At 49.0% G+C, this 72089-nt stretch overlaps 2 protein-coding genes across 2 annotated transcripts; both read left to right on the plus strand.

Annotated features, from left to right (window-relative positions):
- The first annotated feature begins 20481 nt into the window (after positions 1-20481).
- On the plus strand, positions 20482-22895 carry LOC122374924. Its single transcript, XM_043353983.1, has 2 exons — positions 20482-22557; positions 22759-22895. The coding sequence occupies exon 1, from the start codon at positions 20509-20511 to the stop codon at positions 21586-21588; it is 1080 nt and encodes a 359-aa protein (XP_043209918.1). The 5' UTR covers positions 20482-20508; the 3' UTR covers positions 21589-22557; positions 22759-22895.
- Positions 22896-25355: 2460 nt separating this feature from the next.
- Positions 25356-54069, plus strand: LOC122374922. The gene is made up of 3 exons (XM_043353981.1): positions 25356-25619; positions 37456-37493; positions 53860-54069. Exons 1-3 carry the CDS (start codon positions 25502-25504, stop codon positions 54067-54069), a joined length of 366 nt encoding a protein of 121 aa, XP_043209916.1. The 5' UTR covers positions 25356-25501.
- Positions 54070-72089: the final 18020 nt, after the last annotated feature.

Here is a 72089-nt window from a genome sequence, read left to right on the forward strand (position 1 = left end):
TCTGCATGGAACTGACGGAGGACTGTGAGCATGAACAGCCTGCGAGAGGCGTTTTTTGTGATATGATTTGTATTTGCCGTCCACTTTAAGTCAGAAGTAATATGGACTCCGAGAAGTTTCATGGTAGAGACGACAGGTACTGGTTCGTTGTTAATGATTACTGCGCCGTCCATATCCGTGTTGTGAGAGAAGTTGCAGATGAGTATATGACACTTTTTTCCGTTGATCTTCATGAGATTGTTCTCTGACCATGTTTCCAGAGTGGATGCGGCCGTCTGGGCTTTCTGAAGGACAATGTTTGCATCTCTTGCAGGAGACAGGATGCCGATACTGAGGTCGTCCACATACTTCCATCGATGATCTTCGGTAACTGCGCAGTCATTTATATGAGCCAAAAATGCAATCGGGGCGATTTTTGTCCCTTGGGGCGTTCCACACGTGGTAGTGAGCTCTGATGAGACAGGATTCGAGCCACCAAGTCGAACGACCTGTTTCCGCTCGTTGAGGAAGCTGGCTACTGTAGGCACGATGGAGGGACGAACTTGCTGGTCCAGTAGTTTCCTGAGCACGACATCATGGCTAACCAGGTCGAAGGCCTTGGAAAAATCGATCGCCAGGATGGCCGCAGCGTTTGAAGAGCTGTCTGTGTTCTTAGCCAGGAAGTCATATAGCGAGATCAGGTAATGTACCGTAGAGTAGCCTGTCCTGTTTCCGAACTGGTGTGGGTCAAGTGATGGGGTAATGTCAGCCATGATCCAGGTTGTCAAAAATCCTTCAAAGATTTTGGAGAAGAGCGGGGTGAGTGAAATGGGTCTAAGATCGTTGAAAGAGGTTGGAGGGTTGACCTTGGGAATGGGGGTGATGAAGGATAGCTTCCAAGCAGACGGAAATTTTCCGGAGGATAGCGAGGAGTTGAAGATGTGAGTGAGTGGCTGCGATAATTCGAAGGCAAACTCCTTGACCAGCCGTGCTGGTAGCTCATTCGGTGTGGTGGAGATGTTGGAGCGGATGCTGCTCAGTTCCCTCTGGACGTCAGCTCGTCGGATGACTGGTGGGGGTGCGTCCGCCGGTAGGTAGGCAGGGAATTCCTCCAGGTTGAGTGCCGGCAGCTGGGATGAGATAGATGCGAAGTGCTGGTTGACCGCTTCCGCCAGCGCCCCACCAGTCTCATACTCAGCGAAGTTTAGCTGTTCGTTCTTTACTCGGCCGGTCAGACTCTTGATTTGACGGTACCAAGTAGCCGGCTTTGCTGTCCTCATTCCTCGTATTTTCCTGTCGTAGAATTCCGCCTTGGCTTTTCGGCACAGATGAGTGGCCTTATTTCGTAGATGTCGCCACCGGTCGGACATGCCCTCGAGTCGGAAAACTCTGTGCTTCTGGGCAATGGCGTGTCGGACGGTGGCGGTGATGTGAGGCTTCCCTCGATGTCGTACTGGCAATGTCTTGGTAGGCAGAAACCGGTCTAGAGCAGTGGAGAGCGTTGACTGCAGCACCGCCACCTGTTCATCGGGGGAAGACGCCTCATATACGGGGGTCCAGTCATGTGCTGTGATCCACCTGCCGAATGCTCTAACTCCCGAGTCCGGCAGCATTCGCACGGTCGTTCGTTCCCTCGGTGTCGGCTGGATGGTGCGCGGTCGAGCGTGCACGATGACGTGCTTGGAGCGCCCGAGGGGCGACAGCATCACAGGCTCGTGATAATAGTCACCCAGATCGGTCAGGATGAGGTCCAGAACTGAGTCCCCGTGCGTGGGGGCTGTTACAATTTGATGCAAACCATTGAGCCGGCAGAGGGACTCAACTGGAAAGCTGTTGAAATCACCGCAGATGATAAATCGAGGGCAGTCATACAGGGTACGGAGCTCATCAATGGCGAACTGAAGGTGCTCCTCATATTTCACTCGCAGCTCTGCACACGAGCCTGGTGGGAAGTAGACTGTGGCGATGCAGATATTAGATGAACCTGCCGGAAGGTGTTTAGGCCGTAATTGAAGCCATATCACTTCAACGTCTTCCTCAGAGGGTTGGAGGCTATTCAGTAGCTTCACTGGAATAGACTGTCTGACGTAGCAGCCGACGCCACCTCCCCGACGATGCAGTCTGGGTCGCTGAAAGAAGCTGAAGCCGGGGAAATTTGCCTTGTCCTGATCGACCTGCCAGACTTCCGAGATGCAGACAACGTCAGGGGCATACTCCAGTATGTTCGCGTATAGCTCGTCCAATTTATTGTTGAGTGACGTGGGGTTGGTCAGGAAGATGGCAGGTGCTAGCTGTTTCCCTGATCCCAGTACCCTGCGAGTCTCCGCGATGCTGAGTCGGGCTGGGACCGTGATCGTTCGCTGTTGGTATCCTGCATCTCTAATGGCGATGGGACGGGGCCGCCGGTTAGATCCACAAATGGCACGGATTGGCTGATGTGAGCGGCGGACCAAATGTGTCAGGCGCGCTGGGAGACTGCTTCGGATGGTCTGGGCGGTTTTGCTATTCGCACCACCCCTCACCCTCTCACGCACCGCTAGAAGGTAAGCCCGGTCGTACGTGTTGTCAGCTGGCTATAAAGAACTCTGAAATTGCTCGTTAACTGTAGCTTTTGTGAACGTTTCAAGATTTCGTGATTTTAGCTCATTTTTACTCGAACATGACCTATAGTACAGGGTGTCCCATAAGTTCGTTCTAACATTATGTTTGCATGTGAAACAGAGTACATTGCGTTTTGGTATATTTATGACCCCTCAATGTGCTCCCCATTTAATAGGCAAACACATGAATACATGCTGCGGCATGCCAACCGGCATGTTTGGCTGCATAGCAGGCTTAAAGTTAACCCAGACTGACTTGACATGCGCCGTGAGCTCCTCGAGGCTGGAACAGCGCTACGCTTCAACGAGCCTCAACTTCAGCATAACCAACAAATTTTTATGAAATTTTGATCCGATGAGGTGCCTGGCATGTGATCTTGCCACAAACGCCTGTCACAGTCTCCTTGCACCTCTTTTAAGCTTTGCTTGACCTGTGCACTGATGCACTGTCTTGCCTGAAGATGGGCCTACGACCTCCCGGATGCCATTTTCTCCTCTATAAATGTGTTCATACTCGCGGTTCGAGTTCAGCTTGAGGGCTGAAATTCCTCCTAGATGTTCTTGGAAAAGCATTCTGCTTCCCAAAACTGTTTCCGGGTTGCCACTTGTAACTTGATCAACTCCAGAACGCCTATAACCCCACAACACAGTGACCCTGGCCTTTTGCATAGGAACATAACGGGACGAAATGAAGGCCTCCTCCTTCGCCCTTATGGGGTTGTTTTCGGGTTTGGACGGGTGTTTCATCTCGAAAGTGGACTAGTTAGTCCAGATGACCTGGTTGATGTCATCAGCCCTCTAGTTTTGTTTAGCCTCAGGCATAACGAAACTCATGTTTGGCCATTTTAAGACGTTTTTGACTGTTTTGAGCCCTCCGGTAAGCAAAGCTTAAGTCACCTTGAGTTATGTACCCCGAAAGAACACTCTTAGACAGCTGGTAATCCATCCTGAAAAGTCTGTTTACCAACTTTCTAACCCTTTGACCTTTTTGATGGCCACTTTGGCGCCACACAGTTTTGGCCACTTGGCTCATTCCTGAGGGCTGGCTAGAAAGAGGATAAACTTGCAGTTATTGACTCCCAACAAATCATCGGCGTCACTTGCTGACTGTGCGTCCAGTTAGCGATGGATATTGGCTACAGACTGGTAGGCCTCAATCACCCTCAATCGTCGCGAATGGTCACGTGCTGACTAAATACTGAGACGTACCCGTATCGGCGACCTCTATGTTGCGGCGTTAGCCGTCTCTGTAGGAAGCGGGCTCTCTAGCAAAAACTATTTTGTCTACCGAAATTAGCTACTGTGGAGCATATTTCTACCAGCCATGGCAACCATGTAAGCTCAGTTACGAACCAATTTCAGCGTGCCTTTAAGCAAGAAAGCCTAAAAACGTAAAATTTAGGTGAGAACGAACTTATGGGACACCCTGTAAGTTTCACCTCAATAACTCCTGACCTAAAGTTACCTTTGACTTAAAATTATGTGCGAAGGTGTCAAATTTATGTCTCGGAAGGTACTGAAAATTTGGCGGCTCTGCGCGCCGCCGTTTTTCGCTATTCAAGAAACACCACAGGGGGGGGGGGCGAAATGACCACCACCCCCATCAGGGCGCGGGCAAAGGGACCGGATCACCAATGCCCAAGTCACGCTTACCAATAAAACGCCTCACAGACTCAACCGGTGTGCTAATTTCAAACAAACCATGTAGGTATTCTGAAGTGCAGCATCCATTATGGTACGCACATTCCTCGCAGTCCAACCTGACCGCAGCACGCGGGGAGGTCCATTCGATCTCGTCTGACGTTTGACGTGGCCGAAAGTTACGTCACTTTTGGCACCGCCAGTAACCAGTGACGTCAAATTACAGTTGGCCGGCCGTCAGGGCACGGTGTGGAAAAATACAGACCCTGGCCAAGGCGACAGCCCGACCACGAGGTGGCCCAGATGGCAGACGTCCGAGCGTCCTTGGAGTTTTCCACCTGCAGGACTGGCCGTAGGACCTAATGCCCAATGGTAATTGCACTTTTCGTGGAACAAACTTATTTCATATATCTATATTGAGAAATGCAGAAAACACATGTTAGTCGGGTCAAGACCTTGAGCAGAAGTTAATTTTTAAATCTGGTCTTTTCATGTCATAATGATATTATTCGGAACTTATTCTTTGGAGCGCTCTTGCGAGGAACATTATGAATATTAAGGAGAGAATATGAAAAATTGACCTCTCCTCGACATTTAAATTATTTGAATAGCCAAATATGTGCACTGTGTAGCTCACGCCATTGACGTGAGGTCAAACATGAAAACATGTTACTGAAGTGAAAGTGCCTTTTAGAACGCTTTTGTCTCATAAGTTCACAAGTTTCTAGAAAACCCTCAAAATGGAAAGCTTTGATTTTCGATGACTTTCAATTATCTTAAGATTGAAAATGAACGTAAACATTTTTGAAAATAAGCATTTAATGAATTTGCCTATCGCTATTTGCCGTGTCTTTCTTTCTACCGTGTCTATTTACGAAGCCCCTGCCCCCTCCTCCCCACGACGAAGTTGGCTGAGAGAACCACCCGGGCGCAGATTAATTGAATGGGACAATCATCAAAACAATTAATATATATCCTTCATTTAAAACAGTTCATACAAACAATTCTTTATTTAAAAAAAACATATTAGTGTCGTCACCGAATGTCTTGTGTTAAGTTGAGTTATTTATTTTTTTGTAGTTACAGCTTTTGGACTGCATAGTGCATACCTAAGTGTGATTTGAATAATTGCATTGCATGCCATGAATTAAGGTCTGAACATTTTTTTTAGGATAAGTCGCACAACTTAAAAAGTCATATAGATACTCAGCTATGCCTCTGTGCCCTACCAGTGCAGACTACTTCGTATCTCCCATCCCACGTCCAACAGGTTGCCGAATAGTGGTGTCAATCGGTTACCGAAAATTTCGGTTACCGAAAAGATATGCTGACCGATTTGGTGATCGGTCGGTCAGGCCCCCAAAAAATCGGACACTTTCGGTCACCCTGCCAGTGAAACCATTTTCAAAAAGAGAAAGTATTCCATTTTTGCCTAGTTAAAATGAAATTTATTGGGATGTTAATGATAGTTGCAAAATTTCCCCCAAATGCCAAATGCCACATTTTGGCAACTTCATTAGCCAACCCACCCAGCAGGCAGCAGCCACCCAATGTCCAACCACAACTACAAGCAGGCTGATATTGACTCAGTTGGCCCCACAAGTACAGGGTGATTCATAGCCGTGTGACCTATTTAGTTGATCTCTCTTGAGAAGAGGATTGCATATTTTCGCGTGAAATTTCACGTGCTAGTAGCAAATTTTATGAAGTTTTGTTCGGTCTTGGTCTGGTCTCTGTATATCGCTCAAGATGTACACAGTGCAGCAAAATGTAGAAATGTGTAATTTGTATAATTTAACGTAGTCCGTTAAGCGGACACCAAGATAGTTCTGCACGTCTGAGGGCCTGCACCCCAGGGAAGCTCCAAAGAAGATAACAATTAATAGAATTGTTAAAAAATTCAAAACAGAGGACACTGTTTAATGATAAATACGGCAGAAAAAAATTGGTAAGCGAACCTCGGAAAGTTGATTTCAAAGAGCGCTGAGGTCCCGTGGGCGCCACACTCGCCGGATCTCAATGTCGCATGCAATTCTTCCTCGGGGCTATGCAAAGTCCGATATCTTTTAGGAGAGTCCCCAGGATATTATGCGACTGAAGGACGCCATTGCAAGCTTCTTTGGCTCCATTTCCTTAGACGTGTGGTGCGCCCGCGCCATCGCCAACTTTAGGTCTCTGGTGCTGGAGTCATCCGTCGCCGAGGTGGCCATTTTGAGCATCTTGTCTAAAATGAGTGTGAGCTTCAAAGGAAAAGTGTATATGACTGATACAATACATGGATCAAAACTTCAGATTTGGCTCTTTCATATGGTGCTTCGCAGTCGCATGTAACACGAAAGCATTTCCTGTAGTTTTCATTTATTTTCGGTCACACGGCTATGAATCACCCTGTACACACAATTTTGAAACTCTTCCAGTCTAACTGTTAAAATTTCACCTGTAATCAAAGAAGTATTGCCTACAAAAATCATTATACAGTTATCAAAAATGCAAGGACAAAAATAACTTGAATTACTGAAATGTGTTTCTGAAGACTGGACAGTTAGCACTTAGCACTTAGCAGTGATCACATTTACATTTCACAGTGTTCTACTATCCCACATTCTCCTTAAATATTGCAGGTACCAACCAAATGTTTGAAATCTAGATGACCACAACATAAAAACATAGGAATCTTGACAAAAACTACATCGGCCCATGTCCGATTTCTGGAATCTTCCACATTCCAAACACAAGGAAGGATTTCGAAACAGATGCGCCATAACAGAGACTTTAAACCAGCTGATAAAGTTGCTGCAAAAAAAGTTTTGGATTGTTACATGCTGCCTCGTGAATTATTTTATTGATGTAAATGATCCAACACCATATTGAATTCTAATGAAATCAACATTGTGAGTGTAATTCACTACAAGAAAATTAATTTTCCTTCAATAATTCGACCAAAAGGGCATATAAATAAATATTACGTCATCAACATACATCCTTTCGTTACGGAAGAGAGGATCAAAAGTCAATCCTTGGTTCTTCTATTACTTTTTGCGCCACTTTGGCGCCACTTTGTAGGTATTCATTTTGTCTGCATATTTTGTTTTCTTGTAAAGATAAGACAAACAAGAGATAAGACAAAGTGCCTTTGTAATGAATTTTCATTTCATTTTTGGGACAAAATTCAAGCTCAGACTTCAGAGCTACCTTATACCTGCCTTTTCAGCTGGATTTTCAGTGTCAAATTATTTGTAGAGTATCTCAGACCACATCTCAAGACTCAAGGCAAGTTTCCAAGCAGTTTTGATGTGTTTTGTGGTGTTTTGATTCCGCCTTTTCTCCTAGGGAATGTTGTCATGAACATACCTATTACCAACCATTTGACTATACTAACTGATCGTGCTTTTGCAACATGAATGAGCATTCTTCCTTACATAGACCACAGTAGATTCTTGACAATTCTAATCAACTAAATCTGTGAAATGCTGAGGTCCATGTGTTGCTACCCTCAGCAATTTAAATTCTACCACAATATGTATTTTGCAGTGGCTAAGAATTGACTGAACTTGGACTGAAATGCCTTTCCCATTATTTTCCATCAGAATTTACCAAATATTTTAATTTTGGGGTAGAGTAATAGCAAATAGAAGTTCGGTCAAATTTCGGTCAATTTTTGGCTTGGGATGTTATCGGTCGGTATTCGGTCGGAAATTTTTCCCAAATTTTGGTTTCGGTCGGTATCGGTCAGACATTTTTTGGAAAATGACATCACTATTGCCGAAACCCTATACCCTGGCGTCACTCCGAGCTAACAGGCGCTACGCAGCTCCCGTCTGCATGGCGACAACCGACTCCCTCCCCACATCAAGGGAGTGAGAAATTCCCGGCGGCACCGTCCCGCGCCGAGGTATTCCCTGCAGACAAATGCTCTGTCTGCTGAGAACTCCCCGGAGAGCCCCCACCACCCGGCCTGCCTCCACCCGGTTCATTGGTTCGCGTCCAACACATGGCACCAGGGGTGTCTGCCGTCGCAGCTCTGTGGTGTCCTTGTGGTGTCCCAGGACAGATCGGTCGGGCGCGGACCAAACTAAACATTCCGACCTGTTCGAGAACTCCCGAGACGGCCGGGCCCCCACCAGAGCAGCGCCGCACTGCCAAATTGGTCATAGGACCCGCGGGCCTGGCCCATGAGATGGACAATAAAAACAACGGTTGCATAACTATAACGGGGCGCCCTTGCCAAATAGGCTTAGGTGTCACATACCGGCAAATACACAAATCGCTGTCAAACCAAGAGACGTGCTCTAGTCTAGCCAGTCATGACGCAGGCATTACTGGCAATCGGTACCTGTTCCACTTGAGCGCACCAACAAAATTACATCGACCCCTTGACATATAAGCCTTTTTCACGACGGGCTATCCGGCGAATGCACCTGATTTGACCAAATCTGCACCTAATTTCTGTTACAGCAAATATCTTTATTTTATGAATTTATTTCAGTGTTTTAATCAATGATGCTCTCTGATGATACGACAAAGCAGGCATATAAGCAATTAATGTAGCCCTAGCTGATAGCTACTAAGAGACACACTGAACCTGATTTGACCAAATATGCACCTAATCTGTACCAGATGTGCACCAAATGTGTGCCAGATGGCCGTCGTGAAAACGGCTATTATTTCTCAAATTTAGGTATAAAGCAAGAAGAACAACAAATCAATGGTTATAAAAATCCAACAAAATAATTTTTGCGGAGCTTATCCCAAGAAAAAACAATCCCCTCTCGGATGTCGCTAGGTAGCTCGGTATAGTTCAAACAGTGTGCAGTGTGCACCTATAAGTATACAATGTGTGAAGACCATTGCCTTCCGTAAGACCACTGCTGATGGGTCATTCCTCGCTCGATGCTCAGAACAGCTCTCACCACAGTCTGTTCCCATGGGACGCCATTCAGCAGCGGGGTTGGTGACCACCCGGTGTGCGCGCCCAGCTCAGCGCAGCCTGCCCGCACCTTTGAGGCGCGTGTCCTGGCCAGGTGCGGCTGCCATAGGGACGGCTCAGCTCGTTGTCAGTGCCAGCCGACCTCTGGCAGCCGGCCAGTCTCCGAGAGGTGCGAGCCTGCCCGTGACACTGTGGTAGCCCCCCCCCCCCCCTCTCCCCGCGGCGCTGACCCTGCCCCTGGGGCGGGGGAGGGGGACACATGCCATAGATGTCACTGCGGAGAGGGTGTGCAAGCCACGATCGGAATGCAGGTCAAGGGTGGCCTTAGCACGGAGAGCGCGATTGACAAGGTCGACCACCTTGGCATAGAGGGAGGATAGCCAACAAAGGTCACTCGCCGGGTTATGTTTGGTTGGCGTGGTAGCAGATACGAAAAATAATTGCTAATCACATTATCAATCCATTTGCACGACGTGAAACAAAGACTGCAGCACGAATTGTTTGAAAATACTGCGCTTCGTTTTGTGAATTCGTGATAAGTGCCTCGGTTTACCAGCCTTGCAAAATGAGCATGTGTTCTTTTCCAATATATATATATATATATATATATATATATATATATATATATATATATATATATATATATATATATATATATATATATATATATATATATATATATATATATATATATATATATATATATGCATTGTTCATTGAATACAATCGCAGCTTCAGTGTTGGTCACTTTCCTTGAAAGGCTTTCTACGCTTCTGATGAGACGTCTATCTTCAACAGTGTGTTGAGAAAGGATGGAACCGAAAGTCATTATCAGATAAAGTAGTTTCATTAGTATAGCAGTGCACATTTCAACGTTTCGTCAAGCATCTGACATCATCAGGATCAATTCAGCAGTGGCGCTAATATTTACATAATACATAGGTAAATAACACACTAAGTGATACCTTTTATACCAGTCATGATTAACACAAATAGCGCAAAAATGTCGTATATCGGTCAGGTCGGCACATAAATATCGGTTGGCGCAATCGTCACAAAACACAATCGTTTTAATCACAAACCATGCAAAATCGCGTGATAAAACGTTCGAAGCTCTACCAAGCTTTCAGTGCACCTATGCCTCACATTGTGCACATATATACCAGTAGGTACATACCATTCACTTATCTGGGACCCAGGGGGACCCCATCAAAGAGAGACAGGGTGCCTCTTGCGTTTACTTGAGTGTTGATGATAGGGTCTTTATCCCGTATATAAACGGCTTCCAGTGCACGGAGACGTCGAGTGTCATGGCATCTGTCGATGATGGTAGTGTTTCTGACCATGAGTTGTCGTGTAAGCGTTGTGTTGTGGTAGTTCTGAGTGTGTGTCTTGGGTCCACCGCTTTGCAAGTGCAAAGTGATGCGTCTGCTGAGGGAGGTTGTCGTCAATCCTATGTAAGTACCATTATTTCGGAGCGCACAGTCTCCGAGGGTGCATCTATATTGGTAAACTACATCGGATTGTTTTAGTACTGACCTGTCTAGCGACAGGTTGTTTGTCATGACGAGTGAGCGGGTGTTTGGGCTCTGATAATAAATTATCAGTTTCAAGAGGTCACTGGAATTTACGGGCTTGCAGAATTTTCTCACGATGTTACGGAGAACCTTTTCGTCTGTCTTATAGGCCGTGGACATGCTGTTCTTGTAAAACAGTTTCAGTGTTGTCGCCTGTTCGTTTTGAGGACATGGAGGTGATACGTACTTTGAGATCGCGTCAGAGATGTGCCTGTCTACCACCTGTACTGGGTAGTTGTTGTTTGCAAGAAGCTGTTTGACCCTCCTTAGTTCACTGTCTAACCCGGTCCAAGAAGAACAGTGTTTTATAGCCCTGTGGACATAAGCCTTTATCACGCTGTCTTTGTATCTATCCGGACACTGGCTGCTACCGTTCAAACAGAATCCTAAATCTGTGGGCTTCCGATAGACTTTGGTATGGAATGGGCGGCAGTTCCCATCGATGGATACGTCCAAGAAGTTAATTTTGTTTTCAGCCCCTGTGTCGACAGTGAAACCCAGGCCAGATATACGTTCTAGCCTTGTCTTTAGTTCAATCAGGGAGGTCTCGTCCGCTATGTCAACCAGCACGTCGTCCACATATCTGCAGTAAAGCGGTGGTGCGTTGTAGTCATCTGCCTGTAGCGCCGCTTCTTCAACATGTGACATATAAGCCTGCGCAAACAGAACGCCTAGGGGGGACCCCATCGAGACGCCGTCTACTTGATAGTACAGATCACCCTTGGGGCAGCGGAATGGGGCTTTTGTGGTACATAGGCGTAACATGGCAGCCATAACGTGCTCAGGGATGGGGGGCGCAGCTAACATCGGGTTACGGTACGTATAGTCCATCATTATGGTGATAGTTCTTTCCACCGGCACATTCGTGAACAAGTTACACACATCAAGTGAAGCTAACATGCCGCGCTGCTCCTTGTCCCGGATAAGGTCAACAAACTCACCGGGCGAGCGCAGCGAGTAAGTCTGAGGAACGAAAGGACTAAGCAGCCGATTCAGATACTTGGCGAGACCATATGTCGGGAGCGGAATCTGTGACACTATTGGGCGGAGGGGATTACCTTCCTTATGAGTTTTGGGATTACCGTAGAAGTATCCTGGGGAGTATTCACCTGTGATCTTGGGTATCTTGTCGTCCTTCAGGTGTTTGTTGGCGGCGCTGATTAAATCATTCGCTTCCCTTTTCAAGGTCTCAGTGGGGTTGCGCGTGATCCTCTTGAACTTGTTCTCATCGCTGAGAATGTCGCCCACTTTCTGGTCATAGTCGGCTCTATCCAGAATAACGTAGATTGCTGACTTGTCAGCTTTCCGAATGACGATATCCTTATTTTCTTTCAGTTCTAAACCGGCTGTTCTTAGGTTGGCTGGTAGAGAATGTTTACGATACCCTCCTCTATTTTTGGTGCTTTCGGCCATGAGGACTTCCTGGAAATCTGGATGAATGTCAATCTTCCCCTTGCTTCTTAGCGTCAGAGCATCTTCATACAGGATCTCCAGTTCTGCTTTCTTACGCTGTGGTGAGAAACGGGGAGAAAACTGGAAATTGATACCGAGGTTGAGTAGTTCTCGCTGGTCACGCGTAAGTTCATGTTTTGAGAGGTTGATGTACTTGTCTTTTTGCTCCGGTAGGGGAACCCATCCACCATACAGATTACACAGTTTCTTCTGAATCCTATTGTTGGCAACATGTTTGTGCTGCGCAAGCTCACGGTGAAGGGCATCATCGGTAGTTTGTCGTAGTTGATCGGGAATGTCGAGTCGATCGTACTTACTTCTTTCGTTTTCTAAGCGTTTAGTCAGCAAATCCAACGCCTTTCTTTTTTGGGCAGCTTGGAGATGCACCAGGCTTCTTCTATAGCCCATGGTGACTTCACTTCGCCGCACTGCTTCATCGTGTGTCTTTATGTTAGTGTAATTCGGAAGCAGATTATTCAGTATGCATTGTTCATTGAATACAATCGCAGCTTCAGTGTTGGTCACTTTCCTTGAAAGGCTTTCTACGCTTCTGATGAGACGTCTATCTTCAACAGTGTGTTGAGAAAGGATGGAACCGAAAGTCATTATCAGATAAAGTAGTTTCATTAGTATAGCAGTGCACATTTCAACGTTTCGTCAAGCATCTGACATCATCAGGATCAATTCAGCAGTGGCGCTAATATTTACATAATACATAGGTAAATAACACACTAAGTGATACCTTTTATACCAGTCATGATTAACACAAATAGCGCAAAAATGTCGTATATCGGTCAGGTCGGCACATAAATATCGGTTGGCGCAATCGTCACAAAACACAATCGTTTTAATCACAAACCATGCAAAATCGCGTGATAAAACGTTCGAAGCTCTACCAAGCTTTCAGTGCACCTATGCCTCACATTGTGCACATATATACCAGTAGGTACATACCATTCACTTATCTGGGACCCAGGGGGACCCCATCAAAGAGAGACAGGGTGCCTCTTGCGTTTACTTGAGTGTTGATGATAGGGTCTTTATCCCGTATATAAACGGCTTCCAGTGCACGGAGACGTCGAGTGTCATGGCATCTGTCGATGATGGTAGTGTTTCTGACCATGAGTTGTCGTGTAAGCGTTGTGTTGTGGTAGTTCTGAGTGTGTGTCTTGGGTCCACCGCTTTGCAAGTGCAAAGTGATGCGTCTGCTGAGGGAGGTTGTCGTCAATCCTATGTAAGTACCATTATTTCGGAGCGCACAGTCTCCGAGGGTGCATCTATATTGGTAAACTACATCGGATTGTTTTAGTACTGACCTGTCTAGCGACAGGTTGTTTGTCATGACGAGTGAGCGGGTGTTTTGGGCTCTGTTTGCGCAGGCTTATATGTCACATGTTGAAGAAGCGGCGCTACAGGCAGATGACTACAACGCACCACCGCTTTACTGCAGATATGTGGACGACGTGCTGGTTGACATAGCGGACGAGACCTCCCTGATTGAACTAAAGACAAGGCTAGAACGTATATCTGGCCTGGGTTTCACTGTCGACACAGGGGCTGAAAACAAAATTAACTTCTTGGACGTATCCATCGATGGGAACTGCCGCCCATTCCATACCAAAGTCTATCGGAAGCCCACAGATTTAGGATTCTGTTTGAACGGTAGCAGCCAGTGTCCGGATAGATACAAAGACAGCGTGATAAAGGCTTATGTCCACAGGGCTATAAAACACTGTTCTTCTTGGACCGGGTTAGACAGTGAACTAAGGAGGGTCAAACAGCTTCTTGCAAACAACAACTACCCAGTACAGGTGGTAGACAGGCACATCTCTGACGCGATCTCAAAGTACGTATCACCTCCATGTCCTCAAAACGAACAGGCGACAACACTGAAACTGTTTTACAAGAACAGCATGTCCACGGCCTATAAGACAGACGAAAAGGTTCTCCGTAACATCGTGAGAAAATTCTGCAAGCCCGTAAATTCCAGTGACCTCTTGAAACTGATAATTTATTATCAGAGCCCAAACACCCGCTCACTCGTCATGACAAACAACCTGTCGCTAGACAGGTCAGTACTAAAACAATCCGATGTAGTTTACCAATATACAGGGTGTCCCATAAGTTCGTTCTCACCTAAATTTTACGTTTTTAGGCTTTCTTGCTTAAAGGCATGCTGAAATTGGTTCGTAACTGAGCTTACATGGTTGCCATGGCTGGTAGAAATATGCTCCACAGTAGCTAATTTCTGTAGACAAAATAGTTTTTGCTAGAGAGCCCGCTTCCTACAGAGACGGCTAACGCCGCAACATAGAGGTCTCCGATACGGGTACGTCTCAGTATTTAGTCAGCACGTCACCATTCGCGACGATTGAGGGTGATTGAGGCCTACCAGTCTGTAGCCAATATCCATCGCTAACTGGACGCACAGTCAGCAAGTGACGCCGATGATTTGTTGGGAGTCAATAACTGCAAGTTTATCCTCTTTCTAGCCAGCCCTCAGGAATGAGCCAAGTGGCCAAAACTGTGTGGCGCCAAAGTGGCCATCAAAAAGGTCAAAGGGCTAGAAAGTTGGTAAACAGACTTTTCAGGATGGATTACCAGCTGTCTAAGAGTGTTCTTTCGGGGTACATAACTCAAGGTGACTTAAGCTTTGCTTACCGGAGGGCTCAAAACAGTCAAAAACGTCTTAAAATGGTCAAACATGAGTTTCGTTATGCCTGAGGCTAAACAAAACTAGAGGGCTGATGACATCAACCAGGTCATCTGGACTAACTAGTCCACGTTCGAGATGAAACACCCGTCCAAACCCGAAAACAACCCCATAAGGGCGAAGGAGGAGGCCTTCATTTCGTCCCGTTATGTTCCTATGCAAAAGGCCAGGGTCACTGTGTTGTGGGGTTATAGGCGTTCTGGAGTTGATCAAGTTACAAGTGGCAACCCGGAAACAGTTTTGGGAAGCAGAATGCTTTTCCAAGAACATCTAGGAGGAATTTCAGCCCTCAAGCTGAACTCGAACCGCGAGTATGAACACATTTATAGAGGAGAAAATGGCATCCGGGAGGTCGTAGGCCCATCTTCAGGCAAGACAGTGCATCAGTGCACAGGTCAAGCAAAGCTTAAAAGCGGTGCAAGGAGACTGTGACAGGCGTTTGTGGCAAGATCACATGCCAGGCACCTCATCGGATCAAAATTTCATAAAAATTTGTTGGTTATGCTGAAGTTGAGGCTCGTTGAAGCGTAGCGCTGTTCCAGCCTCGAGGAGCTCACGGCGCATGTCAAGTCAGTCTGGGTTAACTTTAAGCCTGCTATGCAGCCAAACATGCCGGTTGGCATGCCGCAGCATGTATTCATGTGTTTGCCTATTAAATGGGGAGCACATTGAGGGGTCATAAATATACCAAAACGCAATGTACTCTGTTTCACATGCAAACATAATGTGAGAACGAACTTATGGGACACCCTGTAGATGCACCCTCGGAGACTGTGCGCTCCGAAATAATGGTACTTACATAGGATTGACGACAACCTCCCTCAGCAGACGCATCACTTTGCACTTGCAAAGCGGTGGACCCAAGACACACACTCAGAACTACCACAACACAACGCTTACACGACAACTCATGGTCAGAAACACTACCATCATCGACAGATGCCATGACACTCGACGTCTCCGTGCACTGGAAGCCGTTTATATACGGGATAAAGACCCTATCATCAACACTCAAGTAAACGCAAGAGGCACCCTGTCTCTCTTTGATGGGGTCCCCCTGGGTCCCAGATAAGTGAATGGTATGTACCTACTGGTATATATGTGCACAATGTGAGGCATAGGTGCACTGAAAGCTTGGTAGAGCTTCGAACGTTTTATCACGCGATTTTGCATGGTTTGTGATTAAAACGATTGTGTTTTGTGACGATTGCGCCAACCGATATTTATGTGCCGACCTGACCGATATACGACATTTTTGCGCTATTTGTGTTAATCATGACTGGTATAAAAGGTATCACTTAGTGTGTTATTTACCTATGTATTATGTAAATATTAGCGCCACTGCTGAATTGATCCTGATGATGTCAGATGCTTGACGAAACGTTGAAATGTGCACTGCTATACTAATGAAACTACTTTATCTGATAATGACTTTCGGTTCCATCCTTTCTCAACACACTGTTGAAGATAGACGTCTCATCAGAAGCGTAGAAAGCCTTTCAAGGAAAGTGACCAACACTGAAGCTGCGATTGTATTCAATGAACAATGCATACTGAATAATCTGCTTCCGAATTACACTAATATATATATATATATATATATATATATATATATATATATATATATATATATATATATATATATATATATATATATATATATTATGTTACAGGCAAATATATATATATGTTACAGGCATATATATATGTTATGTATATATATATGTTACAGGCAAAGTGAAAACTCGGGCATTTTGCAAAATGCCTAGGCAATCTGCAAAATGCCTGACCCGCCAGGCATTTTTCAAATTGCCTAGGCAGTTTGCAAACTGCCTGACTCACCAGGCATTTTGCAAACTGCCTAGGCATTTTACAAAATGCCTGACCCGCCAGGTATTTTGCAAAATGCCTGAGTTTCCATATATTCCACCGTTTTTGTTGACTACAGGCGTTGATCATAAACGTTCCACTGTGACTGTGCCACAACACATTTCACATGTGTTTTGGGCACATGTGACACATTCCACGGTCACGAATACAGAGTGTCACGGAATTGTTGCGGGATGTTGTACTTGTGTCCCGAAATGTATTGCACGTTAGGCGGCACGGGCGGACATCGATAGCAGCGCCTCTATCGGTCACTAGGGAAAGCTGGGCTGTAGGCGACGAAATACCGGCTGAGTTGTCACACGTTGAATAGGTTTATAGACATCAGTCTTGTGAAAAAGTTGAACTTTTGCCTTCAATATTTCTACAGGCAATTTTAGAAGTGTCTTCACATGGATTACAAAACCGTTTAGATTATTGTATTAACTTCAAGCCTTCCCTATTGTTCTTGACGATGATGCGGGAACTATTTCTAATTAGTGTTTCTAGCTTAGTAAAAGAACATATTGTGCAAACGATGAAAAAACCATAGATGGAAGATCTTAATCGCAATTTTCTCTAACAATTAATGGTAAATTATCTACACATCAAGGAAAAGGTGCATGCTAACTGATAATTTAAAGTTCTTGGGGCCAGTTGTTTTCTTCTTTTCTTACGTCGCCCCAATGGCCGCGAATACACTTGTGATAACGCCTATCGATCGTAGTTGCGTCAGTGTTCTCCAGCACCTCGCTGACAAGTTATCAGCGGCCACGTGGTCTGTCCCCGCGGCACCTGGTGAAGCTCAAATAGGCCTCTGTAGCCCATCATGCCCCAAACGAGAATCCTCAGTGCCCCGATAGGCGTTATCACAAGTGTATTCGCGGCCATTGAGGCGACGTAAGAAAAGAAGAAAACATCTGGCCTCAATAACTTCGAATTATCAGTTAGCATGCAAATTTTCCTTGATGTGTAGAGAATCTACGATTAGTTATTAGAGACAATTGCATTTAAAATTTTCCTATTATGTTTTTCCACCGTTTGAACACTATATTCTCTTACTAAGCTAGAAACACTGATTATAAATAGTTCCAGTATCATCGTCAAGAACAATAAGGAAGGCTTGAAGTGAATACAATAATCTAAACGGTTTGTACGATGTGAAGATCACTTCTAAAATTGCCTGTAGAAATATTGAAGGCAAAAGTTCACCTTTTTCACATGACAGATGTCTATAAACCTATTCAATGTGTGAAAACTCAGCCGGTATTTCGTCGCCTACAGCCCAGCTTTCCCTAGTGACCGCTAGAGGCGCTGCTATCGATGTCCACCCGTACATACCGCCTAACGCATTGGGTGCTTCACCGTCTCGACGGTGCAGCGCCTCTGAGCTGCTGTTGGCCCAGAACTGGTTGTCGGGACGATTAGTGACTAAGAAGAGTTCTAATAGCCGTTTTCACGACGGGCTATCCGGCGAGTGCACCTAATTTGACCAAATCTACACCTAATCTCTTTTACAGCAAATATCTTTATTTTATGAATTTACATCAGCCCCTAGCAAGGTCTGTTGAGGAAGATCGCGCTGAGAAGATCATGAAGGAGACTACAAAAATGGTAGAAGCAGGAAGATATGAAACAGGCCTCCTGTGGAAAAAGAGTGGTGCAAGACTTCCGGACAATCGGAGCATGGCTCTCCGCCGGTTGCAACAGCTGGAGAAAGGGCTACTTCGTCAGCCGGAGAAAGCAGACAAGTATCAGAAGATCATAGACGGATATCTGGATCAGGGGTTTGCCAGAAGAATCCCTGAAGAAGAGCTACTGAAGTATCATCCGAGGCGATGGTATCTGCCCCATCATGGAGTTACCAACCCTCATAAGCCGGGAAAGCTCAGACTGGTGTTCGATGCTGCTGCTTCCTTCCAAGGCACGTCTCTCAACAGCGAGCTCTTGGTGGGCCCCGATATGCTGCTCAGCCTACCGGGAGTACTGTTACGCTTCCGAGAGGAGGCCGTGGCTATCGTTGGTGATATTGAAAAGATGTATCATCAGGTCCGTGTGATTCCCGACGATCAGCCTGCTCTGAGCTTCTTTTGGAGAAATCTGGATCTCACGAAACCTCCAGATGCCTACAACATGACGGTGACGATTTTCGGAGCTCGGTGTAGCCCAGCTTCAGCCAACTACGTCTTGTGTAAGACAGCCATGGATCACCAGGAAGATACAGTCATTTCCCGAAAGGCAGCGACGGCCGTCCAGCGTAACGTCTACATGGACGACCTACTGAGAACAGAGAAGACAGTCGCAGACGCAAAAGCACTGAGAAGCGAAGTAACGAAGCTGGTATCGAGAGGTGGGTTTAGGCTCACAAAGTGGCGAAGCAATTCGGAGGAAGTCGTCCTCGACGTCCCAGAGGAAGAGAGAGCGGGTATGGATGGACCGACGGAGAACGTACTCGGATGCCCGTGGAATTCGGTCGAGGATACTCTGGGTGTTCGATGTGTTGAAGTGGAAACCTCACAGCACATCACGAAGCGGCGCGTTGTTGCTATCGTTGCCCGTCTGTTCGATCCCATGGGTCTTGTGGCACCGTACTCTCTGCAAGCGAAACTACTCGTGCAGAGACTCTGGGCGCGGGGTCTCGGATGGGATGAGCAACTGAATGAGCATGAGATGCGCATTTGGCGCGCATGGGTGGCCGAATTGCCTCGTTTGAGTGACGTGGTTGTACCGAGATGTTTGCATCCGAACCTAGAAGACGATGAGCGGAGGTACGAGATGCATATATTCTGTGATGCGTCGGAGTCGGCCTTTGGAGCGGTGGCGTTCCTCAGATCAGTGCAGCTTGGCGGGATCAACGTCGGCTTCATTGCAGCGAAGACACGAGTGGCGCCTTTGAAGCAGCTTTCAATTGTCCGCCTCGAACTCCAGGCAGCGGTGATGGCTGCCCGACTATCAGAAGCCATCGTGAAGGAACTGACTTACCAGATACATCGGACTGTGTTTTGGAGTGACAGCGTCGTTGTCATGAAGTATCTGAACAACGAGAGCCGGCGCTTCCACACTTTTGTGGCTAACAGGATCGCGGAGATTCGGGAATCCTCTGATCCAAATCAGTGGAAGAAAGTGCCAACCCATTTGAACCCCGCCGACGCTTGCTCCCGCGGGAAGTCATTGGAGGAGCTGCTGACAGAGCCAAGCTGGCTCAAAGGTCCTGATTTTCTGCGTGAAGAGGAGGATGAGTGGCCAACTCAAAGCGCTGTAGATATCCTGAACTCTTCGGATCCGGAAGTGCGGACCGTCGGTGCTACTAGCGCCAGAAGTGCTTCAGGAGAGTTCCTTCCGGATCCAGCGAACTTCTCTTCGTGGTTGAGGTACAAAAGAGTGGTCGCCTGGATGATTCGATTCATCCGAAATCTCCAGTTGAGGCGAGAGGCCGGGAACCAGCAGCTCATGACGGGGCCTCTGTCTGCTGCTGAACTGGAGACGGCGGAAGCGGTCATCGTGCGTGAAGCACAGAACAGACATTTTGAACATGAGATTCGGAGTCTGAGCGCAGGAAGTCTGGTGCACCGATCGAGTCGGATCAGGAACTTGTCGCCGTTCCTCGACAATGCGGGTATTCTTCGTGTCGGCGGGCGACTAGGCAACGCCCCTCTACCGTTCGCTAGCCGACATCCGGCGCTCTTGGCATCAGAAGACCAAGTGACGCATCTGATTATAGCGGACGCTCATCAGCAAGTGTTCCACTCTGGAATGGAGCGCACCCTCACGGAAGTCCGACAACACTACTGGCCGTGTCGAGGAAGGTCGCTGGTGAAGCACGTGATCCACAAGTGCCAACAGTGTAAGCGCAGACGCTGTGGTCCGCGAATCCCGAGAATGGCCGACCTTCCAGCCAGTCGGTTCGATGAAACGCGAGCATTCAACACTGTCGGGATAGATTACTTTGGTCCCATGGAAGTGAAGAGGCTTCGGAAGATAGAGAAGCGGTATGGCGTGTTGTTCACATGCTGTGCAACAAGGGCTGTGCATTTAGAACTAGCTCACAGTCTAGACACAGACAGTTTTCTGCTCGCCCTGCGACGATTCATCGCTCGTCGCGGCAAGCCAAAGCTGCTACTATCTGACAACGGGACCAACTTTGTCGGGGGAGAGCGGGAGCTCAGAGAATCATTAGCAGAGTTGAACCAATCGAGGATCACAGATGAGCTCAGCCAGAAAGGAATTGAATGGAAGTTTCTCCCTCCTGGAGCTCCACATATGGGAGGCGTTTGGGAAAGGCTAGTGGGGAGTGTGAAAAGAGCTATGAAAATGGTTGTGGGGAACAGTTGCCTCACAGATGAAGTGCTCCACACTGTGCTCACTGAGGTGGAGTCGATGCTGAACGGTCGGCCCCTCACATATATCAGCATCGATGGACGGGATCTAGATCCGCTGACACCTAACCACTTGCTTCTGGGCTGCGCGAACGCGAACCTGTCTCCAGGGAGATTTCAGGATAAGGAAGTCAACAGTCGAAAGCGATGGAGGCAAGCACAGACTATAGCCGACCACTTCTGGCGCAGGTGGCGTCGCGAATATCTCCCTTCGCTGATGGCTCGGAGCAAGTGGCAGGAGGACACGAGAAATGTGACAGTTGGGGATGTAGTGTTAATGGCTGAAGAGAGCGCTCCCAGAGGTTTCTGGCCGTTAGCGCGAGTTACTGAGGTGTACACGGGAGAAGATGGAAGGGTTCGTTCAGCTGAGCTGAAGACGGCATCGGGAGCGATCTATCATCGCCCGGTAACCAAGATATGCGTATTGGAGGAAGTTGAAGGTTGTGATGGGGAGTAAGAGGCCCGATTTCCTCGTCCTGTACAGAAATGTGCTGTGCCTCGGGCTGAGCTTCCTCATCCGTCTATCACTGCCCAGCCCCGATTCCCACCTGTCACGCCTTCGACGACTGAGACTGGCGATGGTGGCGTCGTCTTCGGCTGGAGCGGCTCCGAGGGCGGCGCTGATGTCGTCATCTGGGGCGGCGGCATCTGCTATTGGGACAGTGCTTCCGGCCGGGGTGCTACCGGCGGTCGTGGCGCGGCCTACTGTCGCGGCGGGCGCTGCCGTCGCGCTGCGGCTTGCTGTCGCGGCGGGGCCTGCCGTCGCTGGACTCGGAGCGGCGCGCTGCGGCAGCGGCGCCCGCGTTTAGAACGCTTGCGACAGTGGACACTTACAGAGTGTTGCGTGCGTTCAGAGTGGCGACATTCAGCGAACGAGTTCATCGTGAGAGTGACTTTTACCGACGGTGGCTCGTGCACGCCACCTGAGCTGTGGTGTCGAGGCTGTAGCTCGATACGGGGTGATTAGTAAGCTCTGAAGACTGTACCTAGTTTCGAGCGGTCGCGGAGCTGACTAGAGCGCGATACGTTGATGATCGTGTGCATCATTGCGTTTGTGTTGGCTGTGAACTTTGTGTTGGCAAGGAACTGAAGGGTGCTCCGCTTCCCAGCTGTCAACATTTGACGCAGATGCAGTTGAGCGATGTTGATCTGGAGTGCTTCAGATAGAAGTATTGTATTCGGTTTAGTTGTGTTCGCTACGCGAAAACGAGGGGGAGGAATGTGATGACCGAGTCAGTCGTAACGTGTTCTCTCCCTTGTTTACAGATGAGTATTGAATGTGGCATGCTTGTCATTGAAGGTACATGCACCCCAGTCTGTGTCTGCTAAGCATGGTGGCCTGTAGCATGCGCCTATGGGCTATGATGTACATATGTTGCTTGGCGCTGCATGCGATTTCATCACCGTCAGATCGGAAACACTTCTGGTGAGTGATGTTTGTGTTGTTGGGTGTCGTTTGCTTTCGGTCATATCTCTGGCAAAGATAAGCCCTCATTGTCATTAACATTAACCGTGATCACTTCGGCAACTGCTATGCTATGGTTTGCATGAAAACTAGCATGTTTTCCCCCCTTTGTGCTATTGTTTTGCTCGTGCTGACTGTGCACTGCCGTTTGTGTGTTTTCAGAAACCGCTTGTCTCATTCGTTTGTCCTTTACCTGTCTGCTACCCATATCATACCTTTCTACCCGGGCAAACATTTATTTTCTGTCAAAATACAGCATGAACAAGAACAGGCGCGTATAAGAAATCGACGAGACGGTGATGACATTCACCTTTTTCATTCACCTCTTTCACATGACAGATGTCTATAAACCTATTCAATGTGTGAAAACTCAGCCGGTATTTCGTCGCCTACAGCCCAGCTTTCCCTAGTGACCGCTAGAGGCGCTGCTATCGATGTCCACCCGTACATACCGCCTAACGCATTGGGTGCTTCACCGTCTCGACGGTGCAGCGCCTCTGAGCTGCTGTTGGCCCAGAACTGGTTGTCGGGACGATTAGTGACTAAGAAGAGTTCTAATAGCCGTTTTCACGACGGGCTATCCGGCGAGTGCACCTAATTTGACCAAATCTACACCTAATCTCTTTTACAGCAAATATCTTTATTTTATGAATTTATTTCAGTGTTTTAACCGATGATGCTTTCTGATAATATGACAAAGGAGGCATATAAGCAATTAGTACAACCCTAGCTGATAGCTACTAAGAGACGCACTGAACCTAATTTGACAAAATCTGCACCTAATCTGCACCAGATGTGAACCAAATGTGTACCAGATGGCCGTCGTGAAAACGGCTAATATCGCCTCACGGCCTCAGCATTGTCTGTCCTGAATGGTCCAGATTTGGTGGGTTTTGTCGAAATCCAGCTGCATCACTTATGAATGACGGTAAGTCAGGGTTGCAGACTGAGGTTGAGCGGCTTCAGCTTTAGGGTAACATCTTCAGATACCGGGGGATGGCCGATTTAGATGCAGAGTGCCCTGGTACAGATGCCCTGGTGCCGGACCCGTTAAAATTACATCCATTCAGCACTCAGGAGGGGCATGGAGGGACAAGACCGCGCCAACCGCGCATCAAGTTCGTGACACTCTGTATACCTACACCTTGCGTCAATTCTGTCGGGATGGAGTCACCGCTGAATGGACTTGAGCGACCGTCTCCGTACCTTTAGTATATACATACGGAGTTGTAGCCGTGTGTATAAAAGCTGCGATGTCCAGTATTCTGCCCTGGTGGGCAACTGTTCCGGCAGAGACGGTTGATAATGTAAACGTGTAACAATCAAATTTCCGTAAATTGGAAAAGTGTTCTTTTCTGATCAATATCCCCCACAGTATTTTAAAAAAGCCACCAAGAGCCCTTAGAAACAGTACAATCATTGTTCCGAGCGCATGTTTACCCACGAAACCACGCCCGGTGCTCGGCACCCGACGGCCGCTGGGGCTCAGTGACCTGAACTCGGCGGCGCTACCCGGAGAACGCAGTGTCCCCTCACTTGGTGCGCATTGACAGCGATAAACTTTTGTAAGCGGCAGTTACAAATGATGCTTACCTATACATCGTCGCTAGTGCGATTTTGATGTCAGGCATTTTGCAAAATGCCTGGGAAAATATTTCAGGCAGTTTGCAAAATGCCTGGTGGGCCAGAGTTTGCAAACTGCCTAGGCATTTTGCAAAATGCCTGGCCGGTCAGGCATTTTGCAAATTGCCTAGGCATTTTGCAAAATGCCCGAGTTTTCACTTTGCCTGTAACATATATATATATATATATATATATATATATATATATATATATATATATATATATATATATATATATATATATATATATATATATATATATTTGAATATTATAATAAGTGCGGCATCTGAGGACCATCAAATTTAAGATACCTTCTGCTTCCAGAGCTTACGTACTCCCTTCGCTTACTTCTGTGCCCCTAATTCCCCATCTATGTAGTTGTCGGTGTTGAGCCATGGTCCTCAGCGGAACGTTTTGATCGATTGTCGTCCAAGAACCACGACATCCTTCTGGTAGGCGTCCTACGATAAGGAGCGTGTCCGAACACCGGCGAACGCCATCGGAACCGAATTACCGGGAATCAAGCGTGCCTTGTTCGCCGGTCTATCCTCGGTCTGTCCGGAACTCGCCTGTCCGGTCTGTCCGGGACGTCTGTCCGGTCTGTCCGAGCCGCTGGTCTGTCCGGACCTCGTCCGTCCGTCTGACCAGTCTGTCGGTCTATCCGAAGTCCACTCCGGACTGCCGGTCTGTTCGAACCACCTCTCTGTCCGGACCTCGTTCGCCGGCCTTTCCACATGGACTGCCGGTCTGTCGGAACGAACCGCGTCAACGGTAGATTGTGCGGTCTGTCCGAATCGCCGGTCTGCCCTAACCTCGCCAGTTGGTCTCTCCAGTCCGTCGGTCTGTCCGAGCCGCGTCCACCGGTCTGTCCGAACTGCTAATCTGTCCTGACCCCGTTTGTCGCCTTGTCCGGACCGAGCGGCGCCAGCCCTGCACGCCGCCCGTCGAGCGATCATGACCCTGATCCGTGGCCGTGCCGTCTGTCGGTGCCGACGATCCGCCGTCGGACTCGACGCGTCGCTACCGTCGGTGGAGGACGGGCTCCGCACGCCGCCAGGGTCGGCCGTCGGCGGGCGGAGCAGCGGAGCTCGACAGCAGTGGGACGCGAGGTCAGGTCACGGTCGGTTGCTCGAGCGCCGGAGCCGTTTCCGACCGAGTTCATCTGGAACTCGACTGGAGAGTTGTGTCTGACATCGAGCTGGAATCCCTCAGCCTGTCTGGATAGCCTGCTGTGGTGGAGGAATTCAGTGGTGTCACCCCTCCGGGGGCCAGTGGAGAGTTCATGATGGAGGAGTCTTCTGTCGCCGATGAACCGGTCATCACAAAAACTATCGCCCGAGGGGAGAGTCGGCACTCGACGCGACGGGTCGGCGACTTCGGCAGACAGCGCTCACACCCAGGCAAGTGTCCAAACCCGTTCATAGCTCGGGCCACTTATCTGTGTATAAATTCAATTTATATTACATATATCAATGTGTTGGGAGTGGAAATGGCAGTACCTACACTATTCTAGGCTATTCCCCATCTTGTATTACATTTCGAATGGTCCGTGGTACCTGTTAAAACTTATCTTGATTTTAAATAATGAAATATCTTATAAAATATTGAGCATCTGGTCGCTAGATTTATCGTGTAACATTAGAAGCATGATGAATTCTGTCACTCTCTAAATTATCCAGTATGCATTTCAGTTATGTAATCCACTTCATATGCTTGAAGCGTCCGCGTCAAATATTCCAAACTGAAGCGGCGGTTGTCAGAATGAACGTTCAGAAAATCCGTAAGCAATGTTTATTGATTCATGTGGAAAGGCTAAATTACTTTGCAAGGGCATGCTTCTCTCTTTTCGAGACGCAAGCTGTAGCAACTTTGTTGGCAATGATCGACGGAGTGATGATTTTCAAGGAAAGAAAGCCCACGAATAAAAAAATTGGCATTGCCATGCTGCGCGTAAAAATCAGAACATGATGTTGCGCCCTCGACACAATACATGCTTTGCAACAGACATACTTATGTACTGAAGGCCCGCTGATTCAATATCATGTATGGTTCCACAGGGCTTCAATACAAATGCGGTCATAAGTCTCTAGCGAAAGAATGTTATTAAATTCCGACAGTTTCATGGCGAGGTCGATATTTTTGAACATCTCAAGACATTTGACCTCGTTATCACCGGAATCACAAGCATCAAACTGTAATGAACAGCGTCCATTAATGAGAGCATGGATTTCTGTGTAAAGAGACGTTTTAAAGATTTGAATATTAGCCCGCGCCCTGCTGGGGGGGGGGGGTGTTTGAACACCCCTCCTTGTGGTTTTTCGCGAATATCTCAAAAACGGCGGCGCGGAGCGCCGCCGTTTTTGGTACACCTTATCATACATCAATTCTACATATGTTGTGAAAATTTCAGACCAAGGTCATTGAAGGTCAGGTCACCAGGTCACTTGAAGTGACCTCACCTCATAAAAAGTTTCAATGTCTGTCATAGCTACACCGAGTGACCGATCGCTTTGAAACTTTCCGCGATTGCTAAGAGCAATAGAATGTACAAAATGTTTATCTCAGAATTTTGATATCGATGACCTAAGGTCAGGTCAATTTTGCGACCTCCCCATTATAAGTCAATGGGAGAAAATTGAAATGCGCCTCTTTTGGACGAAAGACATTATAAACACTCCAAAACACCGAATTACAAGTGGTTTAGACACACAAAACATGAAAATGGTGTCCGTGACCCTTGTTTATGCCCTGAGGTCATCTTAGGTCACGAATGGTATCTAACAGTTTTTCGTAAATAACTTTTGATAGAGGCATGCTAGAGCGATGAAAACGCCTTAGATGTGTTCAGCTCGACGATACGGATCGACTGATATGCAACATGACCCTGTCCGGTCAGGTCATGACCTTGGCCTGAGGTCAAGTTATAGTTCATTCGATGCGTCTTGACGAGAGGAACACGATGCCGGTAAAAGTAAGCTCGTACAAGGCTTGGATCAAAAGTTATTGAAGAAAAACTGTTTCCGAAAAATCGGCTATTTTTGTAGTTTTTGCCCCCTGCAGGCAAAACCGTTGACGTTAGGTCAAATCTGAGGGAATTATTCAGAAAGGGCGTTAATAGGGCTATCGAATGCGCTTTTCCGCGGCGCTGTAGCTCTATTGGTTCCCGAGTTATGCGTTGGCTTCTTGGAAGTTTTAGACATTTGACCTGGAAATCGGCGAAATTTTGCCTTCAATGACCTCTGGTGACCTGACCTTTGACCTGACCAAAAAATTGACCGAAGTGATTTCGTCATTATTTTTTGACGCTCTTTCGAACGCCGCCTTCCGCGTATCGCTACGTGGCCCAGGAGCTGAGTTAGAAGGGGGGGGGGTGTTCAAACACCCCCCCCCCCCCAGCAGGGCGTGGAAATCCAGGACCCCCAGCCGGGCGCGGGTTAACAGAAGCAAACCCAGCCCCCGCTCGACATGAAGTTAGGAGAGAGCTGCGATGAGCACGGTAAAGACTCTTGCAGTTATGCATCATGCAGACTCATGCAGAATCTCGCGCGTTAATGCAAAATGCTTTGCGAACGTTTGGAGTCAAACATAAGTCAAATCTGACACAAATTGATGTGCATTCAGCTGTGCTGTTACCAGATCAGTTTAAGTGGTCTGGTAGGCGGAACCAAACGAAATATGTAAACGTATGTTATGTACGTCAGAGCTACATCTGAAGTGCAACTGACCTTGCACCGACACCAGAGAACCGGGGTTCCCGATGGGGGCTACACTGATACCCTGGGCTCCCAGCGGTAGCGGACTGCACTCGGAAACACTAAGCTGAAAATTTTCAGTGTTACCGAATGTGTTTAGTGTCACAATAGCCAGGTTAAGGTCACGACCTTCTCGGAGGATATCTGGCTTTGCCGTTGTTCTGAAACCAGAAACCGGAAGCACATGTTTCGTCGGATCAAAAGAGCATCGTTGCATATAATCCTCCGAGTGTCCAATCAGCATGGCCTTCCAGACCCGGAACTGGTCGAGCGTCTCGTACGTACTTACATATGCAGGCCTCGCTGCGTGCTCGCTCGCGCACTTCCTGTTGGCCGCCGCTGTGTAGCGTTTTTTTTTCAGCGCGTCTTCACACCATCTCCGGTTCTCAGACAGGCGCTGCAGTGAGCTCTAATTGGTCCGCCGTGCACGGCACTGAACGGGCCGGAGCGACGGACGCGTGCCTCGGTAACGAGGGAGCCGAGTCGCGAGCGGCGGCACGCCGGCGAGCGCGCTCTGCCGCCCGGAGAGCGCGCTCTACCGCCCGGAGACAATGGTCGGGTCGGGCCCTTCGCGGATCCCGTCAGCCGACGACGGCAACGGCAGCCTTATGAGCCGCGTTCATACAGGAGTGTTCATTGAACACCTTTGTTCCGGCGTAACGCCAACGATGTATGACGCGAAGATGGAGAGGAGGCTGCCGTGAAGCGAAGGGGAGGGGGCGATGTGCTGCGGTGTGCCTATTTGAATCACATATGTGTCCTTTCGAGGTGTCACATCTGTGAACAATTTTCGAGGCACGATCGTCCCTTGCACGCCTGGAAGAGGGACGAAACAAGCGTACCATACATAGTTATAATGTCCCACAATGTTCAGCGGCTGTCTGAGAGACTACAGTTGCCACACTAAGGAGACTTTGGCGTAAATGACGCCAAGCACACACTACCCGACCGTATACGCGCTCCTTTCGGCACCGTGGATTTCGATAAAAAAAAATAATCAGCCATCTCCGACAGAAGAGAGGGGAGCGGTTGACGATCCCTTAGGTACCTTTTTATAGTGTTTGCTGGGAGCGCGCTAGCCATAGAGGGATGAAAGCTGGTGCACCTGACCTTCCATTCAAGCTTGATTTTATGATACCTACCACATTTTTAACCCGCGCCCCACTGGGGTCTGCGTATAACACGCCCTACTGGGGGGGGGGGGGGGCTCTTCATAGCCCCCCTCCTAACTCCGAAACTACTGGTCCGATCGTCAAAATTCAAACGGCGTCTGATAGCCCCGGAAAAACTGTCGAGCGAACCCCAATTTCATTGACCTCAAGGTCACCGATGACGTCATAGGTCAGGTCAAAGTAAAAATTATTAGCATTTTGGTTTGTTCACATTTTGGGCTCTGGCCGCCGTCTTACAACTTACAAGTCAGCTCAGGTTCATTTTTGGTATACACACTCGTGAACAGATGCTCTAGATACCCTGAGGGTACCAAACTTGTACTTTGATTTTCAGGTCAGGGTCAGGTCATCACAGGTCACGGAAATATTATATTATGCGTCGGTCACGTGACACATGTTTTATGGTCCATTTAGGCCATAGATTTCGAATTTGATGTCGTCTATGTCATTCGAGGTCATTTAGAGTCGAATTTTGCTTAGATCAGTCACTTTCAGGTCACTTTCAGGTCAAAAAAGGTCAAATTTTAAAGTTAAAATTTTTCAACAAAAAAGGTGTCTATTGGATGCAGTTTGAGCTCAGGAACACGATGGTGCTATTTATGTTGGTGTACGATTTCAAATACGTACTGAAAAGTTGATTTGAAAAAATAATAATTGTGAATTTTTTGCAATAATGCGTATAACTTGGTCATTTTTGAAGATATTTAGCTAAAACTTGCTAGAGTTAGTCATGAGCATGCGTTCTATTACATATATTCCGTTTTTTTCGGAAAGTTGAAAACTTTTTGAAAAAAATATGAAAACATAAATTTTGAATTCTATTATATAAAGTTTTCGAAATTTTCAAAATTTTGAAAATCCGAGATAGCAGTTTGATAGCGCGACCTATTTTGAGTCCTCTCATGCAAAGAAATTGAATCTAGCGTAAAAACTGAGCTCTTGGGAGCGATTACCGTGGTTCAATGTTTTGCGTCGAAATCGGCCGGCCGAACTATGGTAGCTACGAAGTTCATATTTTGACACAAGGTGTCAAATTGATGCAGCCGAAGGTACTGAAAGCAGTGTTCGCCACGGGCCGGGCCAGCCCAACGGGCCACGGGCCGGGCTGGGCTACGGGCTGGGCCGGGCCCCCAAATATCATTAGTTAACGGGCTATGGACGGGCCGGGCCAAGAACTTTGTGCACTATGGGTTTTGCGACTTATGTCAATTTAAGAAAATTTGGAAACTGATGCAAACAAAACCCACTGGGAAAATACAAAAACTAAACCAAATTTAAGCAATGTGAAAGAAAACCTACTTGATATTGAATTTTGGGAATCTTGAGAATTATCCAATATCACATCATGTCACACATAGGAGGGTTTTCATAAAAATTCCGCAACCAAAAAGATCAGAGAATCTCTAGCATCATTAGTTTGTTAATAAAAGTTAAAATGTAGTCATCAGAACAACTTACTTAGCACTACAACTCCAAAAAAGCCACTCAACAATGATGGGCTACAGGGCTACATTAAGTTAACACTTATATATGGCGATAGTGAGACAATTCCAACACAGTCTTTTTTCCTTCACCGACGGCTTTTTAACGAACAAAACCTTAAAAGGATACTCACAAAACACACTGTAAGTAACGAGGAACTCTACAGAGTATTTCGCGATGAAAGCTTCTTTAAATGTCCATAAATTTGTCAAAATAATTCACAACAAACCAGCCCCTTCTCAACAAAATGTGCAATCATGGCGGCGGCGCTATGTTTATGTGGCGGCATCTAGGTAGTATACACAACAGTATATCAAATAAATACGTTTTTTAAGTGAGTATCAAGGTGAAAACAAAATTAAACCAATAAAAAATAAAACCAAAATCACGAAGTCTGAAAACTCGAACGAAAAACAAAACAAAAACTTGATCATATATGTTTTATTATACAATTCGTCAGAATCGCTACCTGCCGCAGCTGCGACAATCAAGAAGTGTTCGCTCATTTTCGATTGATGATGATGATGCGTACAAGTCGCAAAAGTACCCAATGACATTTCAAGCTTACCATGTTTTCTGCTTACGCTGCTAGCGATATCCATATCTTGAAAAGAGCCTAACATAAAATAGCAAGGAAAGTAGCAGATAGTTGTCCACAGAGATTCGGTTGACACGTGGGTATGAATTGAAAATAGATTAAATCAGTTTTGCTGATAAATGGATGGATTTTCTCTTTTTTTGGAAGACAGTGCTAAAGTTAGTGTCACCTATTTTGTATGCTTTCTCAGGCTATATCAGTCGGGGGAGGTTTGGTCAATCGTTGTCATTTTTAGCACGTGCTATTTTTGTCACACGTGCTAAAAATGACAACGATTCTGCTATTTTTGACAACGATGAGGCCGATTTCACTCCTCAGCGAGGAAATGAAGATTTTGGAAAGATAAACACTGATTTTGGAAAAGAAGTGCTGCCACCTGGTGCAAGACGAAGAATCCAGCTTTAATATGCCTGTTATTTGTATGGTAGTTTGTTTTGTGGCCTGAAGTTGGAACTTAAAATTGAAGCATCCGAAAATGATCGATATTGATCGAAAACATGATGTTGATGAAAAAAATAATATTTTAAGTTGAGAGAGGAGGCCATTTTATCCAGATGCAGTAGTTTACTTCTTGAAATTATTTTTGCTAATGACGGCTGCTAATTATCCCTCATTACATGGCAGTCGTCGTAAGCAAAAATAATTTCAAGAAGTAAACCACCGCATCTGGATAAAATGGCCTCCTCTCTCAACTTAACATATTATTTTTTTCATCAACATCATGATTTCGATCAATATCGATCATTTTCGGATGCTTCAATTTAAAGTTCCAACTTCGGGCCACAAAAAAGGGTATACTTCAACGTTGGACTACCATACAAACAACGGCCATATTAAAGCTGGTTTCTTCTTCTTGCACCAGGTGGCAGCACTTCTTTTCCAAAATCAGTGCTTGTATTTCCAAAATCGTGATTTCCTCGCTGAGGAGTGAAATCGGCTTCATCGTTGCTAAAAATAGCTGATAGCGTTGTCATTTTTAGCACATGGTTGCCAAAAATGGCATGTGCTAAAAATGACAACCATTGACCAAACCTCCCCCAACTGATATTGCAGCATCTATGGAGTGAATTTAACAGCAAGGTCAATCCCAGACAGATTCATCAATTCCCATAAGTCAAGCTTTTTTTCTGCTGGTAAGTGCTGGGAAGTATAGAGTATGTTGCAAATACTTCCTTCAAGTATGCATTAGAGTCACCAATTATTAATGATAATGTTCACACACATCAGCTTGCAAGATAACTTTACTCATAGAATGTAGTTAATATAATCATGTAAACTTTTTATAGGTGTGTAATCATGACCTAATTGACTGAGGTGCTTGCTGTTACTGTTAAAATTTGTGCCATAGGTGCTTGAAATGATTATATTCATTGAAAAGAAGGGAGTCATGATTGCCATGTTAATATTCATGCAATTTGAATTGTTCTCAAAATAGTGTAATCAATCATGCTTATTATAGCCATAGACTAAGACAATAACTAGATTGCTATTTTTGACGGGCCGGGCCGGGCTGGGCTTGGAATATTTGCCAAGAGCGGGCTACGGGCTGGGCCGGGCTCTGAACCCATGGGCCCGGGCCGGGCTGGGCTGGGGATTTTGGGGCCCGTGGCGAACACTGACTGAAAGTTTGGCGTCGATACGTCAAGTGATTTGGAAGTTATTGCAGAAAAACGGGAGGGGGGCTATGAATAGCCCCCCCCCCCCCCAGTGGGGCGCGGGTTAAGTCATGCAACTGACCTATATGATGTCATAAGCGAGCATCTGCACAATTAGCAAATGTCGCAACTTGGCAACGTTTTCAGAGCCAAGGTTAATTTTCGTTTGTGTTTACTGTTTATTGTTTATTTCATTTTAACACCAAGGGCAGACGAACGAAGATGAATGACGAATGACGAACTTGCAATCGAATGAAGATGTATCATGGCTTAATTTTTTTTTTGACGAAAAATGAAACCTAGATGACCAATATGATTAGCAGCCGCTCAATCCCTTACAACTTGTAAAGCTCAGATTTTTATAAGGGTCGCCTAAAGGGTCAGTCACGTGACCTCACTAGTCATCTTTATAGGCTAGCCCGTGCCCTGCTGGAAGGGGGGGAAGTTGAACACCCCTTAACCCTCGCCCTGGCAGGGCGTTATCTGGCAGGGGGGGGGGGTCGATGCGACCCCTCCCCCCTCGCGATTGGCTCCTATGGCACCTAGAAACACCAAATTTGGTAGGTAGGTGGGCCCCCGGAGTTCTCGCTCCTGTGCAAATTTGGTTGCTCTAGGTCAATATTTAGGGGGATTTTTTTTTTGGGGGGGGGGGGGGGGGTATAAATGTAAAAATTTCGCTAAAAACAGCGCAAAAGTTTTTCGCTTATAACTTTTGATCTAATTAAGATAGAGCAAAAAGAAAAGCACCAGTGAACTCAGCACGTCAATGCGCGTCGAATGATATACTTTTTAGCTTGCTTAAGTGTACTTAAAGTTGTTCTTAATTTTTAAGTAAACTTTAATTAATCAATTAAGATAAAGTTAAATGAATTGCATCATATCGCATATCATTCGATTCGGCTGATCACCAGGGACACAATGACACCATTTTTTAAGCTATAGCGTCATTATGTGCCAAGTTATTGGCAAAAACGTCATTTGACCTCAGTTGACCTCATTTGACCTGACCCATGGATAAGTACACCAAACAAAGAAGCACCAAGTGACCTGCTGTTAAGTAATGTGGTTTCAAAGCACAAAAGTGATAGAACGAAGCGGATAACTCCAGTATTTTCCGAATTTAGTATTTTCCCATAGGGTTAACATTACGACGTAATGACCTCTAACTGACCTCAGGTCAGTGACCTCAAAAAAACCGAACTATATGTTATACAACTCGGTGAACTTAGCACATCCTGAAAGTTTGAAGGAAATCAGTCCAAAACTGTGAGTTGGACAGGTGCAAAAAGGAAATTGAAATTTGACCATGACCTTGTACCGGTTTTTCTGACCTGGTGACCTGACCCAAGGTCACCCGGACCTGAAATTTTCAGGTAATATGTAAAAAGGTTGCCCCATAGGTTGTGCCAAATTTGGCGGCGCTGCGCGCCGCCGTTTTTACGCTATCGTCGAAAAACCTTAGGGGGGGTCGCATCGACACCCCCCCCCCTGCCAGGGCGAGGGTTAACCTGTGGTTTTTCGTTAATATCTCAAAAATGGCGGCACACTTTATAAACGGTTTTAGACACACCTTATCATGCATATATTCCGATCATACTGTGAAAATTTAAGACCAAAGTCACTCAAGGTCAGGTCACCAGGTCACGTCAAATGACCTCATCTTTAACCCGCGAGTTGCTGGGGGGGCGTTAAACGCCCCCACTTTTTTCGCCGGGCCGTAGCACAAAAACGGCGCGCCGCAGGCGCGCCAAATTTTGGGTACATGTAGGGAATTGATTGTAGTTTATTGTGACAAAGTTTCAAAAAAATCGGTCGGAAAATTTTTGAGATATCGAGGTTTTAATGACGTCATGATTTCTGAGTTTTCGACCAAAAACGGCATATGTTCAAAAAATCATATAAAACCACAGAATAGACATACAGACATGCCGTAAACGCCATTATACTGCCAATACCATGAACAATCAAATGGCTGTCTTCGATTTTTGTTTATCATTCCGCATTTTCGAAAATCTTGAACTGATCTTGGCAATTTCTCGTGACTGCTTCACGACCATGATACATGCATTTCTTAAATTGAACTTTTTGAGCCAAACACGTAGTCGTACACATATGATAAAATGAATGTGACCATCGTGTTCTACGCCCCAAATTACCCCTAAAACATGTGTCACAGGCTGCGAATATCAGTTTTGATTTTCGGGGATATGTGCCTGCCCGGTTGACCTGACCTTGACCCTGACCTATGCTTGACTGACCCCTACATGGAGCTGAGACTCTTGTAGGCCTTATATGATGGATTGTGCACCGTTTTGACAGAGTTTATGACGAGAGGCGCCCATTGCGAAGTCCTGAAGTCCATGCTACTGAAAGCCCGATTTCAGGTGTTTGACCTGACCCTGACCCGACCTGTGACCTCAAAATTCAGTTTTAAAGTACTCATCTGAAGCGTCTCGTCGCGTTCTTTCGTTTGCCGCCTCGTGCGTTTCGCTGCGCCTATTGGTTCTCGAGTTATCGGCTGGGGGCGTTTAACGCCCCCCCCCCCAGCAAACGGTGGGTGGCGAAATACCCCAAGCAACTGCCGGGGTAAAAAGTTATAATGCCTTTCATCCAGAATTGGAGGATAAAAAAGCATTGCATCCGGAAATTCCCATTGGTGGGTCGCTGAAAAAAGTTCGGCTGAACCTGTTTGTCAGTGAGTGAGTGAGTATGTGAGTGAGTTTGTCCAAGCTTTTTTGGACCTGGAGTCAAAATGGGTGGACCGATCGGGACGAAAGTGGGACCGTTTGATTCGTCTCCGGCGAGGTAAACTTTTGGTGCTGGCCTCGGTTCGCTCGGTACTTCGTGGCACATGCTATTCCGCTTCAAAGTTTCGGTGACACGAATTTTTTTGTCAAGGCTTCAGGTCAACCCGAGGTCACGGGCAAAGCCATACTGGCGGGACACATCGGTAACACCTTGAACCAGTTTCCAGGGGGGTCACCGTCTGCGAGGGGTGCAGGCTGCACGTGCTGGGGTCGGAAAACCGTTTTGACGTGAGGTCCTCTGGCTCAAAGAAATTTTAAGCTATCAACCTCAAAATCGGTTCAATGGTAGTCCCAGGCAAGGCCTCCAAAATAATGCGCATTTCATTGGGCTATGGATCCTCCAATTCTGGCCCAAGGCAACGCACGAGCGCTGCCGGCATCTAGTTATAGCTACACTGAGTGACCGATCGCTTTGAAACTTTCAGCAATCGATAAGAGAAACAGTATGTACAAAATGCATGTCTCGGAAATATTTTGCTATCGGTGACCTACGGTCAGGTCAATTTCGCGACCTCTCCATTATAGGTAAGTCAGTGGGAGAAAAGTAAAAGGCGCCTCTTTTGAACGAATGTCATACTTAACACTTTCATGCACCAAAATACAAGTAAACATGACACACTGAACCGGGTAGCCAGATAGAAGGATATGCGATGTGACCTCATTCGACAAACTTCTTGAGCTGGGAGACTCGGACCTGACCTTGACTCGAGGTCAACACCGTTTGACCTCACCCGAACAAGAAATGTACTATTCGATCGCCTGAGCTAGACAAATACGATTATGCCAAAATCACGACTCTGCGATCATTTTTGGCGAAGTTAATTACCAAAACCAAGCCCGTGTCTTGGGTCACTTATCTCAGAAGTCACTTGTTGACCTGAGACATTAAAGTTTGATAGTGATATCAGTCACTGCGTCTCGTAACGGCGCATACGCTCGTTTTTTCCGCGAGGCTCTAGCTCAACTAGGGGTGAATTGACTAGGGGGAGTTTTACCACTCTTGCCCCCCCCCCTCATCGGCCGTCGCAGGGCACCAATAGGTGAACAAAACCAATTGGTACGGTGAGGGTTATGGTCCTAGGCCATTGGTTGACTTTTCAGTCAGGGTAATGACCCCAAAGGCGGGTAAATCGGGACGTACCAGAAGTTTTTAAGCAAGTTGCTAGTTTGTTTTCTTCCTGATTTCTTATTTCAAATCACTTTTAATCAGCAATAATGTATTCATGTACATATTTGAGGTAGATCAGAGCAGGTCAGGTCAGGTCAACCAGTAGGCCTCCCGCCGGCTATTCAAAGTAGGTGTTAACCACCACTAACAGCTTCGTAACATGTTGCATAGGCAACAAAACCACTTCTCAAATGTTGAAATGAAATGCTTGAAATGCTAAATTCGAAATCAGCTCCATGAATTACCCTGGAAAGTTGGATATCTCGAAAAAGGTCACCAAAGGACACTGACCTTGAGGCTTGACCCGACCTTCAAGTGATCTTGACAATTGACATCCACCATATAATGCATGATCATTGCACATGCTGGCAAACTTCTCATCACAAAATGTCTGGAAACTCAAATAAGTTTCAATTTTTACCAGTAATTTTAGTTTCGAGCCTTCATAGACGTTACTCTCTGGCCGTCGGAGGCGTCCGCCTTATTTAAGCAAAGTATGCAATACTGCATCTTTTTGTCAAGAAAACAAAAACTGAAACCTGCAACATGCCATGTTGTCATTGGCGAGTGCATGCGTTAACATGTGTTCCTTGTATTGACAGGAGGAGGAGCAGTAAACCTGATCTGTATGACCAGCCAGGTGAGCAATAGTGTCTGATTCAGGTGTTTTTGTGTGCAATATGCGTATCTCTCTTGATGTACAGATATCACGCAGTGCATGATAAATAACGTGCATTTATACCCTACGCAATGCGCATGTATGCACTATATATGTAATCTGCCAATGCTACCGGTTTGATTTCCATCCACATAAGTAGTGGTGTGCTAACTTTGTACCATTGCACAAACGGCGTCAGGTATTCGACATTGTTAACATGCTAGTCCAATGCTGTTCGATGGGTGTCTCGACGCCTCAACGAGCGTTCAGTTGGCGCCGTCTGGGATGTCACCTTTCAGTGTCGACCTTCACCTTCTCCAGTAGCCTTTGCAGGTCTATGCATACGTCTGGTCCAACTATGCGCCCCGAGGTCATCATTAGTGTCTCCATCTCCGCGAAGGGCTCGGGCATGCATAGACAATCGCTGCTGTCTGATAACCAATTTGTCCGCCAGCCGTATACCTACAGGGCAGGCTCAGCGCAGGTCAGGCGAGATTCGCTTCCGCTTCCGACCGGGATGTTTGATAGCGCAATCAGTGAAGCATACCGAAAATGTTGAATGTTGGTTCGATTATTTTATATCTGAGATATCACGAGATTTGTCGGTAAATTGTGATGATTTAGTTAAGCAACATAAAGCATGGTAGTAGGGTTAGTAGGTGCCAATACACTGAAGCAGCCTGCAGTAGTCTTTGCAGTACAATTCAGCTCAACATTTATTTCTCTTTTTCGAGTGTCCTTGCTCACAAGTATTCGGACTGGGCTAATGACTAGGGCCAATGACTAGGGCCACCAAGGTTTGCAACTCATCGCGACCAGCCCGCCCTCGTTGGCTAACTGTGGAACCTCAGCTTGCTTATTTTCCCGCCTGGTGACGCCACAAGTGGCGGCGGAAGAGCCTTCAGGCTGCCGGCTGCCGACCACTAATGCCCTGCTCCAACGTTATGTCTACACCTTTTGTCAGTTTATTTCGGTACGTGCGCGTCCATTTTAGACCTAGCGGATTCTTTGTAGACATACCGCAAAGCTATGTATCAGTATAGCATTGCATGTCGGCCTTTTATAGCTCGGTGATCGGCATTAGAGCATTTAATTTCGGCGCAGCAGCAAAAGACGCCCGGTTTCGGCGTGTCCGCATTGCATTTCGGCGATGCTGCTGGAGATTGGAGACGGCCGCACGATATTTAGAACATCAGCAACCAAATTCGGCGATATTCATTCAATTTCGGTGGCTATTTGGAAGCAAGCAGAGACTTCTTGCTTACAAAATTAGCTTGTTGGAGCATTGCTATTAAGTCAAACGTTTTTCAAGGTGTTTACTGTTGCCACTGTCTCATTGTCTGGACTTGAGTGCATGCCTCCGGCCCTCCACCCTCTCCGTTATGGCCGAATATTCCTTTCGCCATCGCCAGCGATGAGCATGATTTCATGTTCGTGCTTTCTGTGGGTTAAACAAAACATTACAATGTGCCTATTAATTTCTATCAAGGAAGTACAAATAACATAGTGCATAGGCACCTGCTTAAAACGAAGCTGGCGGAGAACAAAACCAGGCCGACAGGGTACGCGACTATGTACAGGTCTCGCGAGATTAAGCGGTAGGTTTTGCACTTTTACATTTCCGGTTATATCTCAGAAACTAATCGATCTACGATGAAGCCATTTTACACGATCATGGCCGGCTTGTTACCTAACAAGTCGATCGCATCTTCAACACTTAAAAGCTTAAGACGACAAAGATATAGCCTGAAGTACACTAAATTTTCTAGGTGCAAAACCTACCGCTAAAACCCGCGAGACCTGTACATAGGTACTGAACTTTGACCCCGCCCATGCGCCAGAGACGCCCGTCGCCCGGTGTCGCCGCGCGGTTGTTGAAAGGATGCGCCGAGTGCCGGATGGACAGTCAGATGCTCAGGGAGGGGGGGGGGGGAATACACCTGCCGCAACTACGAGTCTTGTCCATGGGACGGGTTAGAATGTTGGCGCTAAGCCTCTGGGTCTGGTGGTGTTCGTGGGGGTGGGGTGGGGTGAGGGGAGGCGTGATGATACGATACGGAATGATTAATTTATTTTCGTGTTCTTCTGCACACAGTAGGTAAGGGATGTTTGATATTTCACGCTGGCTGTTGATTAATAGGAGGTGATAACAGGAAGTTCAACGATAACCGATTGGTAGGACTTATTCTGGTATGGCTGAGCTAATTGTGTTATGCTTGATTGACGAGGTGATGGGTTGCTTTCAAAGTGAAGTAAAATAACAGGTCTTTTGATAAAATGGGTTCATGTTTTGGGCAAAAACTTGGCACACACTGACAACAGCACAGACGTGCTTCAATGAAAGAGAATCGGGGCTTTCCTTGAGTCCAACAACGATTGGCGTTTGCCTTGTCGATCGTCGTCCGCCATGTGTGGACAGGAGCGGGTACTGTAATATAAAAAAGAAACCAGCCCACAGATGTTATCTTTTTAGGATAAATAGTACTAATTCAGTAAAGTTTATCAATTTTCACATCAAAATTCGAAACGGGAAATAGCGAAACGATCTTAGGTAGGTACTGTGACGCTAAACAAACAATAGCCTGCTTTTCTCCCCCTGACAATATCTCAAAGCCACAAAGCTGTATGAGGATTCATTTGATGCTCAAGAAGCGTTCCTGAAAATATGAATCACCTGGGTGCCTCCGGTTACCCGCCGAAATTGAATGAACAGTGCCGAATTTGGTTGTTACTGTTGCTAAATAGCGTGCGCTACCTCTAAACCTGTGCTGGCGCAGCCGATTCTACATAGTCTGAACAGCCCAGCATAACTCTTCCAATATAGGCATTATTAACATGCAGGAGCGCAACCAGGATTTTTGAATGGTTTGCAGTACTTTGCACGACCTGCAAACTGGGCTTGGCCCCCATTGCCGAAGGGCCCCAGGCCCCAGCCGAAAAAAGTTGAACTATGTAAGTACATGGGCTAAATGGGGCTGATGAGGTCCGAGATGAGCCCTCCTCGTCTTTGCAATCATCATTTCAGCTCATTTTTAGGCGGTCTAAAGATTAATTAGGACCACTTGACCACTATTTGAGGACCACTTGACGCGGCCTTAGGCAGCCTCAAACGCCCCCCTCCCCCCCCCATTCGAATTGGAGTGGCACGGGCCCGTGTGCCCTCCCCATGTGTGCGCCCTTGCTAACATGAACGCTGTGGCTGAAAGCTGCCGCAAAACCCAACCTTTACCATTACCTCCATTGGGCATTGTTCAAGGACACCGGACAAATACCTAATGGTTTGGTTTGCAAATCATGCAAAGCGATGCAATGCATGTAGTTAGTGGGTATGGTGAAAAAGCACCAGGCAGATCGAACTGTGAGAGCTGAGAACGTTCCGTAAGAAAAGATCAGTACACGTGACCTGCGGCAAACCGATGAATGATCAATCACGTCTCATCCATAAACGAGGAAAAACGAGTCGCAAGTTTCTTGGTTATTATTTTGAACGGTAACGTGAATGATTATCGTTCAAATGTTGTCATGGGCAGAGATGGCGATAAGGTGATGAGCAGCATGGGTTTTAGGCGCGCTAGAAAAGGCAATGTCAATGTGAATTTTGAAGCGGTTCCACATCTAATGCATCGATGCTTACATAACACCATCTGGAGCACGTGGAATTGAACCATGTCACCTTCCGAGCGATGGACGTGGTGCGTTGTGACTTCTAATGGTACCGCCGTCAGTATGTTGGTCAGGTACATGCGGCAGGATGTTGACATGAGGGAGTTCCCGGGTTCGAAAGGTCATGGCGCCTACACCAGATCAGCGCGGCCGACGGCGGCCTGCAGCTTCCGATGCTCGGTGATATTCAGTTTGATGAACACATTACTTATGTTCTATTTTTTTTTTCGTAACCATGGATTCGTGTCCTGCAACTGTGAAAAATCAATGATATCATATTGAGTATAAGTGAACAGATGACTTTTTATTACAGAATCCTACATCTGGCCGACGGGATTTTCAACTGATCAGCTATGCTAAATCGTGCGGAAGGACAAAGGCAGAAATTGCCAACAGCCAACCGTCTGCTGGGCAGGCTTGAAAGGGGCTACTATGACCGTGATATTCAATGGTCCTCACTGTTGCGATCGATTTGGTTTTTATCCATCTAGCACAGGGGTCGGCAAATGGTGGGGCATGCCCCCTTTGGGGGTAATGGCGCCCTTCGGCGGGGGGTAATGAGGGCCTCTGAGAAAGCCTCATCTTTTTTAGAATTAATGGCTCCCTTGATGGGACAGACATCGCAACTGTTGTGCCCCAGGATTCAAAGATTAGTCGAGGGCAAACTAACAAAACATGAACTGATTAGCTGGCGCATGCCAATTTTCATGTATGTACATAGCTGCTCACCATTCCGTACAGTCGCGCAAAAGTAACTGTCATGTATTAACTGGCGCTCGCCTATTGGCGTTTTCACAGTCACTAACGCAAGGGAGAGGAGTTGTCCATTGCACCCTGACCCGAGCATCTCGGCCTCTGAGCTGGAGCTTTGCAGAAAAATTGAGCGTGCTGCCCATGAAGATAGGCAGCCGCTGCTACCCAATTTAAAGGTTCTTGGTCATTTGGTGACCTTCCAGAGGTCAATGACAAGTCCCGAGTAAATCGGCTCTTGCTGTAACTTCTTGAAGTGAGATTTTGTGTCCTGCCATGATCTCAAGACAGATCTCACAAATCAACGGTTATTCGGGTTAAGGTCATGCCATTTTCAGGACAGATAAAGATGATCGGCTCGAGGGTACATTTTTCGTGATCCGACCCTTTTAACGTGATCTATTTTATTCCCGAAAAATACCCGCAACCCCTATGCGTGTGGGAGTTGACCCGCGCCCCGATGGGGCTCCTGGGTATCCACGCCCTGCTGGAGGTGGAGGTTGAACACCCCTTACTAACTTGGCTCCTGGGTCGCTAGCGAAACGCCGTAGTCGGCGTTCGAAAGAGAGAAAGAAATGATGAAGGAGAACTACAGCCACTTTTTAGGTCAAGTCAAAGGTCAGCTCACCAGAGGTCATCGAACGTAAAATTTCGCCAATTTCCAGGTCAACCTTTGACAATTTTCGACAAACTGGCCTAAAGCTCAGGAAAGGATAGAGTTAGAGCGCTGTGGAAAAACGCATTCGATACTCAGTTAGCTCAATTAGCAATTCCGTTCTTTCTGATGACGCCCCCAGATTTAACCTAATGAATAACGATTTAGCCTTCAGGAGACAAAAACTGCTAAAATGTACGTTGTTTGCTGATAAAATGTACGTTGTTTGCTGCTAGTTTTTCTTCAATAGCGTTTCACTCAGAACTTGCAAGAGCGCACTTTTATCAGCATCGTGCTCCTCCCGTCGAGAAGCATCGAAGGTCTTGTTGCACATCAGGTGATCCGTGTCGTCGAGCTAAACATATCTAAGGCATTTTCATCGCTCTGGCGTGCCTTTATCAAAAGTTATTAGCGAAAAACTATGATACCGTTCACGACCTGAAATGACCTCAGGGACATACAAGGCAGGGTTGCGGGTGTAGTTTTCCGGTTCAGCGGTCATGTTTACTTGTGATTCAGTGCTTCACAGTGTTAGGAATGACACTCATCCAAAAGAGGCGTCTTTCAATTTTTACCATTGACTTTGCGACCTCTCCCATTGATAACGAGAGAGGGCGTGAAAGTGAGCTGACCTTTGGTCACAGACATTAAATCTCCGAGGCACAAATTTTTTACATGCTGTTGCCTTTATCAATTCCTGAAAATTTGAAAGAGATCTGTCACTCTGTGTAGCTACAACAGGCGTTACAGTCTTTACTGAGGTGAGGTCACTTGACGTGATCTGGTGACCTGACTTTGAGCGACTTCGGTCTGAAATTTTCACAAAATGAAATTTTCACAACATGTGCAGAAAAAGATGTAAGACAAAATGTGACAAAATGGTGGCGCTCAACGGTTTTGAGATATTTGCAAGAAACAGCAGGGGGGGGGGCTTGTGGTTTCTCGCAGATATGGTACCCAGAGTCGCGGAAAAGTATGGAATTTCACTAAACTTGGTTATATCACCAATGGGGCCTGGCAGGTGGGGGTAATGGCGCTGCCTTGTGCCAAAAAAGGGGGCACGACCCCGGAGGACCTGCCGACCACTGATCTAGCAAAACAAAAACAAGCACCTATATAAAGCAAATAAGGCACGCAACGGTACAGTGGGTCTATTTAAGATCTCCAGAGCCACCACGTGGCGCTACGGTCGGGGTAGGGCGAGTCCAAATCCCGAGGGAAGTGAGGTCACCGGTCATTGTGGGGGAAGGAGGGAGGGGGTTGACGTGGTATCACAGCGCATGGGGCGTGCGTAGCGCCGGGAGTGGGCCGCCCAGGGCCGCCCGCCACTGCGCCGAGGCTGAGGGGAGGGGATGATGGTTGCGGGTGCGTTCACTCCGGTATGGTGGTATCCTGTTCATGTGGAACCGGCAAGAACGCGACTGAAGGGAATCATTATCTCAAACAAACGGGCAAGCCAGAGGCAGCGTCAGTTCCAGCCAAAATGTTGAACAAATGATAATTGAAACAATCTAGGACGTTGTTCAGTATTGTAAGACATGTTTATAAAGTCTGATGGCCAAGAGTTGCGAACGAAAATTATAATTAAAATCTAAATCTTTTTGTATTTCAGTTCAGACGTTTCGACAACACTGTGCCATCGTCAGTAATTGATATAAAATATTTCCTGAAGTCACAAATCACATTTTAAAAATAACATCAGCATTAAGAAATTACACATGGTAATGACATTTCGGTGTTTTTACATTCGATCACGTTCGTTCCTCACAAGCGTGCTCCGTTTCAGCAAGGATAATCTGGCTGTCGCTGCTGCCATCGAATAAAATCCCCCTCTTGTGTTAAGTGTGTTCTTGGTCTTGATGTGTGCAGCCTCTAGTGCCCTCCTGATATTTTTGTTCATACCTTTCTCTAAAATTTCAGCCCCTTCCCACCTTGGTAAGTGCCCGGCCTCATCCACATGAACCACTATCGCATTACTTAACACGTGCCCCCTCACGTCTCTTCTGTGTTCCCCGACACGGGTACCTAGGCCCCTACCTGTCTCGCCTACATATTGTTTTTCGCAAACAGCGCACGGTATCTGATAGACTATGCTACTTTCGTGATCCTTATCTTCGTCGCGTGCACCTTTTAAAATATCGCCACTTTTGTGTCCCGCACTTATCACCGTCTTGAATCCGGCCTGTTCAAGCTGTCGTGCTACCGTATCCACCTTTTCAAAATTGGGAATGCAGAGCAATCTACTCGATTTTTATAATTTTCGTTCGCAACTCTTGGCCATCAGACTTTATAAACAAATCTAGGACGTATTCATAGCATGCAACTTTTCAGTCGATAGTTGCACACTGGCGGATCCAGGCTTGCGTTTTGGGGGGGGGCCAACTCATGCAGGAGCCAAACCTAGGGTACCCCCAAATCCTGTTTTCTCATCGGATTTAGGCCACTTATTTTTCGTCACAGCCCTGACACTATGAATTTTTTTTTTTAACTAAAAAGAAAAATATGTAAATGGTAGCCCACCCGACCCATGCCTTTATATTACTTTGTAAACACTTACCATTGTTTTTATCGACCAGTTAAAGGGACCCTCCCACCTTAACATTAGATTTGAGCTGAGATAGCCAAAATGGGGTCCCTGGCTCACAATTACCGGTTTCGGCACGCACTCACAACATCGAGAAATGCCTTAAATCGGAAATATTGAATTTCAAAATTGCAGCATTTTGATTCAGAGGGGCTAATGCTTTTGGATACCCCTCTGAATGTGTGACGTCAGCGGAGATCTAATGATTTTTTAATATTTTACTAAAACGTTTGGTAGCATGCGGTGGTATAGGCTGCTTTGCGCGCAACAAATGCCGCACTTTCAAATAAAGTCGCTAGGAACAGCAGCGGATATCCCAAAAAGTAAACAAAAATAAAAGTCTAATCTCTTGAAAACCGGTGAATATTTTTCGATAAAATTTGGTAGATATTCGTTTTCGCCCTTTCTGAACCTAGCGACATCACTTTCATGTCAATCCATTAACTTTTTTGAAGGTGGGAGGGTCTCTTTAACCCGCTTCGAGTCAGTGCTTGGGTCCCTTTGCGGGCCGGGAGGTGGTAAAACAGTCCTGTCTAACTCGGCTCCTGGGCCACGCCCTGATTGAACTATGTTTCATTATCGTTTGGGGGAGGGGGAAAACGGGCCACTTTAGGCCTCTGGGAAGGGGGCATGGCCCTAAATGCCCCCTCCCTGGATCCGCCAGTGTAAGAAGAGACCATTGGAGCTGCAGTTGGGTACCTCAGACATCAGGGTACGCCCTCAGATGTATGTATAGGACTCGCATGGAGACCTCTTATGCTATAGTGTACTGAAAGGACCCAAAGGAGCCTGTCTATATGGGCTCCCGGAGATAGACGTGGGCCCTCAGGAGCCCGCCAGAGCCCCAATGAGGGATAAGTGAGGGATACCAAGTGCCTGCAATTGCATATTGCATAAGCCATAACGCCTTTACAAATCAATATATTGTGCATCAGTGGCAGATCCAAGGGAGGCCACATGGGTCATGACCCCCTTGGTGCCCGGGGGAACCACAGGCCTGTCAGGGGCACCACCGGCCTAGTAGGGGCACCACCAGCCCGCCAGGGGCACCACAGGCCTAGCAAGGGCACCACGGGCCTGTGAGGGGCCCCACAGGCTTGTCAGGGGCACCCCAGGTCTGTCAGGGACACCAGAGACCTGCCAGGGGCGCCGCCGGCCTCGCAGGGGCACCATGGGCCTGTCAGGGACATCAGAGGCCTAGCAGGGGTACCACAGGCCTTACAGGGGCACCACCGGCCTTGCAGGGGCACCTTGGGCCTGTCAGGGGCACCACAGTCCTGTCAGGGCCCAGGGGCACCAGCGGCCTAGCAGGGGCACCACAGGCCTGCCAGGGGCACCACCGGTCTAGCAGGGGCACCATGGGCCTGTCAGGGGCCCCACCGGCCTCGCAGGGGGCACCACCGGCCTCGCAGGCATCACGGCATCACGCAGGGGCACCTTGGGCCTGTCGGGGGCATCACGGGCCTGTTGGGGGCACTTTAGGCTTGTCAGGGGCACCACAGTCCTGTCAGGTCCCAGGGGCATCAGCAGCCTAGCAGGGGCACCCTAGGCCCGCCAGAGGTACAGCCCACCGCTAAAGTAATGTAGGGTTTTACCAAACTCAACGGTTGGCTTTGACTGGCGATTGTTTAATGCGAAGTGATTGAAAAGAAGATGTCAATAGCTAAAGTTGCAGCTGCAAGGGTGACGATACATATAAGCTACATTCAAAGTTTCATTGTAGTCTGGCTAATCGTTCCTAAGCTTCAGAAGCAGAACATACCCATGACTGAAACCCCACATTACTTCTGCTGTGGACTGTACCACAGGCCTGCCAGGGTCCAGGGGCACCACAGGCCTAGCAAGGGCACCACAGGCCTAGCAAGGGCACCACGGGCCTGTCAGGGGCACCTCAGGCTCCCGTGCCCCCCCCCCCCCCCCAGATCCGCCAGTGATGCCACACCACGCGAAACACCGCCAACTACCAGCTGCCGCGCCATAAACACGTGCCAACAACAGTCTTTTTTTTAGGTCGACTCTGCTCGCGCAACTTTTGACTGACCCTCACTGCTACTATATTGCTTCCATATTATGCTGTGGAAAGCTTTACTTCACCAAGTGGCTAAAAACCTCCATCAAGGTATATTTTCTTAGCAATTTTTCTGGCGTTTTGGGGGGGGGGGCCAAACAGGCCACTTTAGGCCTTTGGGGGGGCCATGGCCCCCGTGGCCCCCCCCCCCTGGATCCGCCAGTGTAGTTGCATGATGCTTTTCATGATGCATGATGAGGCTTTTCTAAACTGTTATTTGAGTTAGATATTTTTCATTTGGCACGTTCAGTTTTGGTGGGTTTTATCGGGTCGAAAAGAATCAGAAAAGAAAAAAGAGTTGAAATGGCTGCAGACAAATGACCAAAAATATTTTCCTTAAAATGAAATTTAGCTAAACGTTTCTAAGCGATAATTTTGACTTTTGGGGAGGATATTGGGGAAAGATATTGGGGAAAGATGTCATCGTGCTTAGCTGTGTTGCAGTAGAAGGAAAGGTTTTGGTTGTGTCTAGATAAAACCAGACCCGGGAGTGGGGCTCGAACTCACGACATCGCGTTCAGCTCACAGGTTACCCAACCTCAACGCTGCGAGCACCTATCGCCCTGCGCAGCTTGCTCAGTGTTTCGGCTAAAGTTCGGCCAAAGTGTCTGACGTCTGTCAATGTCACGAGGCGAAACCCCAAGGTAAATGTCCGTCCCGGTAGCTTGGTCGGTAGAGCGTTGGACTCCATGTGCCATGTGGTGAAGGCGCACGTTCCGGTTGCAAAAGTCCGGGTTCGAAACACGACGTGTGCTTGACGTTTTTTAGCCTCCTGACGGGTATGGTTGTGGTTGGTGGCAGGCCGCTGCCAGGCGAAGTCAGCGAGGGAACCGGCCGTGCGCGGCTATGTGCGCACGTTAAAATTTGGACTCTAAACCACAGACCATTTTGCCATAGACTAAACCTCAAAACCATAGTCTGCAATAGACCAGGAATTGCTTGATTGGAGGGTAGATGGCAGGTTTCAACGCTTAACAAGCTCAGCTTAGCGGGGACTCTGTCCTTGTGATTCCTTCCATTCAAAAGGTTCGGGCCAAATTTATATTAACATAGGGGAGCCAACCAGGTTGGGCCGAGTTGAACCAGGCTGGACCGGGGTCATACATGCTATGCAATCATGGTCAGACAAAACAGAAGTTAATTTCGGGTCAAATATTTTTATTAACTGATCTTATTGTTTTTTAGCTTACACGTAAAATAACTTTTAGCTTTTTATAATTCGAGACTTCATGCACAGAAATGTGGCGTTCGTCCACTTTTCCTCATCGTCTCTTAGCGACTTGATTTCATGTGGTGGCGGAACGGGGGGGCATCGGGGCACCGTGCCCCCGTTTGATTTTGGCATTTTAACATTAGCCCTATGGGCGTTGCATGGAAAGAATGGGACCAAAATCGGCAGTGCCCCCACTTCATTAAAGGTGTTCCGCCGCCACTGCTTGATTTGACCCTAAAGGCGTCTTACCAGCAAAAAAAAAAATCACCTGCGTTATACCTAAATCTTTGCCCAAGGGCGCTCTACGCAAGAAACGCCAGCCGGTCAAAAAACTAGCGAGCGAATACGATCTCTCTAGTGCTTGAATTATATTCAATGAAAATTTCAGGAGACATAAATAATCTCAATCCTTATAGCTAGGCGCTCGGAGCATTCGCTAGCATTCCATTGCCAGCTGCATTATCAACGCCACATTTGCATTACTCTGGGTGCATCATAAGTAACAGTAGGTGAACCGGCCACAGCAAAACCATGCTTCATTATCCTTTCCTTCCAAGCTGCCAAGCTAACCGGCCGCCCGGCCCACCACCGCGATATGGAACAACACTGGAGTGCGCCATTTGCCTACGGCAGTGCCCCACCGCGCCGGGGCTGTGACAGGTCACCCGCACCGTGACCTCGACACCCGCCCCCCCTCCCCGCCCGCCTCCCCATCGGGCCCAGCTCGGTAGTGACCTCTCCTTGAATTTGACATGGACTCGACTAAGGCTCAACGCCATCTAGTTACGTCTGGAGATCCTAATAAGATCCACTGTACATACGTTCGGTCCAACTAATAAATCGATTTAAGAAATACCGGAAGCACTTCAGCAATTAGGTACAGGGCTTCTACATATTCGCACTGTGCGGAAGCCCTAACAATAAGGGCAAAGGCGTGCTATCCTATTTCCATGGCGCCCTTCCGTCATTGGTGACCCAAAAGATGGTGTCGAGCTATGAAAGGCCGCTCAAGAAAGAAACAAACTCTTCACGAAAAACAAGCATGTATACTATACCCAGATTCAGGATAAGTGCGCAAGTAGGCAGTAGCTATTTGTTTACAGCAAATTTGCGGATCAGTCTTCAAAAAGCCCGATCCTAAAAATGCTGAGGAAGCGCACTGTTTGTGACATGATTTCCCGAGACTGGGTTTAGCTAGGCAGAAAGGCACATTGTTTCAGATTGCATGACCGTGGAGCGTACCTCATTCAAATGGCACCACCATGTGGTCAAGTTCATGACAGCCAGCCATTTGCAAAGTCAAATGACTGCACTCACGCAGGCCATCGCGGTAGCGGGGTGCGCGTTACATAACCTGGAAGATAAACCAGATGTTCTGCGCTACTTACGAGACGAAGGATAAGAGCCTCTTTATGCGCATGTATTCACCAGCAAAACTATGCGGCTGCTAACTAAATCATGGTGATTTTGCTAGCGAAATTAGGAAGCATGGTATGACGAACACTATGCATGTCTCGATTAATTATCTCTAAGTACATTAGAAAGAAAAGATATTATATGTATATCAAAATTTAATTATAACAACCAGTGAATATAAGTATTATTATCGTCTTTAAATATTTTGAACGTCATTAGGTATAAAAGTAGACATGAATGTACCAGGGAAATAGTTAAAAATCCCACGAATATTCCTTTCAAGGCTATGGCGATGATTCCTGGGCGGTGTTTCACGGCACGCTGCCAGCCACTGCCAGCTACGTGGCACTTTGGGTTTCCATGGAGACATCAACAAGCCCAATGCTCCAACACTACCACAAGTGTGACGTCAGCTCGCGAGATGCGCTGGCAGCGGCTGGCAGCGTGCCTTGAAACGGGACCCTGGCTTCAAGGGGTAAAAGGAAGTAAAGCTTTCGGATCTCGCCTTTATAACCAAAGCTTTAGCAGTTGACCGGAAGTTATTAGAAGTTGGCCTCTTAAAACACGGCCATGACCCTATTATAAGTTTTCCTGACAGGAGCATTGAGCGTGCTTTACCTCGGGCCGCTGTTGCCAGGCTGCGCCGCTTGCACGAGTTTGGGCCGTGGAGTAGAGGTGGCAAAATGTGGACCCGAGGACCCGGCCCATAGACCAGGTCTGGACCCATATGGGTCCAAACCGGTTCTTGGATATGTTCTCACGGGTCCAATCGGGTCCTACCATGAACCATACTTCTTACATACTAAACCTGATTGCAAAATATGCAGTGAATGGAATGAAAGCATATGCTTATGGTAAGATTCTTTGCACACTCTACCTCGTAAGCATTCCCAGTTGGGAAAAGGCTGTTTCTTTATGCAACTAATGATACCTACCTACAAAAGTTTGTATTCTTTGGCTTTTGGGGAACGGGTCCAACTGGTTCCGATTAAGAACTAAGACCAGGTCTGACTGGTTCTAGAAATGTCCATTGCCCAGTCGGGTCTAATTCGGGTCTGGTTCCAAAAAAAAAAAAAACAATCATCTTTTGCCACCTCTACCGTGGGATTCGACGGCAGCGCGGCTGGCTGTCTGCCTCAGCCTCCGCCGGTCGCGGTAGGCTGTGCCGCGCGACGCGGGTGTGCACCGGCACAGTCTACCAGGACAGGGTGGCGGCTGGATCCGCAATGCTGCATGGAACTGGAAGGAAACGCGCGCCGATGAGTGGATTGGTTTGTTGTAGCGAATGGTTCATGCAGAGAACATACTAAGCAGCGCTTGCTATTTAGGCTCTGGACCCTGCCGCGATGGATTTGGAAATCTGAGGAGATGGCAGAAGATAGTCGAATCGAATCGAATGTGCCCACGGGTCCAACTGGTTCCGATTCTAACTAAGACCGGGTTTGAGCAGTAATCGCCACGCACTTTGTATGTGGATCGCTCTTAAATGTAAATACAAATACAAATACATATACCGGGCACGGTCCGTACGCGAAGTTATTTTGAAGGCTGAAAGGTCTCAATTTCCAACAGAGGGCCGTCGGTTCAATTTCATATGCGATGTATGCCACGCTGCGGTAATTAGTTCCAGATAGATCAACTTTGAAACAGCAGCTAGTTGAGCCAGCTGTGTTTGAGGGTGCTGGCATAGCTACTCGGTCGCATAGTGTTAGGAGCAGGGTTAACGTGATGGGACAAAGAGGTCTGCCGTTTCTGGGCACGGCCATAGCACCGACAGGCGAACCAACGCCGCAAGAACTACTTTAGTGGCGATATGGCGCCGTCAACTGGAGCTGAGCCAGCCACCGCCGGGCCGAGCCACAGCGCCGCGCGCCAAGACTGCAGCGGACCGAGTAACGTGTAAAGAAGCGGGTCGAGCCACGGACCCCTTTGTTCCCATAATGCGACACGTCTGTCACACGCTGTGCTGACAGCCCCCGTTCACGAGCTCCAGAATCCCTTTACCGTGACGTCACCACGACGGCAGAATCTCCCTTCACCCATAGGCATGCATGCAAATTTCATCATCTTTCGAGCGAGCGGAAGAAAAAAAAACAAGGATTATGTATCATCAAAGGTTGTACCAATGTAACAATGAGTTCGCCTCATTACGATAAATGGGGCTGAAACTAAAAAATAGGACTATATCGAGCCAAAATCAGCAATTCAAATGACCCATTCATTTGAACGTGAAGGATTTCCTCTGATGACGTCACCACGGCGCCTTTATTTCCCTAGTGAACCAACCTCAGTAGTAAAGGAATATTGGTGCTGACCAGGATTCGTCCCAATGAATATGATAAAATATTAAGGACAGACGTTTCAAAAGGCTAACCCTGAGTCACGTGAGCTGAACCGGCACTGCTACTTGATGTTGATAGTTGACCCATCGGTTAGTCAATAAATCGGTACTGAACCCCATCCACTGCGAACAAGCACTTTTTAACGCGCTTATTGCATAAAGCACAAGGCATCGTAGCCCATACTTCAAGGAAAGCATAGATCAATTAAAGCATTTCTCAGAGAAATTTCAAAGCCATTCTTTCACCACGTCTTCTTCATCCATTCTCTTCGTCCGGTACATGAAGATAATGCTTACCAGATCTCTACTACGTTCACGTGGATTTGCATGCAGCCAACCCATTGAATGGAGATTGGATGCATGACACCCAGGGGAACGATGCCGAGAAGTTTACAGCGAGTACACAAGGCCAATGCCTGGTTACATCGTTGATAAGTGGAAGTTCCTCGGCCGCATTTTATGCAAGGGGTTTTGTATTTACCTCCAGGGAATATTCATTAATCAAGGAATCATTTAGCGTAATCAGGCGGCGAGTTGTTGGCGATTTTTCCCCGGTTCCGGTGGTGCCGACAAGTGAGTCGGCGGTGGCCCGGGCGGCGCGCCGGCGCCGACCGGCTCGTCGGCTGCCGCGTGTCCTCAGTCTGGCGGCGGGGAGCCAGGCCGCGCCACCTCCAGTAGACATGGGTGAGCCGGAGAGGGCCTCGGCCGACTCGGCGGCCGGGCCGCGGGTCTCCGCCGTCACCTCCGCTGCCGCGCCAGTGTCCGTGGTGACCTCCATTGCCGGCCCGGCCGTCCGCGTGCCGGCCACCTCCTCCGGCGCGGCCTCCGCGACCTCCGCCGTTGGACCGCTCGCCGCGCGGGCCGCCAAGCCGTCCGCGCTGTCCCCCGTGCCGGCAGTGTGTCCCGTGCCGAGCACGGGTCCCGCTGTGAAGTCTCCGGCGCCCTCAGGGGGCTCCCCGGCGTCTCCCGTGGCGGCCGGGGCGCCGCTGGGACGGCCTGGCGGTTCCTCTCCGTCCGGCGCGCCGGCCCGATCCCCCGTCAGCAGCGCGCCTTCCTCGGCTTCCACAACGACCTCGACATGTGTGCCGGCGTCGGGCGCGGCGCGGCCGCCGCCGGTGACATCTCCGTCGGACCCTGCGCGGGGCGTCACCATCATGGTGAGGCCCGAGGAGCGGCCAGCGCCCGCGCCGCGGCCCAAGCCGCCGCGACGGCTCGTCAAGCAGATGTCGATGGCGGCGATGCTGACGGGTCCGCGCGGCGCCGGCGGCAGCGCGAGCACGCCGTCCGAGCAGCGTGGCGTGCTGCGTCGCTCCTCGTTCAGCGAGGACTACTTCCCGTCGGCGCCGGTGGTGGACGTGCCCCCCGTGGCGCTCTGCACGCCACTCGGACCGGGCGTCGTGCTCAAGAAGACGCTGGACAGCAGCCAGGCCCAGCGGACGCGGCGCTGCTCGCTCACACAACCATGGGCGACGCTGTACGGCAGCTGGCAGCTACCGCAGCCGTTCAGCGCCGCCTCCAGCCGCAACGGCAGCACCGAGGGCATCCGACGCAAGAGCAGCACGGGCCGCGGCTCGCGCGACACGCCCGACACCACGGGCGAGGCGGCCACCGGCCTGCTGAGCCGACATAAACCGGTTCTGTTTGCCCGTCATTTGCAGAAGGTGACGCGCAAGGACTTCGGCTCGGAGGTGCGCGCCTCGCTGGACGTGTCGCTGTTCATCAAGGAGGCGCAGCTGCTGCTCGACGTCGGCGAGATGTCCGTGGAGGGCGTCGTCGACCAGATGCTGCGCGCCATGCTCGAGGGCGAGCCGATGACGTCGCTGGCCGAGGCCAAGTCGGTCGTGTTCGTGCACGATTCAGGTGAGTGACGGGCTGCCCCGTATATTTGTCCACGTGTTTGCTTGTTTACGTGTTTGTTTGTTTGTTTGTTTGTTTTGTTTGGCCAGACCATGTCAGTCAGAATATCTGGACCCAGGCATAAGAAAGTACTTGCGCGTCATGCCTATTGACGTTTTATGTGAGCTGCCAGCGCTGCAACGAGTTCAACACAGTCACTGTTCCGTCGTTCTCTTTCTATTCTATCAAGTTGTGCTGATCCACGCGCGTTAGGTCACAACGCTGAGAAAAAACACCCATAAGAGGCTTCGCTGCTTGCAAACTGCAAAGCACGAATCCATCCGCTGTATAGAAGACGCCGAATATGTTCATGGGCGTGGTGAAGTGATGCCATGCTGAAGCACATAAAAAGTTAGTATCAGTGGTCCCATACCACCAAAAGGGCTTCAATGTCCTTCGACACTAGCCAGAAAAAGCTCACAGAAGCCCGCCAAATCCCTACCGCGTCTGTTTGGCATGTCAGGCGGCGGTTAGCCTGACCCGATCACCGTTAACCACATTTACGAGGCATCACGGAGCTACACAGCAACACGCTCGTAATTTATGGGCTGATGGTGTTAATTATACGAGCGCGTTGCGCGGGGTACGAGCTCGGGACGCCTCTCCGGACCATCGGTGGTTCGCGTCGGTGCAGTTCATTGACGGTAACGGCCACTTGGATTGTCGGCCTGTGCCGGAGGCCATCCCGGGGGCGGCTGAGGCCCCCGCCGAGCGGCTCCGCGGGTCGTGCCGGAACACATTCAATCGACGTTAGAACGACGATGCTGTGTCTGAGATCCGCATGACCCACTGGCGTTACAGTTATGGTATTCAGTGGATAGAAGATGAGCCCATGAATTGTGCTTATAGGCTAGCTTGTTCGTTAGCAATCAGTGGCCGAACGGAGCTGGGGAAGAGTGCCTCTCCGTCGATTTTCAGCGTACCCAAAAAAGGCGTGGCTACCCAGAGCTGAGAGCTCAATCACCCTAATTTCACCTCTAACCATTTTTTGTTCATGAAAAAATTGAATAGGTCGGACCACTAAGCTTATGAGGTAAATGACAAGACTCTAAAAAATTGAGTCCTATGTCAGATGTACCTAAGCGTCGGATGTATTTTTATTACGAGCTCGTTGCAGGAAAGAAGTGTCGCCAAGCAGAGTAACGCCAGGTAAAGTCGTCAGTCATCCTCAAACAACATAGCAAACATATGTAAGACACCGTATACCAAAAGTTAGCAAATAACACAAATTCTAACTAAATGTCCTAAATCTACACCGTTTCTATCTAGCGCTCACAATGGCTCACGTCCGCCGTGGACCATCAGCCACCCAGTGGCTGTGGTTGACCAATGACCATCAGTGGCTGTCGGTTGCGTCAGCCCCTGACATCCGACGCCGTTCAGTTACCGTGGCAGCCTGCGTCTACCATGGCCGAACCGTGCTTACTATGGTCATGGTCAGACTGCAGTTGCCATGGCCGCCACACAGCTGCACCGTGACTGTTCTGTTAGCATGGACCATGGCCAGACCGAGCTGACGGCCTGCAGTTACCATGGCCATGATACTGCAGTTGGCATGGCAGCTCTAGAGCTAATGACAGCTCCGCAATTCACACGGGTAGACTGTAGTCACCGTGAGCGAACAGCAGCGAGTCTGCAACTGCACTAGTCAAAACTGAGTAGCCAACGCCACAGTACAGTCACCATGACCGAATTATGTCTCGTACCATGGCCAGACTGCAGTTACAGGTTTGCAGTTAGCATGGCAGCTATAGAGTTACCATGGTTGCCGTGCAGGATTGGCTGGACTGCAGCCGCAGTTATCATGGCCAAGGGCAGTTACTATGGCCGGATAATTGTAGCAAAGAGACTAGCAGCGACCAGTGGAGAACTGGAGAAAAATGGTCATTTTGCAGCTGCCATACAGCAGCCATCCTGAAGTGAATTCACCCATTTTGCTGTTACCACGACTGGTCTACTTTCACCTCCGTTTCCAACTCCGTTTCCTTACTTTCCTCCATTACCGTATAGCGTACAGTTACCATGGCGGTGCTACGAAGCTACAGTCCCTCTGCCATGCCATACACAATACAACCACTATGTTATACTCCATGTATAGCCACAATGCTATACAGTATAGTCATCACCCCATACACCATGTATAGCCACCGTGTCATAGACTGGGGCCGCCACTCAGCCCCCGCTCCCCACTCAGTATGTTACCAGGCGGCCGGGCACGGTTAGCGGCCGGATCACGTCGCCCCCATGCAGATTAATGTCGCCGGGCCATCCCGACAGACCCACAATAACGACCTGTACCGACAGCCCGAGGTCGGACAGACACCAGCCGTGTTTGTCATCTATTAGCCGCAGGATTGGCCCGGACGGCGGCGGCGAAAATCAGACCAGGCAATACGACTGACGGGGAAGGACTAGCGAAACGAGTGAAAGTACGAGCATACAGGAGCATGGTTTGACGGTTGCGGATTACCAGCGAACAAGTTCAAAATTGCGACATCACGAATCTGTTACCTAGCGTGCACTATTCAACATTCGTGGATGCATTTTAGTTATGAAATCAAACCACCCATATGTACAATATTTCATGTGGTGAATGGTTGGACCAGTGAGCCATGCTTATGAAGAGTTCGTCATGGGCGATGGCGAAAATCAACAGAGATAGAGATTGATGTAGGCGTTTTCCGGCTCCAGCCTCCCACTTCTGGGGATAATGTGGTCATTTGTGACGTCACAGAGGGCGTTCAGAAGTAGCCCGTGAGGCGTTTTAAAGTTGTCGCCTTCATTCAGAGGAGCTCAATGGGCTCGTTTCCGTCTAGACGCTTATTTCACACAAATGGTGCAGATGTTTTAAAAACGACGAGACGGCTATTTTGTGCTACTATTGCAGACACATGTTGGCTTCTACAATGATGTTTTTATTTAGTTTTAAGTGAAATAATGGCTTATGATGTTGAACAATGACTGTTTCACTCTGCGATTTTTAGCATCGCTCAGCCCGTGTACGGGGACCCGCAGTTGCTACTGTACACGAACCCCAAGTCCAACCGTCTGTCTTGTCCAGTAACAGCCGATAACATTGATATCAACTGCCAGTCCCTGTACAAGAGCAGCTGAAGTTTTCTGTGCGTGCCCTCTGACAGCTTATCGTTGTTCCCTGTGAAGGTGCTGGGAAAATTTACTTAGGGTCGCTGTACAGTAGCAACTGCGGGTCCCCGTACATACAAGCCTGTGCTGGCAGTAGCTCAACTGCGCTGCGCTAAGGAGTAAAAGGACGCCATCGAATAGCGTCCGGCGGGTGACTGCATCCTTTACTGGAGAGCGATGTCCCGCAGTTCGGTCGGTCCCAACGGGCTCAGCTATCGGACAGAGAGGTGTTATTCTGACATTGGTCACACGGCAGAGGCAATGCGGGCGCGGTGAAAAATGGCATCGAGGCCAGAATACTAGGACAGGTTCCATGACTTCATTAGGACGTCCTTCGACTCTCTACAGTTGACGATGACCGCGGTTGAAAAGCTTGCTAACGATGAAATGTTTATGAAGATTGGATGAATGATAATTTCACCGGCGTTTATCGGTAGAACGAAACAAAATCAAAGGTAATTGCTAAGGCGAAGGTAAACAGACGCAGATGACACGATTCCAGTTTTGTATTGTATGTGCCTATGCGTATAGTCCATCGCACTATAATGTGTCCCCGTGCTTCAGCTTCCCAAAGCATTGCTGACTTCCCATTACACAAAAGAAACGATGTATGCCCCGTTTAAGCGAAAATCGACACAAAAGTGAAACGAGTGGGTTAGTAGGAAGGAAAGAACTACAATCCCTAAATATTTTAAATACTGCGATGTGCAATGTGCATAATGTTTATCTCATTTTCAATGAACACCGAACCAAAATGCATAGAAATTGAATACCGCTGGATCATTTTATGGTCGTCTCCTTTAGGGAGAGTTACGGACATGTGCACAGATCCGAGAGAATACATAGATGTGGGATCTGATCCCACGGATTCTGATCTCGGATCCGATGGGATCATACATCCAGCTCTTTAATTTATCGAGAGATCTATTGAGATCATAGATCCGAGCCTAATTTATTACTCGAGATCCAGTGAGATCCTCACTTATTTTTTGGCAACGCAAAAATCCTGAAGATACACTTCTTGCAACCCACAACAGTTTTGTTTTAGTTATTTCATGCGATTACACGCCATAATTCATAGTTTTGTGGCACTTATTGACATAGAAACGCTTAGAAACATGCTTTCCACAGATCCACGTTCTGGGTTTAACGTCGGATCCTATGATATAATACATAGATCAATGATATATTTTTCATGCGAAATTCGTTGGGATCATATATCCTCACATGCAGTTTTACACTGAGGTTGATAGATCCATCACTCGGACCCATGGCACATGTCTTGAGAAAGATAACTCTGAGCATTGTGTAATGTGCAATTTCGAGTACTCCCGGTTGGCGACCTTTAGCTTTGCAAGGTTCTTGGGTCACAGTGTGTCACTTATCAGAACAGCCATTGGCTGCATTGCACACCAGTGTCGTATGTAAAACCAATCACGTACACCACCTACACATAGGAAGCTTTCGGCAGGTACGGACATGACTTGAATTTAATCCCAATGCTTTATCCTGATCTCTGTAAAATAATTGCAACGTATCACGGTTTAGAGATAAAACAGCAAAAAGCAATAGAGGTCAGGATGATTCATGAAAAAGCAAACAACAATCATCGACCTCAGGCTTTAACGCTATTTGTGCGAAAATTACATCGGCGTTCGGAAGCCTATGTAATAAAACATCATCATATTATTTGATAACCCATCTAAAAGCAATCAGGTGGAACCAGTACTAATTCATTTCAATTCAATAGCATTTCATTTCTCCCAATCTAGCGTCGCGCCACCGTTTCCTTATTCAAAATAAGGCGTCGGCATGCCTGCTTTACATCCCTGATTAGCATAAGCTGGCGGGCTGGGCTGCTTTCAGCACAATCCACCCATATATCTCGCCGTCCTGTGGGAGGTGACTGACGACGCGTCGGAGGGGTCTCACCGGCTCCGGGCATTACGGCAGGCTCAGAGACGAGCTGGGACTGTCGGAGGTCGCAGTCCAACGACAGACACGCCGTGGGTGACATTGAGACCGACCCCGTGCCGGGACTTACCCAGAGCCGGTCCAGAGCTGTGTCGGACTGAGGATATTGTCTGTCGGCTCATCCCGGCGGCTGTGGTGTTTGTTTTTAGTCAAGTTGTATCGCTGCAGGACTGACCATTGACCAGCGGGCCCCAGAGAGGCCAGGGTAACCACCGCCCGACCCCCGCCCCCAGTCACCGATGTCATGGCCTAGACTGATCATCCGACCCCCTGCAGTGATACCAGCGTGACCCGCGGGGGCACGGCTCCGGCTGCTAATCCGCGGGGCGCCGGTAGCTGAGGCTGACCCGCCGACCGACCCGACGTCCTGTCCCCGAACACACAGCCGACGGCCGGCTGGCAACGCGCCCGCCGCCGGCGATCGCACGCCGCGCCGGTGCCGATTTTGCGTCTGGCCTGCCTGCCAAGCAGAGCATTAATGGCCTTTCTGGGGGAGTCGGCCGGCGGCTTACCGCTAAACACGGTCAGTCGACAAGGCGCGGTTCCTGTCGCGGTCGTCTTGGCCTTGGGCGGGGGCGGCGGCGGGGGCGGGGGCGCGGGGCGGCGGCGGAGGCGGGGGCGGGGGCGCGGGGCGGCGGCGGTGTGGCGTCCCCGGAATACCGCTCCCGAACGCAGCCGAGCGAGAGAAGCGGAATCAGCCGACGTCGACTGACAGCGAGGGTGAAAAGATCCAACCTGTCTGAGCTAATGCACGACGACTTGATTCGCTGCCTTCATATGAAGTGGCACGGTTCATGCGGTATATCCTCCTCAGTATCCACATTTGATCCACATAGTTTTCAGTACTGACATCAAGTACGGTGTATTAGGGGGTCCGAAATGTATTAAAGTTGTCCGAAACCACGGGAACCGGGTTTTTCCCATAGGTCCTTTCAATACCTTTCCAAAATGGTGCGGCAATCGAAATTTTAAAGAACTTTCACCTTGCCTCAAATCGATTGAAAGTTTATCAAATTTAGCCACTTTAGTACTTCATGAACGTTCCCTTATAACTATGGCCCTCAGTTTTATGGGCAATAGGCTGTGCTGGCGGTGCTGGCGACCTTATTTGCGAAGAAAAAAATTGCAGCGAACATCACAAAATGTATTATAATCTATTTCAAGAACGAAACGAAAAGATTACATCATGACTTTGTACCGTATGGATTCAGGATTGCAATATATCACGTAAAGTATCACATGTCATATTCCCAGGATAGGAACCGTTCTGGTCTATGTTTGCCCACATGTGCCCTGGAACGCTAGGTCTAGAACGCAGATGCTATGGTCTTCTTCTGGAAGTCTGGAAACTTGCGTCGGTGAAGCTCCACCCCCTGCAGCAGGAACTCCCTGGTCGTGTCGTCCTTCGTCAGGATCTCCATATAGTCGGTGACGAGTTTGACCCCGCGCTCGGCCACGTCGTTGGTCACCTTCACCGTGGTGACGAAGGCGACAGTCTCCTGATAATCCGGGTCCTCTGACCACGTCTCGGGTCCGCTCTGCAGCCAGCTGGTCCCGGTTTCGAGCAGCATGAACAGGGTCCAGCTGTTAGGCCCGAGCAGGTCCACCAGTTCAGTGCCCTCATCTACGTCGGGGAAGTCCGGGACTCCCAGCTCGAAGTCATCCGGGACGCGGAACGTCTGCAGTCGCGCCGCCAGCCGCGACTTTTCGTCGACATCCACCTTGTCGCTGAACAGCGAGAAGACCACCAGCTCCTGGGTCAGGTACCAGCCGTGCCTCCGGAGGACCTTCAGCGCTGTGTCAGCCACGTCACGGTCCACCGCCCTGTATCGCAGTAGCTGTTTCACGAAGTGGAGGTCGTTGACTGGAGCATCTGCCCCGATAGCCGCCTTCAGGAACTGCGGGACGTACAGCAGGCAGTTGAGCTGGACGACCCTGCGCAGGGCGGCGATGGTGGCCTTGTCGTACCCCAGGGAGGCATGGAAGGCGTACAATGTACGCCTTCCAGGAACGTCCCACAGTTCCTGAAGGCGGCTATCGGGGCAGATGCTCCAGTCAACGACCTCCACTTCGTGAAACAGCTACTGCGATACAGGGCGGTGGACCGTGACGTGGCTGACACAGCGCTGAAGGTCCTCCGGAGGCACGGCTGGTACCTGACCCAGGAGCTGGTTGTCTTCTCGCTGTTCAGCAACAAGGTGGATGTCGACGAAAAGTCGCGGCTGGCGGCGCGACTGCAGACGTTCCGCGTCCCGGATGACTTCGAGCTGGGAGTCCCGGACTTCCCCGACGTAGATGAGGGCACTGAACTGGTGGACCTGCTCGGGCCTAACAGCTGGACCCTGCTCATGCTGCTCGAAACCGGGACCAGCTGGCTGCAGAGCGGACCCGAGACGTGGTCAGAGGACCCGGATTATCAGGAGACTGTCGCCTTCGTCACCACGGTGAAGGTGACCAACGACGTGGCCGAGCGCGGGATCAAACTCGTATAACTATTCTATTTCACCGACTATATGGAGATCCTGACGAAGGACGACACGACCAGGGAGTTCCTGCTGCAGGGGGTGGAGCTTCACCGACGCAAGTTTCCAGACTTCCAGAAGAAGAACATAGCATCTGCGTTCTAGACCTAGCGTTCCAGGGCACATGTGGGCAAACATAGACCAGAACGGTTCCTATCCTGGGAATATGACATGTGACACTTTACGTGATATATTGCAATCCATACGGTACAAAGTCATGATGTGATCTTTTCGTTTCGTTCTTGAAATAGATTATAATATATTTTGTGATGTTCGCTGCAATTTTTTTCTTCGCAAATAAGGTCGCCCGGACAGCCTATTGCCCATAAAACTGAGGGCCATAGTTATAAGGGAACGTTCATAAAGTACTAAATTGGCTAAATTTGATAAACTTTCAATCGATTTGAGGCAAGGTGAAAGTTCTTTAAAATTTCGATTGCCGCACCATTTTGGAAAGGTATTGAAAGGGCCTATGGGAAAAACCCGGTTCCCGTGGTTTCGGACAACTTTAATACATTTCGGACCCCCCTAAGTCGGTGTATGTATGTACGCTCATACATACGGCTGAGATTCCACGACCACTGCAGCTCCAGGACATATCGTAACCTGCGTGACAGCTCTGTCGGAAGTCCACGATCCACAGGTCGCCTCTTCCCTGAGCGGGTTATTGATCTGTCCCGTGGGGTCGGTAAATTATCGGCATCTATGGAGGAGCAGATCGGCCCACCGATTATGCAGATTCTACGAGGGGGTATCGAAAAGTTCTGATCATCACATAGAAGATATAGACCGATTTTGACTATTTTTGGTTGGTATTATATTTGGTTCTTAAAGGGATTATCAGGGTTTAAAAATTGAAAGGAATCGGCATAAATTTCCAATCAATGAACTCCCCAGACTCTGCCGATTCTAAATATATGCATAAAATGTAAATCGGTACCAAAATTTGCGAGATATAGCCGTTTCAAAATTGACAAAATTGTACTTACTCACGCAAAACAAGTACTTGGGCGGCCAAGTTGGCCCATCACTAAAATGTAAACAAAGAGCAGCCTTGGGAAATTTCGCCAAGGCCGCCGCACCGCACTGTCGATTTCCACAAGACGGGCCTTGTCTGTTTTGTTTTTGTCTGTTGTTTTTAGGGCCTTGCAACAAGATTTCAGTGCTTGGCATTGAATTTGGATATGAACAAATTGAAGATTTGCTTTTCAATAAGACAGCAAGAGTTATCAACATTGCCAAAGTTATTATTTTGATTTGGGTGTGATTTGAATAGCTTGAGCTTGTTTGCTGATCATCAAATCTTGATTAATATCATTTAAATGTCAACAATTTTCAAGGGTAACTTTGAGTGTTTTATTTCAATAAATTGAAATGTAAGTGCATCAGGCACAAGAGCTAAGTTTCAATCTGATTATTTTGTCAAGAGTGGTCAATCTAATGTAACGTCTTGCGAGAAAGCTTACCTAAGTGACTGAAGAAAGCGCTACCTACAGTTTTTCAAGATCTATGTTGATCTGTTTTTTCGAACAACAGGTTGTACAACATGATGTTGTGACATGACCTCTGTGTCCTGTACGTCTCCCCTGCTGCTGCGGCAGAGCCCCGGCTTCAACTATAGTTTGTTATGGGTGGGCTCTCCGTGAACGTCTTGGTGCGTTTCTACATATTGCTGAGCTGTGAAAGGACGGTACATGAAAAAATATGTAACTTGTATGTTTTTTATTGCCCTGGTACCTACTTAATGTATATTTTTGTTGTTTATGAGTGATAAATGAATATATTTTGAGGAAAATTGAGGCATTTCAGTTTTAGTTTGTGGAACAGAACAGAAGAAGCTGCTGAGTGCGGATCATGCTTCAATTGAGAGAATCATCCTCAGTTATCTACATATAGGCATGCTTTGTAAGCTCCTTGCATTTTGCCAGCTTCTACCTGCTAGTCAAAGTTGTAAGAAGGGTTAGGGAGAACAATTGGTACACATGCCACCATGTGCAATCACGAAACGAATGAACGTGAGGGCCAAGTCCTTCACACAGCATGGATGCTTATAGGTACTGCACTAATGTATAATGTTCATTATGTTCATATTAGTGTTAGGGATATATGTTAAAGGCGCCAGCGCCGAAGGCGCACGTGTTATTCACAATGTGTTGTCGATTATTGTCATTGAGTCGACGAGTTAAGTGATTTATCATTGTGAGTCAGTCAGGCGGTGCGCTTGACCACGAATGGTAAGCTGGGGTATGTTGGCATGCACAATACAAGAACAAGGACGTGTGCACGATTTCTAACACTGGCGCGGTCGGTAGGACACTTTCCTACGTGCCGCTAAATCATTTTCATTGTTAAGTCATGTCCTTGCTGAAGTTGTAGCGGTTTTATTAATTTCACTCGGATAACGTAAGCATATTTTGTCGTTTTTCACGTGACTTTTTTGGCGGTCATTTAACTGTTATATCGAAATGGATCACCACATACTGCTCATGTCCCACTTTGAGCATTTTTCTGGAACCGGCTCTCAAAATTGGCAGCAATGGGTGCGTCGTTTCGAAGCCAAGACCTCGGCGCTACCGGCTGCCGACCGACTTCCGTGCCTGATCAGCGTGCTGCAGGGTGGTGCGCTGGATTTTTTTGCATCCCTGCCGGAGCAAATTCGCGGGGATTATCAAACCACCAAGAACGCCCTGGCAGAGCGCTATAGCCAGCTACAGAATCCGCTGCAGGCACAAGTGGAGCTGGCTCGCGCCTGTCAACAGCCGGGTGAGACGGTATCGGACTTTGCCGACAGACTGCGGCAGCTGGGCCGCCTAGCCCATCCGCAAGCCGTCCCAGATGACCCGACGCTCGACGCCAGTCTGCGAGGCCTCTTCATATGTGGGCTGAGAGACGCTGGACTGAAGAGCGTGCTCTGCAACAAAAGCCCAGACTCTATGGACGCGGCGGTGAAGATCGCTCGCGAATTCCAGAGCCAGCAGACTGCGCTCATGGCCATGCAGCAGTTTGGAACGGCAGTGGGAGCACACGAGGCAATGACACCGCAAGTCATGGTGGCTTCAAGCGGCGGTTCCGGCGTTAACCAGGCCGTGGCTCTCCAGTCTCTGGAGCGCCGCATGGACGACATCCAGCAGGCTCTGCAGCAGCTGTGTACCGACGGCCCGAGGAGGCAGAACACCGGCGGCCTCGCTGAAGATGGCGACGGCGGCGCCCGGAGAGGCACCGCATTCGTATCAGGAAACCGCCGTCCACCCCCTCGGTGTTTTGACTGTGGCGATTCGGGACACACCCGACGATTCTGTCCCAAACGGCGCGGCCATACTGAGGGCCGACAGTGCTACGCGTGTGGGGAAATAGGGCATCTATTTCGTGATTGTCCCAAAACTTGTACCGCAGGGGGGCCCTTCTGTCTGCGCTGTAGACGTGATGGTCATTGGATGTCCGACTGCAGTCTGCACGGCCCGGCCACGATGGGCGGTGCGCCCGCGTGCCCCGGTGCCGGACAGACCCAGGGAAACTAGATGCAGCTGGCATTGAGGGACAAATGTCAGCCGGGCGTCCATCAGGGTCCCACCTCACAGCGTCGGTCGTTGAAATACAGATTGGGGGGAGGCGAGTGTGGGCCCTGGTGGACACCGGGGCCGACTTCTCGATGATGCGCGAGGGTCTACACGATACATTGGGAAGGGAACTGACACTGCCCACTCAATCAGCGACAGGAGCGGGCGGAGAGCCGCTCCACATCGCGGGGGTAATTCACAAAGTACCAATCACCATCCAGGGTAAAGAGTTCCTGTGTGACGGCGTCGCTGTTGTAAGGGGTTTGGTTTACGACCTCGTGCTAGGGCGAGATTTCTGTTGCCGATTCGGCACGATAATCGATGACCAGGAGGGCACGCTCAGAATTGGGGAGCTAACCGTCCCTTTGCCTCTCTACTCCGACATCTGGCCTCGCCGTGCACGAGTGTTGTTGGTGACTAATGTCACTATCCCGCCGCGGTCTACCATGCTGGTGGGAGCGAGGGTAAACCCAGTGGGCGGTAAGTCGCGCAGGCTGATCGCAATTCAAGGGGTTCTGGAACCCAGTGCGACCCAAGGGATAGCTGATGTGCTGGTCCCGCGGGAAATAGTCACCAGTGACGGCAGCGGACTAGTCCCGCTGCAGCTCACCAACACAGCCTACGAGGAAGCACGGCTTCTAAAGGGTACTGACTGTGGCACTTTTTACCCTTTTTTCCCGAGCGGCGAGAGCGAGTTCCAACTGTGTCCAGACCAGGCTCCGCACGTGGTAGCCAGCACTGTCGCAGACGGCGGTGTGCCTCGTGACAGCGCTGGCTCTGAGCCCGCAAACTCAGTCATACCGGATTTGGGTCTTGGAGACACAGCCTTATCACCGAAGGGAAAGGAGAGAGCTCAGGAAATTGTGTCCGCCTATAAGGATATTTTCAGTCGGCATGACGGCGATATCGGCCACACGCACTTGGTAGAGCATGTCATCGACACGGGAAATGCAGCACCGATTCGACAGCCCCCACGCCGTATCCCCGTTTCGGTGCGAGCTGAAATTGAGGAGCAAAAAGAGCGTATGCTGCAGGACGGCATTATCGAACCCAGCACGAGCGCGTGGTCGTCGCCGGTGGTGCTCGCGCGTAAGAAGGACGGTACGTTCCGATTTTGCGTGGACCTACGCGCCGTGAACGGGGTCACCAAAGGTCACGCACACCCGCTACCCCGTGTAGACTCTACTCTGGATTGTCTGGCAGGCGCGAGGTTCTATTCGACGCTAGACTTAGCCTCGGGGTACTGGCAGGTGGGGATTGCCGAGGAAGACCGTGAGAAGACTGCCTTCTCCACGGGGACGGGGTTGCACCAGTTCCGGGTCATGGCAATGGGCCTGAAAAACGCTAGCGCAACATTTCAGCGGTTAATGGAGCTGGTGCTATCCGGACTGGATACGCAAACGTGCTTGGTATACCTGGACGACCTCATCATCTTCAGCCAGACGGAGGATGAGCATCTAAAGGCGTTGGAAGCGGTATTCGAACGCATCCGGGCCGCAGGACTCAAACTAAAGCCCAAAAAATGCCAGATAGCACAAAAGGAAGTCACTTTCTTGGGACATTTGGTGACGGAAAAAGGGATCCAGCCAGACCCGAAAAACGTTGAGAAGGTACTCTCATGGCCAAAACCAGAAACTGCAGAGGAGATGGCGAGTTTTCTCGGCCTATGTGGGTACTACGGCAAGTTCATAGCGAACTACACAGAGGTTTGCAAACCACTGCGCGACGCGGCCCAAAGACCGGGACGGTTGCAGTGGTCCGATGAAATGCACGAAGCGTTTGAGCATCTCAGGCGAGTCTTGGCGGCGCCCCCAGTTCTGGCCCTTCCCACGTTCCGAGGAACTTTCATCTTGTACACCGATGCCTGCAACTCATCCGTCGGGTCAGTTCTTAGTGAGCTGGTCGATGGGACGGAGCGAGTAATCGCCTATGACAGCAAAGTCTTAACCAAGGCCCAGGTGAAATGGCCCACATATGACAAGGAGCTGTGGGCTGTGGTTCACGCCATTCGAAGGTACCGACAATATACAGTCGGGTCAAAGTTTGTCATTGTCACTGATCACAAGCCGCTCGCCAATATCCCAGGATCGATCGCGGTGGAGCGCGATGGAACTGGCCGTCGAGGCCGATGGGCTGTTGAGCTCAGCTCGTTCGAGTTCGAGGTGAGAATCAGGGCGGGCTCCGCCCATGGCAATGCAGACGCCCTCTCGAGGCGGCCGTCTGGGACCGAGACTTACAAGGAGCCGGCCATTGTCGCGCCGGTCCTCAGTCGGGGGGTCGTGTCTGCAGCGGTGCGAGCGGCGGAGGTACAACGGACCGGTCGCGCCGCCCCGACGGCTTCGGTTATGATCCGGTGTCTGCTTGTGGCCGTCGTGTCCTTATTCTCTCGGATATTCGCAGGGTGGTACTCGCCCGCCACCCGCGATGAGTCAGCGGCAGACCCACTGAGGAATGGGGTTGCGTCTCAGGGGCTAGGCTCGGTGGAGGGCGGTGCGCCCTCGCCGGGGGCGTGTCAGGAGTCAGGTTCGGTACAGAGTTGCTCGCCGGAGCCGTGTCTGGGGTCAGACCCGACGTGGGGCGGTGTGCCCCCGCCGGAGATGACAGCGGCTGGGGCACCAGACGACAGCGCCGAGGCGGCACAGGAGTCAACGGGCGACAATACGGACGCAGGGTCGAGTGAGCGGCTGGGTGCGCCAGGGCCCGACCCGGTGAGGGCCGGTTCACCAACACTTGGGTGTTCTGGCGGTGACGCCGTCCCTCGTGTCGCGGCACCGGTCACCAGCGCCGGAGCGGCGACGGATCGTTCTCCCGTAACAGCCATGGATCCGACCGACCTGCAACAGGCTCAGCGTGACGATCCGTCTCTGGCGGCCATTAGAAACTGTATACGGGAGGGCCTGACCCTGGATCCAAAGGAGCACGGAGAATGGTCAGGGACTTTGAAACATCATGGTCGAAAAATGGCGATTGTCGAAGGGGTGGTCGGCATCGCAGACGATGGCAAATTTAGGGTCGCTGTTCCTGAGGAGCTCCGTGTGGGGATCTTGAGAATGGCGCATTGCCATCCCAGCAGTGGCCATATGGGAAGGAAACGAACAGCGCGTCGGCTACAAGAGCGCTTCATCTGGCCAGGGATGAGCCGCGATGTGCGTGCTTTTTGTGACTCGTGTGTGCCGTGTCAGCGGCGGAGTGTTCCCGGGCCGAATATGAAGGCTCCTTTGGAAACAGAGACGCCCTCGGAGCCATTCGAAAGAGTAGGTATCGACATCACGGAGATGCCGACGTCTACCGAGGGCAACCGGTATGCGTTGGTGATAATGGATTATTTCAGCAAGTATGTACGCGTGTACCCGCTGAAGGACCAGACGACGGAGACGGTGTTGGATGCGTTCATGGACTGGGTATACGCATTCGGTGCTCCGAAACGCCTACATTCCGACCAAGGCAGACAATTTGAATCACGCCTATTCCAGGCCATGTGTGAGACGATGGGGATTCGGAAAACTCGGACTACTCCCTACCATCCACAAAGTGATGGGATGGTTGAAAGATTCAACAGGACTTTAAAGGATATGATCAGCAAGTATATTCGAACCGACGGGACGGACTGGGACCGGAAAGTTCAGCCGTGTGTCTTCGCGTACAATTCTTCGGTGCACGCGGCGACAGGTCACACACCCTTCTTCTTACTGCATGGACTCGAACCTCGGTCTCCGCTGGACGTCGCATACGAGATGCCGACCGCGCTGATTCGGCCAAGCAGTTACATGGAAAACCGTCTCAGTGCGCTGAGGGACGCACATGCCAGGGCGCGGTCCAATATGACGAGCGCAGCCGCCGAAGCAGCACAGCGCTATGATGCTATGAGCCGGCAGGCGAATTACCGCAACGGGGACCTGGTGTGGGTTCGCGATTTCCGAGCATCGGCGGGAGGGAAACCTAAACTGGGACTCAAATATAAGGGGCCATGGACAGTACTTGGTCAACCAGACCGAGGTGGCGGGGGCGTCACGTACCGAGTGAAAGACAGTGATGGTGGAGAGAGGGTGCTGCACCACAATATTCTGAAGCCGTATCGGGGGCCGGACGCGGGGGAGAGCCAATGCATGGGGCGGAACCTTAACACCGAGCCCGGCCAGGTGCAAGGCGGAGCGCCTGCACCAGAGGGCAGGGGCGGGGTGTCCGACCCATTGGTAGATGCATGGCTGGGCAGCGCTCCCGGTCCAGCCCCACTGGGCGCAGTGGGGCGTCCCGGCGCTACTGAGGAGGGTCCGGAAGTGGCTTATGGCCCACCCACCCCGGTGTTCACACGATACGGGCGCCTGTCGCGCCCAGTGGCGCCTTTCAGCAATGGATGAGCCGGAAGAAGACAATGAGGCGCACTGCAGTGATGACATGTGTACATAGCCGTATGATGTGAGCGTGTGTTTCGGAGAGGGGAGGGGTGTTAGGGATATATGTTAAAGGCGCCAGCGCCGAAGGCGCACGTGTTATTCACAATGTGTTGTCGATTATTGTCATTGAGTCGACGAGTTAAGTGATTTATCATTGTGAGTCAGTCAGGCGGTGCGCTTGACCACGAATGGTAAGCTGGGGTATGTTGGCATGCACAATACAAGAACAAGGACGTGTGCACGATTTCTAACATTAGCAACTCACCCAGGCAGCCTGCCTTGTGGTATTTCTGAGTTTAAGATTTTGTAAGACTCACACTAATCATAAGGTAAATTATATTGATATGTATGGATGAACAATGTGCAAAGGGGTCGCACGTGCCTGCTCAGTGCTCAGCCATGGATGCACGTGCCTTCTCAACAATGGGCGTGCTTGCAGACATCTCCATGGACGAACAATGTGCAAAGGGGGGGGGGGGCGTGCCTCCGCGGCCGCCTGTTGGCTCAGCCGCTGCTGCTGCTTGGCGCCGCTGCTGAGCGCTGCCGGAGACGCCGCTCGCTGCCGGAGCTGCCGGAACAGTCACCGGAGCTGCCGCCCGCTGCCGGAGCTGCGGGAGCCGGGCCCGCCGCTCATCTGTCAGGACCGCCGACGGCAGCACGCCCGTCTGTCAGGGTCTGTCAGTGCCGGCAGTGGACGCGCGCGGGTGCGGGCCGGGTACGGACGCGCGCGGGTGCGCGCCAGGTACGGGTGCGCGCCGGCTATGGACGCGCGCGCGCTTGCGTGCCGACGATGGGCGCGCGCGCGCGTATGCCGACCATGGCTGCCGCCCGCTGCCGGAGCTGCGGGAGCCGGGCCCGCCGTTCATCTGTCAGGACCGCCGACGGCAGCACGCCCGTCTGTCAGGGTCTGTCAGTGCCGGCAGTGGACGCGCGCGGGTGCGCGCCGGTACGTGCCGGGTACGAACTCGCTTGGGTGCGCCCCGGCTGTGGACGCGCGCGGGTGCGCGCCGGGTACGGACGCGGCGTGCTCGCCGGGTAAGGACGCGGCGCGCGCTTGCGTGCCGACGATGGGCGCGCGCGCGTGCATGCCGGCCATGGCCGCGCGCGTGCGCCCCAGCCATGGACGCGCGCTAATGCGCGCCGGCGATGGGCACGCACGTGCCTGCTCGGCAATGGATGAGCGACGAGCGTGCCTTCTCGGAAATGAGTATACATGCAGACATTTCATGGATGAACGCTTTCAATATGTTCAATGTGTTGAGACGGATCTGAGTAAACTGGAGAGAAACTAGGATAGTTTTAGTCCTGCTCAACTAGTTCTGCCAATAAGTACAAACACCACCTTGCTGCCAACTGCTTACCAAATACCGCATCTGTTGTACCCTTGCATGATGCATATGTACATACAGAAAAAATACAGTCTGTTGAAATCTGAAAACATACACTGCTGGGCACTGTGGATGAATCTGTATGAACCCTGTGGCTCAGCGAAACCTTCTGGCCCAGGTTATAATTGACAGTGAATTAGGAATCAATTCTTGCGAAGAGAAAATAGATCATTGTGCTTTAGATGAGCATAATGAAGAAGCGTTCCTGAAGTTGAGTTAGTGACTTTCCATCATCCATGCCAGATGGCCAAAACACACCATTTCAATACTGTCCCAAAAATATATTTCAAACACTTATTGCATGGCTATACACACCAGCTTACTCAGTCACCACACTCAAACCAAGGCCATATAAGGGTAGTAGTATAGCAGGCGTCACACTTGTTTTTTTGCAACCATGAACGAACGAAGAGAGGCGCTGTAGGTTAGGTTTGGTTTGGTAAGGTTTGGTGAGAAAGCATCTCTGGGTATAGCGCATCTCCTTGGTTGCAAAAAGAAGTGTGACGCCTGCTTTATGACTACCCATATAAGTAGACTCAAACACAGTTTACTGATACAAACGTCACTGGTCTCAAGTCTGCGCTCAATGCACCAGATGTACACTACTCACAATACGTCAGGACTCAACGTCAGCCACCAATTTTCTACATCAAAATTCACATCAGGTTTTCAAAGTAACAATGTATGTGCCACTTCTGTACTTTGTGCTACAAACACAGAATAAATGATATCAGTCAGCAATGCATTGCTCATTGTCAGCCAAAGTCTGCAAAGTCAGTCCGCAGGCTTTGCAAGTAAGTGCAAAGTCTGCGGAGATCAGTTGCTTTACACACCACCAATATCATGCTGCAATGTGCTCAAAACATGCCTATACACCAACAACAAAGCACAACCATGAAGCACCACTGATAACACTTAACCTCAAAGCACACAACATGATAATTTATTTATTTTGAGTACCTACAGAAACAGAATGTCTCAAGGCCACTCGTGCTCACTCCGAAATCTGCCAG

Source organism: Amphibalanus amphitrite, unplaced genomic scaffold (assembly GCF_019059575.1).
Source record: "Amphibalanus amphitrite isolate SeventyFive unplaced genomic scaffold, NRLGWU_Aamphi_draft 001739F_arrow, whole genome shotgun sequence".
NCBI lineage: Eukaryota > Metazoa > Arthropoda > Thecostraca > Balanomorpha > Balanidae > Amphibalanus > Amphibalanus amphitrite.

Excerpts from the sequence above, each read along its gene's own strand:
- LOC122374924 (XM_043353983.1), top strand. The coding sequence starts at position 20,509 with ATGGAGCGCACCCTCACGGAAGTCCGACAACACTACTGGCCGTGTCGA.
- LOC122374922 (XM_043353981.1), top strand. The coding sequence starts at position 25,502 with ATGATGGAGGAGTCTTCTGTCGCCGATGAACCGGTCATCACAAAAACT. Across the intron at positions 25,620-37,455 it reads CAGACAGCGCTCACACCCAG|GAGGAGGAGCAGTAAACCTG; the intron begins GCAAGTGTCCAA and ends TTGTATTGACAG. Across the intron at positions 37,494-53,859 it reads TGATCTGTATGACCAGCCAG|AAGGTGACGCGCAAGGACTT; the intron begins GTGAGCAATAGT and ends CGTCATTTGCAG.